We start from the raw sequence: 59,510 nt of genomic DNA on the forward strand, positions 1-59,510 counted from the left end.
CGAGCTGTGCTGGGTCTGGTCATAAAGGGCTTGTCCGGCCAGACATTCTTAGATTACCTATCCTAAGAATAGATAGCACCCCCTAGAAGGTCAGCTTGTTTACATATGTACATTTAATAATAATAATTTTATTCATTTATATAGCGCTATTAATTCCACAGCGCTTTACATACATTGGCAACACTGTCCCCATTGGGGCTCACAATCTAGAGTCCCTATCTGTATGTCTTTGGAGTGTGGGAGGAAACCAGAGTACCCGGAGGAAACCCACGCAACCACGGGGAGAACATACAAACTCCTTACAGATGGTGTCCTTGGTGGGAATTGAACCCAGGACCTCAGCGCTGCAAGACTACAGTGCTAACCACTGAGCCACCACAAGACTGCAGTGCTATCCACTGAGCCACCACAAGACTGCAGTGCTATCCACTGAGCCACCACAAGACTGCAGTGCTATCCACTGAGCCACCACAAGACTGCAGTGCTATCCACTGAGCCACCACAAGACTCCAGTGCTAACTACTGAGCCACCACAAGACTGCAGTGCTATCCACTGAGCCACCACAAGACTGCAGTGCTATCCACTGAGCCACCACAAGACTGCAGTGCTAACCACTGAGCCACCACAAGACTGCAGTGCTATCCACTGAGCCACCACAAGACTGCAGTACTAACCACTGAGCCACCACAAGACTGCAGTGCTAACCACTGAGCCACCGTGCCACCCATTTCTACTCCATCAATGGATTACATTGGAATGATTATGTTGTAATCTTTCCTCATTACCCTTCTGTGTTAAGAAATGTAATTTATAATTTTTTAATATATATATTTTTTTATACAGGTCATATTAAAGGAGACGTCTTGATTGATCTAAGTGTTGGTGGCCTTGTTCATCATTGATTTGGGGCCTGTGAGTTTTTCAAACACATCATAGTGCTGAGGGTCAGAGACAGATGTATCTTGGAGCTCAAAAGATGGGTGGATGGACGTACAGGAGCATTTGATTGGAGCCATGTCACACAACTTCATGTTGACCTAAAAAGATGCACGTAAGTTGATTATCGAAAATTTAGGAAAATCTAGTAATTGTCATGGATACCTTTACAATAGCGATGTGAACAGAGCTGTATTTATAAGTAGATACAGAAGGCACAAGCCTTGTCTGGAACAAGGGAGCGGCTTTTTATAGAAAAATTTGGGATGTATTTTCCGTCACATACCTATCGCAGTCAAATTTTTTTTTCTAAAACCAAAAAAAAGAAGTGAGCAGGATGCTGCAATTACCAAATGCTAGGTCAGTTACCCCAACAAGCTAGGGGCTACTAAAATCAATAACTGAGAACAATTTCCAATAAAAGAGCCATATGGTGTGCACGCCGTCAGTATATATGTACACCGGCAGGGTGCATGCACTACTCACACAAGGTACAAAAACAGGAGGTACCACGAGTATTATGCAAATATAATGAATTTTTTTTATATGAAAGACACACGCAAGGACAGCAATGGGCAATAAAAACAACTACCAATAAATCAAGGAGGCACAAAATATTGAATATGTGTGAAAAATGATTGGTTGTCACTACTAGCAGTGGGAGAGATGGAACCAATCATTTGATGGGAGTAACCAGGCAAGGCAGGAAAGGAGGACATAATAACATAACTGGACTTAGTCCACTAAAATCTGTCACTGATAGCCGTGGGAAAGGTAAGGCCAATCTAATAGAGAGTGTATAGGCACAACACAGGACAGAAGGGTATAATAACACAATAGGACTCAGTCCGTATATGTATGTCACTGGTAGCCATGAGAAAGGTAAGGCCAATCTGATAGAGAGTGTATAGGCACAACACAGGACAGAAGGGTATAATAACACAATAGGACTCAGTCCGTATATGTATGTCACTGGTAGCCATGAGAAAGGTAAGGCCAATCTGATAGAGAGTGTATAGGCACAACACAGGACAGAAGGGTATAATAACACAATAGGACTCAGTCCATATATGTCTGTCACTGGTAGCTGTGGAAAAGGTAAGGCCAATCTGATAGAGAGTATATAGGCACAACACAGGACAGAAGGGTATATTAACACAATAGGACACAGTCCGTATATGTCTGTCACTGGTAGCCGTGAGAGAGGTGAAACAAATCAGATGCCATACAGTATATGACTATAATAAAAAAACCTAAGTACAAGGATGTAGTAAAGCAGGAGTACCATGGTCAATTTAGACAGTACAGGAAATTTTAGCAATAAAGTGCAAATGCATACAACTAGACCAGGGTCCCGAAGGACTCATGCATATGAAAAACAGGGGTCATATAAAATACTACAGTCAAATTATTGCAAGGACAAAACCTGATACATAATCAATACAAAGTGCACATACCCAAAAAGAGCAGGATCACCACCAACGCGCATTTCGCGAAGGTATTATTGCTTTCTCAAGGAGGAATTCATTTCAATTCATTATATTTGCATAATACTGATGGTATCTCCTGTTTTTGTAAAATCAATAACTGTAGTGTAAATTGGTAGGGTGTAACGTCGGTGTCAATGCACTGTCAGGCTCAGCTACTCATCGCTGTGGCCGTCATGCTCGATGCCCTACTCTTTCACTGGACTCCATTTTCCAGGACCTGTGCACATTATTCAGGTCTCCTAACAGCATCCTAACGGCATGCGCACTCCGGCCTCTTAAAAGGGCTGCAGACACACACTGAACGTGTTCCCCAGCTTATAACTGGGAGGCACATATTACATAAGGCACCTTTGTTGAGGTGAGACTACAAATGGGTCTCTTAAGGTCTGACTGCCGTGTTCAAATTATATTGTAATGTGTGCACACGAGAAAGAAATAACAGAGTTAAATCGGTTATTATGAACCTTCTCTCCATGACTAACGCCATTGAGATTCTGATTCTCTTTACTGTTTTAAACTTTTTATAGCCTTAGAGAAGTGAAGGGTGTAGACAAAATATAGTCCAATCAAGTATCGGAGGCTGGACGCAAGACGTATAGGAATTTGCATAGTCTCTGCCGGATTGGTCAGTCCAAACTTTAGGAATTCCTTCGTTTTTTAACTTCTTTGGGAGTTGTCCAGGATGCAGCAGCCATCTTTGTTACATATGCTGGTATATGCCGTATTAAGGAAAATCACTAAATAAATATATGTATATATATATATATATATATATATATACAGTTAGGTCCAGAAATATTTGGACAGTGACACAATTTTCGCGAGTTGGGCTCTGCATGCCACCACATTGGATTTGAAATGAAATCTCTACAACAGAATTCAAGTGCAGATTGTAACGTTTAATTTGAAGGTTTGAACAAAAATATCTGATAGAAATTGTAGGAATTGTACACATTTCTTTACAAACACTCCACATTTTAGGAGGTCAAAAGTAATTGGACAAATAAACCAAACCCAAACAAAATATTTTTATTTTCAATATTTTGTTGCGAATCCTTTGGAGGCAATCACTGCCTTAAGTCTGGAACCCATGGACAACACCAAACGCTGGGTTTCCTCCTTCTTAATGCTTTGCCAGGCCTTTACAGCCGCAGCCTTCAGGCCTTGCTTGTTTGTGGGTCTTTCCGTCTTAAGTCTGGATTTGAGCAAGTGCAATGCATGCTCAATTGGGTTAAGATCTGGTGATTGACTTGGCTATTGCAGAATGTTCCACTTTTTTGCACTCATGAACTCCTGGGTAGCTTTGGCTGTATGCTTGGGGTCATTGTCCATCTGTACTATGAAGCGCCGTCCGATCAACTTTGCAGCATTTGGCTGAATCTGGGCTGAAAGTATATCCCGGTACACTTCAGAATTCATCCGGCTACTCTTGTCTGCTGTTATGTCATCAATAAACACAAGTGACCCAGTGCCATTGAAAGCCATGCATGCCCATGCCATCACGTTGCCTCCACCATGTTTTACAGAGGATGTGGTGTGCCTTGGATCATGTGCCGTTCCCTTTCTTCTCCAAACTTTTTTCTTCCCATCATTCTGGTACAGGTTGATCTTTGTCTCATCTGTCCATAGAATACTTTTCCAGAACTGAGCTGGCTTCATGAGGTGTTTTTCAGCAAATGTAACTCTGGCCTGTCTATTTTTGGAATTGATGAATGGTTTGCATCTAGATGTGAACCCTTTGTATTTACTTTCATGGAGTCTTCTCTTTACTGTTGACTTAGAGACAGATACACCTACTTCACTGAGAGTGTTCTGGACTTCAGTTGATGTTGTGAACGGGTTCTTCTTCACCAAAGAAAGTATGCGGCGATCATCCACCACTGTTGTCATCCGTGGACGCCCAGGCCTTTTTGAGTTCCCAAGCTCACCAGACAATTCCTTTTTTCTCAGAATGTACCCGACTGTTGATTTTGCTACTCCAAGCATGTCTGCTATCTCTCTGATGGATTTTTTCTTTTTTTTCAGCCTCAGGATGTTCTGCTTCACCTCAATTGAGAGTTCCTTAGACCGCATGTTGTCTGGTCACAGCAACAGCTTCCAAATGCAAAACCACACACCTGTAATAAACCCTAGACCTTTTAACTACTTCATTGATTACAGGTTAACGAGGGAGACGCCTTCAAAGTTAATTGCAGCCCTTAGAGTCCCTTGTCCAATTACTTTTGGTCCCTTGAAAAAGAGGAGGCTATGCATTACAGAGCTATGATTCCTAAACCCTTTCTCCGATTTGGATGGGAAAACTCTCATATTGCAGCTGGGAGTGTGCACTTTCAGCCCATATTATATATATAATTGTATTTCTGAACATGTTTTTGTAAACAGCTAAAATAACAAAACTTGTGTCACTGTCCAAATATTTCTGGACCTAACTGTATATATGTGTGTGTGTGTTAGTAAGAAACAAAATCATTCATAAAGATGTGTGTTAGGTTACATGAACTAAACTATATATTTGAGTCTATGAAATGGCTGAATTAAGTATTTTTGGTTACTTAATTCTTATCCTTAACACCTTCCCCTGTAGGGAGGTGCCTTAACCACTAGGTTCCTAGGATTTCTATTTCTATCAGTACTCTAGTTTGTATCCAATCCTGTCAGTCTCCAGTTCTGCATCCTGTCTGATTGCTTCAGTCCCGTCTTGTCAGTCTTGTCTGCCTCTTGTATCTGCTTTCAGAGATTGATGGTGGGATTTAACTCGTTAATAACCTTGGGTGGATCTCCAATCCTCCCGCATCTGTTAGAGGCATATGTCGACTGATCAAATCAGGTGTTGTGAGCAGGGAAAGATGAGACTTGGTGTGTGAGCCTGTATCGAAGGCAGGGATATGACCTATCAAGTACCAGTACATCATAGGTTGTGAAGAGGTTAAACAGTTTTGGTAAACCAAACCTGAAATGTTTCCTCCATTTACTATAACAATATATTTACAAATTTTGATTTATCCTACATGAATTCTCCTCGGCTAAAAAAAACCTCGTAAAAACAAATGCTTGAAAGTTATGAGCAAAAAAAAAGGTTGCAACAGACCACAGTATCGGAATGTTTGGAGTGTGGTGTACCGTTGCCAAAATGGAATTTTAAGATAGGTGGGTAGAGAGCAAAAGGGGACATATCTTTGGTTTAAACTTCTCCCACCCTTATCAAAAATCTTTATCCTTAAATAAAGGAGGTGCTATGTAGGTAAACCCATGGACAGTAATTTAAGTCTATAGCCAATACTAATATAGTTGTGCCTATGATTGTTAACTGCGACTAGTCAAACAGTTGCAAAACCTTATCCTTTTATTGTTTTTTTTTAGCATATATATTTTTTTCATTTTATGTGTTTTTTAAATATTGATGATCTTCCCGTTCAACCAAACTGAAATGTGATTTATGGAAACCAAAAATGCTAGATTGTGAAGTTACTACATGTAGCGTCACAATCGGAAATAGACCTGTGGCAACAGCAGAGAGTATGGTGGTGAGGTGTATGGTATCTAAAGTAGACAGTTTAAATAGGTATACAGTATATGTATGTCTAAATCCACTGTCTATGGAAGGTAATAGTTTAGTCTTGGTGGTATTATAGTCCTTTATCTAGTGCTAAACTTTGGGAATAAACCCGTCCTATTCAATTCGATAAATAGAACAATCTGTTTGTTCATTTTTTCATATCTTTTATAGTGATGCAATGCAGGACCATGAAGGAAAAGTGAAATCAGCCCTTGAACATGTTTTGAAATGTGATCTTCAAAAAGAAGATATTATGGATCCGATCGTCTTACCACTTGCGGATTGTATGATCAGTTTCTTGCTTCTAGATTTGATTTCCAGAGATCAAGAAGATTACATGAGATATCTCAAGAAGTTCTCAAAGTTACTGAAACCTGGAGGACACATTATGTTGTTTGCATGTTTAGAGGGAACATATGCAACAATTGGGAAAGAAAAGATTTATTTTTTCTATCATGATGAGGATTTTGTCAGGAAAGCTCTGGTTGATGCAGGATTTGTAATTGATAATTGCAAGGTTAAGAAGAGAACGAATGTGAGTGACCTTATTGACTATAAGGCCGTCATACTCGTTTCAGCCCACAAAGAGAAATAAGTCTAATTACTGTAACAAAAAAAAATAAAATGTAATACATATATGAAGTTGTATGCGTAAGGCTTTAAAAGACAATCTAATATTTAAATCAAGGTTTCATGCTGAGAATCATGATCATTTCTTAATTTGTGTAATTTTCGTAACTTGTATCATTTGCATTTTACTGTTCTATAATTAAAAAAAACCTATAACAATGGTGGCTAACCAATGGGTCAGTGGAGTGTGACTTGGACCATCAAATTAGCTGTAAGCAAAGAGTAGTCACATAATAGCCCAAAAAAACAAAGAAACCTAATAAGAAGATGACCACACAAATAAAATTATAGATTGTTATTGAAGAAAAAAATTTGAAAAAATTGAGTATACAGATATGGGTACAAAGATATCTCTCAAATCATTTAATATTAAAGTAACATACAAAATAAAAAGTACAATAGTAACATGTAAAATTACATAATCATCTAATATATAAAGCTGAATGTGTGTATGTATGTGTGTGTGTGTGTGTGTGTGTGTGTGTGTATGTCCGGGATTGGCATCTGCACCGTCGCAGCTACAGCCTCAAAATTTTGCACACCCACACGTCTGGACCCTGAGAGCGTCATAGGCTATGTTGTGAGGTGAAATTTTAACCCCACACTTTGTAATTTACCAATCAATTTTGCCCCATCTACATAATGGGGAAAAAGTGAAAGGAAAAGTGTATCCGCACCGTCACATTTACAATCACGAAATTTTGCGCAGACACGTCATGTGACCCCGGGGAACGTCGTAGACTATGTTTTGACAGGAAATTTTAACCCCGCGCTTTACAGTTACTCTCCAAAAAACATTCCTCCATTAAAGTAAATGGAGCCTGGAACTACAGGTTATTAGTAGGAGCTGTGATTGGTTGCTATAGGAACAAAGGACATTCATAATATAAGAAGCTTATATGTGAGATAATTAGATGTTGGTGGGGAGACGGATAGAGAGAGACAGACAGAGACAAACAGACAGAGAGACAGAAAGAGAGACAGACAGAGACAGACAGAGAGACAGACAGGGAAAGAGACAGAGACAAACGGTGAAAGAGACAGACAGAGACAGACGGTTAAAGAGGGAGACAGATGGTGAAAGAGACAGAGACAGACGGGGAAAGAGACAGACAGAGACAGACTCTATTTTGTTAACAACAGTTATTAACCCGGGCGAAGCCGGGTAGTACAGCTAGTCTAATAATAAAATTGCAAAAATGTCCCAGGTATGGATACATTAGTAAGGGATATGTAGATGCCCATTAAAAAATATTGTAAAATTGACAAATATAATAATTAGTGTATCTTCGATGCACAAACCCTGTGAATAAATAAGTACATAGGTATTTAGTAATGTTTGGCACTATGGAGTAGTGTGATACCATGTTATGTAGTATGAAGTTAGTAACCAGATGGCACAGGAAGCACTAGTATACTGAGAGAGCAGAGAGAAAGTCAGACTACCTGGGATCAGTAACCAAGAGGACACATCAAAACACAGGGAGCAGGCAGAAGCAAGGTCAAGATACAGGCCGAGGGTCAGGACACCAGGAGAATATGTATGAGATGCAAGGAGCAGGTGGGGACGTGGTCATGAGAAGATCTGAGGTCAGAAGCCAGAAGGTAACAACAAGGTCTAGGGGGGCGGGCAGAGCAGACTCAATAACAGTCCAGGTTTGAGTAGCCGAGATCCGATAACAAGACACAACAGAAGCCAAGCTCTTACTGCAGAACAGGAAATATGACTGGCATTGCGCCAGCCAAGCACGCTCCTAATAAAGCAGAATAATCACCTAGAATGCGGAGCATATGAGCAAGCCTCTCCCTGCACCAGCATACAACCTGATACGGGGAAGCAACCTGTCCAGAGGAGTGCAGGATGGCAGAGCATCAAGGCAAAATGCTCTGTGCAAAGAAACAGGCGAACACCGGCTCTGCAGGATAGCATAACAGAATGTCACAGCACAAAAGATGCACCACAAATCAGAACAGTGACATATATAAGTAAAAAAATAATGAATACAAAAGAGGTGTGCCCCCAAAAAAGTATCTGAAGTGAACAGGCAAAGTGGCCAAATTAAAGAAAAATTTTGTTAAAAATTTTTTTTTTATAAAAAAGTTAGTACATTTGCGCAGTGGAGAACATTAATTAATCTTTTACACAATTTTTCACTTTACACCCACAGATTAATTTGTATTTTATTGGGATTTTATTTGACATACCAACTCTTTGCAAAGTGTAAAGGAAATGATACATGTTTTTTAAATCTTTAAAAAATATAAATCTGCAAGTTGAGATGTGCATTTGTATTCTGCCCCTGAGGATCACCTAACTTGCAGTTACTGCTGGAAGTCTATTGGGGAATGTCTCTACCAACTTTCCGCCTGTGGGAAAACGTTTCTCGGGACCAGGACAAAGTATGGCAGAATTAAAAGTCTTAATTCTGAAGGTATTTTAAGGGTGACAGAGAGAGAAAGATCTGGGCATTCAAACTGATAAGGATGTTCAATTCTTCAACAAAAGGACTCAATCTAACATCTGGATTTATGACCAACTCCATGGACACACGTCACACCTCTACTGGAGGGACTCCAGATCACTAAGACATCACTTCCACCACATCTCCATGTGTGATAAAAATCTTAATTTGATTTCCTTTGCTTATCTTTAGGAGACATCACCCCATCTTTCCCATGCACAAATGTCATGTTGTAACAAACATCTCTTAAATATTGTGCGTTTGTCTAATTAATTAATTTGTAAATAGCCTGATGAAGGAGCCTTGGTGCTCTGAAAACTTGCAAATATAATTTTTCTAGGTAGTCAATAAAGATGTCAATCCTAGAATACATTTGTCATTTTTGGATTTTTGGGTAAATTGATCTATCTATCTATTTATCTATCTATCTGTCTATCTATCTATCTATCTTCGGTGAGCCAATGGTTATCCCTGCACATGTCTGCTGATTTAAACAGCAGTCATGGCCCACTAACAGGTGCGGGTGGATCCGTGATCCACCTGCACCTGCTACTTAGATAGAGCTGTCAAAATGTGACAGCACAATTTAAATGGCCGTCGGCGCTCCCATTAAGTGATCATGGGGAGCTGATGGTTTTAATGGTGGCTCAGATCCATGTGATGACCCATTACGCTGCCATGACATACAATACTTCCTGTAAGTGTCGACAGAGCACCGACTCTCCCAGGAATGCTGCATTTCTGCTGATCAGAGCTGTGCAGCTCTGATCAACAGAAATGAAGAAGCAATCAGACTGCTTATGCATAAAATCATCTAGGAGGACAAGTAAAATAAATAAAAAATGTTAAACACATTTTTAAAAATATGAAAAAATAAAACAACCCTAAAATTTAAAATTAACCCCCATTTACCCCATTAAAAATAAAACCGATAAAATAATAAAAAATATACATATATTTGGCATTGCCACATTTATAAATGCTGGAAGGACAAAAGAGCGGAGCGTACCACTAATACCGCAGTCAATAATGTAGGGGTGCACCCTGGTGCGGAAAGAGGAACAGAGCAGTTGGAGAAGAGGAAGATTCCGCACATACAATCAGGGGCACACCAATAATACAATTGTATAAAAAAGAACACCTTTATTGATGCACATGACAAGACATATTAAAAAACCATTAAAACACACATAGAGACAAGAGAGCGCCCACTGGGTGGGACCAGGACCCCAATATAACAATACGCACAAAACACAGAGTAGTGATACAATATCAAAAGTATGACGACAAGAGACCCACAGTTGGTGCAATATCAAGTGTCAAATGTTCATACATACATGTGCATAATCCATAAGGACACCTAAAAATATATAGGAATCGCAAGTGCTGGTTTGCGCAAATATATATGAGGGTAGCTATATCTATGTAGAAGATGGTCACTATACAGGTCAGTGAACCAAACTAAATAGCTGGCTCAGAAACACACATGAATATAGAAGGAATGGATATCAAAGGTTATACCCTCGAGATGGATGTTGAAACAAACCACTTGGAAGGTGTTTTACATCCAATGCTGGAAAGCAGAGGAGTATGTAAACAAATATAATGCACGTAGCAAGGGTAGATCCAAATCACGCCGAGTACCCCAAGGGGTCAGTCAAGCTAAAATAGCATCAATACACCCCAATAGAGGAGCGTCCGGCTGATGAACCAGGGCCCTGGTGTACGACACAAGAGAAAAAAAAAAATTCAAGATAACATGGTCACCAAGGGAGACCCAGGGTCAGTCAGTCATACATACAGATAAAATGTGGGGCAGACAAGGTCAGAGGTGCCACTCAAAGTGGGTGGCCGACGCGTGTCGCCGCCGCACCGGCTTCGTCAGGGCACACCACATTTAGAAAGGCCAGATGCATCAAACTATAAAATCAATTAATCAGATCGGTACTTGACATGGCAAGAAAAAATTCCAATTGCCAAAGTTACGTTTTTTGGTATCCACATTTTTTTTTTAAATGCAATAACAGACGATCAAAACAGCACATCTGCACAAAAATGGAATAATTAAAAACATCAGCTCAAGACGCAAAAAATAAGCCATCAATGAGCCCCATATTCCAAAAAATGAGAACGCTACGGGTATCAGAAAATAGTGTTTTTTGGACAAATTTTTGAATTTTTTTTAACCCCTTAGATAAAAGTAAACCTATACATGTTTGGTGTCTACAAACCCGTACCGACCTGTGACATACTGATATGTTGGTTTTACCATATTGTGAACATGGTGAAAAAAATATCCCCAAAACCATCATGCGCTTGCACTTTTTTTGGAATTTTACTGCACTTGGAAATTTTTGTCTCGTTATCCAGTGCACTAAATAAGTAATGATTTAATTCTAAAGTACAACTCATCTCGCAAAAAATAAAGCCTCATAAGGCAAGATTGACAGAAAAAGGAAAAAGTTAAAGCTCTCGGAAGAAGGGGAGCAAAAAATGAAAATGAGAAATGGAAAATTGTGTAGGGGTGAAGGGGTTAAATTTACAAAAACCCAGTGAAATCCCTTGAAATAAGAATTGTGTACCTCCAGGATTATTTTTTTTAAATGCTTATAAAATACTTCACAAAAATATTACAACTGGATGAAGAGACATCAGGAAACCATCTGACTCCTCATGATTTCTCTTTTCTGTGAAATGAAGTTGTCGTCAACAAATATTGACAGCGCGTGATAATCAGGAGAACTAATCATCCACTAACAGTAATGTTTGGTTATAACATACAAACTTCATTTCTTGTTTATAACCCATGTAAATGTACTTTGCTGGGAGCATGTTCTTAGGTCCCATTGAATTCTGTTTCAATTTGATATTTATTTGATCCAGTAAGGAAAACCAAAAAGCAGTAGCTAAACAAAAAAATACACCCAATGCACAAAAAAGCATAAGGAACCCAAAAAAACAAATGTGCAGAGTCTAGAAAACCATGATAAAAGTTCTGTAGACGAAACTAAATGGTACTTAAAAGATATACACTGCAGACAGAAATTAGAGAATAACACACACTATTTCCTAAATGTTGCGATCATTGTGTCGCCCTATATGATTATATCCTGTCATGAGGAAACTCACAGCATTTTAAGCCTATTTCATAAATTTAATTTTTTCTAAATCACATAATAAAAAAGTAAATGAGATAAATGAAAAAGAATGTGGATAAAAGTTAGAGAACACTGTCAGATCCCTGCACATTATTGGTGTTAATCTGGCACCTGGTGCTAATTTCCTTAATTATCTGACAAACCCTATGTAACTGACAGCCTAACTTTCCAGTTTGCACTGACTTTTACAAAAATGGTGTGCTGTTACAAAGTGACTGAAACCCTCCAGCAGCAGGTTATCCAGATGATGGCTAAAGGGGTGACCCTATCAGCCATAGCAAGAGAAGTTCGTCGTTCCAAGTCTGTTATTTTAAGAATGTTTCATCTTTACAATATCACCAACTTTTTCAATTCCCCAAGAAGGCTGGTTGCCCTCAAAAGACAACTGCAAGAGAGGACATGATAATGTGGAGAATCTCCATGGGTAATCCTTTCAACACTGCAGCTGGAATTGCTCGCCAACTCAGCACTGAACAGGGTGAGGATCTGTTTCGTCATACAGTCATGACGTTTAAGAGTATTTGGACTGAAAACCCACTCTGCAGTGACCAAAGCTTTCATTAGCAGAAAGAATCACAAGGCTAAACTCACCTTTGGTGAGGAGCATGTTGTGTGGACAGAGGAGAAGTGTCCACAGGTCATTTTAGAGATGAAGGCAAGTTTAATTTATTTGGGTCTGATGGGAAACATTATGTTCATCGACAAACTGGGAAAAGACTGAACCCAAAGTGTGTTAAGAAGTCGGTAAAGACTGTAGAGAAAGTGTCATGGTTTGGGGAATGTTTTCTGCAGCAGTAGTTGGACCTCTCATACAGCTACGTGGCAGAGTGAATGCAAGTGTGGATCAGAACCTTCTTCACAACACGTGGTTCCTTACTTGTGTTCATTACTCAATCAGCCAGCAATTTATTTGCAGGACAATGCCCCCTGTCACACAGCAACATAGGGAAAGCAGTTTCTAGAAACAATGAAATGGCCATAGCTCAGAGTCCTCATCTAAGCCCAATAGAAAACCCTTTGAAAATCCTTGGTGACAAAGTTATGGCCAAGAAACCCACAACAGTCAAAGAACTGTGGAAGAGACTGGAAGAAGAGTGGCCCAAAATTCCACCAGAGCAGTTTTAGAGACTAATGATGTCCTGTGGACGCAGATATGCTGAAGTAATTCACAGCGACAGCCGGTGCACGTCCTACTGATTGTAACTGTTGTTACCTGTAGAAAATTTACTGATAACTTTCTCTGAGCTACAGTCATTGCTGTTCTCTAATTATCATCATCCCGTTTTGAGCAAAATAAAGGTTTTATGTTGATAAACTTTGGATCTTTTGTAAAACACTGCTCTAGTGGCATGGTGCACCCATTACACAAAACCGGAGCATGGTCATCAATGGAGATTACATTATTTATGAAAAAAGCAACTGATCAGACATTGTTATAAAATTTTGATCTCCAGTGTATATAAACGTGTATAAGGTAAAGCCAAAATACACAGACATAGAACAAAGATGGTTGGCGACCTAAGTGACTGCAGACTAGTGAATCCTCACATCACACACACTATACGCTGTGAGGATTCTCGCGTCAAAGCCGGAAACTGAGGTCAGATGGTCAACAGTATGTGATATACAGAATCATGCCAGAATCCTACTAGATGAGTGCAGCCACACTAAATGCAAGTGTATTGAGAGATATTATACCCATCTTATTGGATTGTGGCTAGGAGTCTGCATATCCCATAATTGGGGCAACATGATTGCTGTTCCCAGCTTTGACATCGGCGAATACTCCCAGCGCTCAGTGCGTGCCATGTGAGAAATTAAAAGTCTTCCTTCACATGGAGTTATTGCAGACTTGTGATTTTAGATTAGGCAATCTCTTTAAGGCCAAAATAAAAAGTACAAGTCCTAATAGAGATATGGGTGTATTCTTAAAAAAGTACAAATTCCATAGGTGCCTGTAATGGTATGACCGCAGGGGCTCACCAGCTTCCAACTTATAATCATTTCTTCATTCCCTGCTTCATGGCTGATGATACAGACTGAAAAATACTCTATTTTGGTGGATTTTTTTTATATAAATATTATATCAGCATGTCATTGTATGATCTTGTGACTCTAACTAAAGGTAATAAATCATTACCTGATTCCGAATCTCTTTGTAAATTGATTTATGCTTATGATATAAAGACCTCAAGCACCAGTGTAGAAGCAGCCATCCCGTCTTCCATACGAGACTAGATGATTAATTCCTGCACCTATAAGCTCTACCATGTCGATGGCGTAGATTCCAGGCAAAGCCTGGAGACTTACTTTTCAGATAAAGAAGACATGATCTTTGCAGAGGGTTCCATGATATTTCCCCTTGAAATTCTTACCAATTCTTTCGCACAGGGTATGTAATATCAATATTGATTAGTCCCACTATTGGAATATGACATACAATCCTTTGATCATTTACATAATACAATTTGTGTTTTCTTTCTTTCTGCCTGAGATTATCAGGATTTCATACGCAGCCAACCTTGAGACCATAGGTGCGACTCCAACTGCCAATGTTGTCCATTTTCAGCCAAAGATGCAACTTTTAGAGGAAAATCTGTATTTAGACAATGGAGAATCTTCTTTCTGGAATGTTCGAAGCATACAATGGAAATGTTATTACTTCAATTTTTTTCTGCAGGTCATATTAAAGCAGACGTCTTGATTGACCTCAGTCATGGTTCCCTGGTTCATCATTTGTTTGCAGCCTGTGACTTTTTCAAACACATCATAATTCTGAAAATCCAAGACGGATACATCATGGACCTGAAGAGATGGGTGGACGAACGTACTTTGTTTGGGGCCACGTCACAAAACTTCATGTAGATATTAAACAGAGCAGGTGAAGTATTTGCCCAAAAATTAGGAAAAATTAGGAGAATCCCAGTATCATTGGTTGCTTCTGAACTGGAAATATAAAGGGAAATTTAGGAAAAGTTTGTACTGTATATTTTCTATTTCCCATATGTTGCTTAGATAGACAAGTGAAAACAAAAATTCTGATTTCAGTAGAAATATCTAGTAAAGTTTATTTTTATCCACTCAGATCAAAATTCTCATTCAGGGAGTTGCATAATGTCTGAAGAGGAAAGTACGATATATTGTGTTTAGTCTATTGGTCAGATATATAAATTTCTAGTACTTTCGAATGTGGGCCTTTAAAGTAGGCTACAGCACAAAAAAAAACAACAGCTTATTGGGTGGTATATGATATTTTTCAACAGATCAAAGTATAGGAAAGCTGCAGTACCTTGGAATTTTGGAAAATAGACACCTTTGTGTTAATAGGGACCTGTGGCTGCTTTCCTAGACATACCGTATTTTCCGGTTTGTAAGATACACTTTTCCCCCCAAAACTGGCGGAAAAATGGGGGTGTATCTTACAAACCGCATATTGCTTACCGGGGCAGCAGTGGTGGTTAAGGGTCGGTGATACAGTGGGCTGGGAGTGCGTGTCAATGTAATGGAGCAGCTCAGGAAGGTCAGAGTGCGGAGGGCCGGCAATACTGTGGGAATGTGGGGTGTTATGGTAGCAAGCGCCAGTGATCTGCTGGTGGGATCGGAGGGTCAGTGTGCGGCAGCTGAGGGTCCACAATACTGCGAGCACCATTGATCTGCGGGCTGCTTTGAATTGCCATCAGTTGACGTGATGGACTTCAAGAAAATGGCCATGGAGGCGAATCTGCGCCACCTCCGAGGCCCCTTTCTTGAAGTCCATCGTATCAACGGCCAGCAATTCAATGGAGCCCATAGTCCGTTGGCAGATCAATGGTGCTCACCGACACTACACCCCATGAGCCCTCAGTATCACCACATGTGGCTCCTCTTATTTTGATACACAGCCAAAATAAACACATGGTTGGGGGCTGCAGCCTGTAGCCATGGGCTTTATGATGGCTAGGGGTACCCTACACCAATTTTATATTTATTTATTTTTACTCCAATCTACAGTGACCCGCATACAAGGTCTGTACAGTCAGACGCTATCACAGAGTCTGTGGGCACATCTGACTGCAACCAATCACAGATGTGGAGACTGCCGGTGGACGGGGGAAGCAGTGAATATTGGTTCGCGATAATGAGTGGCCCTGGAAATGGAATGAGTGGCCACGGCAGAAGTTACAGCGGCACTGGAGACTACCTAAATATGAAGCACTTGCTCCATATCCCCTATGCTTTCTACCACTATTTTTATGTGCCGGATACTGGGGAATTTGGTGAATAATTTGAATTTCAGCAGATTCACTCATCTCTATTATTTACATGTGCTGACTTATCTAGTTACACTAAAACATATTACATATTCCATTGCCAGTGTCCAAGACAGTGCAACTTAGAATAATTTCTTCAATACCTGCTTTATTTGTGTTCATACTCCCTTATTAAAAATAAATTGCAGAATGGCAAACATTTTTTTCCATATAAAGATCATTAAATCATAAAGCGAATGTTTGCTCCGATGACTGACTCATGATGATGAAACCTCATGATCCAGTAAGTAATTACTACTCTCTTTGTAAATTTATTCCTGGTGATTATATAAAGATCTTGAGCACCGATGTAGAAGAAGTCCCTCCATCTGTGATACAAGACTAGACGATGGATCCCGGCACTTATACGCTCTACCATGTTGATGGCATTGACTCCAGAGGAGCTCTGGAGCAATATTTTTCAGGTAAAGACGAAATGGTCTTTGGAGAAGACTCCATAATATTTCCAACTGAAAGTCTTATAAAAACTTTCAAAGAAGGTATGTATCATAACATTTCTAGCTCTCTATTGGTAACCACCTTAGATAACAAAATATAAATTGGGTATTGAATATGTTGAAAATATTGGGTTTCTGTGAGGGCAGAATGATTGTTTTCGCGTTGTAATTTTCTGATCTCCGGAAATCATGTTGATGATGATAAAGTGTAAATCTAACAATTCTATTTTGGATGATTTTGTTTTGATTCTGTTGTTTTATAACAATTTATAATTCACTAGTTTCTGCTTATTAACAGAAATAGAACACATGCTGAGTTGTTTCGGTAACTTCCGAGATAAGGAAATGCAGTAGATTAGTGTGTAAATATGTGCTGTTTTTATAACTTTCAGTCACTTTTTTAGCAGCTTACCTAATTCTGTAGGTGCAACCACCTGTGTGATCCATGAATGTCTACTATAGGAATAGCTATTCGAGCTGTGCTGGATCTGGTTATAAAGGGCTTGTGGGCCAGACATTCTTAAATGACCTATCCTTAGAATAGATAATCAATATTAGATTGGTGGGGGGTCCAATAGCTAGCCCCCCGTGTAGCACAGCTTCTGTTCAAGCAGGTCAGCGTGTTTACATTTGTACATTTCTACTCCATCAATGGATTACATTGGAATGATTATGTTGTAATCTTTCCTCATTACCCTTCCATGTTAAGAAATGTAATTTATCATTTTTTAATATATATATATTTTTATACAGGTCATCTTAAAGGAGACATCTTAATTGATCTAAGTGTTGGTGGCCTCGTTCATCATTTATTTGGGGCCTGTGAGTTTTTCAAACACATCATAGTGCTGAGGGTCAGAGACAGATGTATCTTGGAGCTCAAAAGATGGGTGGATGGACGTACAGGAGCGTTTGATTGGAGCCATGTCACACAACTTCATGTTGACCTAAAAGGATGCACGTAAGTTGATTACCAAAATTTAGGAAAATCCAGTCATTGTCATGGTTGCCTTTACAATAAGGATGTGAAAAGAGCTGTATTTATAAGTAGACACAGAAGGCACAAGCCTTGTCTAGAACAAGGGAGGGGCTCTTTATAGAAATATTTGGGATGTATTTTCCGTCATATACTTATCGCAGTGAAATTTTTATTTCTAAAATCAAAAAAAGAGGTGAGCAGGATTCTGCAATTACCAAATGCTAGGTCAGTTACCCAACAAGCTAGGGGCTACTAAACTTAATAACTGTAGTGTAAATTGGTAGGCTGTAACGTCGGTGTCAATGCACTGTTAGGCTGAGCTACTCATCGCTGTGGCCGGCCAGCTCGATCTCCTGCTCTTTCTCTGGACTCCATGCTCCAGGACCTTTGCACATTATGCAGGTCAACTAGCAGCAACCTAAGGGCACGCAGACTCCGGCCTCTTAAAAGGGCTGCACACACACACTGAACGTGTTCCCCAGCTTATAACTGGGAGGCACAGATTACTTAAGGCACGTTCCCCTGTAGGGAGGTGCCTGAACAACTAGGTTCCTAGGGTTACTATTTCTATCAGTACTCTAGTTTGTATCCCATCCTGTCAGTCTCCAGTTCTGTTTCCTGTGTGATTGCTTCAGTCCCGTCTTGTCAGTCTTGTCTGCCTCTTGTATCTGCTTTCAGAGATTGATGATGGGATTTAACTTGTTATTAACCTTGGGTGGATCTCCAATCCTCCCGCATCTGTTAGAGGCTATTGTAGACTGATCAAATCAGCTGTTGTGAGCAGGGAAAGATGAGACTTGGTGTGTGAGCCTGCATCGAATTTAGGGACATGACCTATCAAGTACCAGTACGTCATAGGTTGTGAAGAGGTTAAACAGTTTTGGCAAACCAAACCTGAAATATTTCCTCCATTTATGTAACGCCTGCCTGGATCAACAGACTCAGATGGGATGTAATGGACAGGCTAGAGGGAAGCCATTCACCATGCAGGACCCCCAGAACCCTGAAACCCTTTAACCCCTATACAGGGATTTGGAATTACACAGGGCCCTGGAGATCACTACCTGAGGAAGGCTGCAGCCCGATGAGAGTAGTCGTCAGGCAGGGTCAAACCAGGAATATCAGAACAGGAACAGAATCGGCAGCTAAGGACGTAATCAGAAAACGTAGCAGAGGTCAAATCCGGATCGGGCAGCGAGGTACAAAAACAGCAGGCAGAAGGGTAGTCAGGAAACATGCAGAAGTCAGCACACAGGAATCACAAAACAGAATAGGGCAGACCAGGAGCCAGGAAATCAGAACTATCTCTGGCAATGGTCAGCAGAGAGGATGGGAACTAAGAAGGGTGTGGTGTCTTCCCATTGGCTGTAGCTGAATGCTGGCAACTTCAGCTGGAAGACACATGCCACCCACAGTCAGCCAGTGGTACTGCAGATCCCAAGATAACCCAGTCCAGTGGATGATCAGAGCCTGCGCCCACCGGTGCCGCTGGCATCTACTACTCTCCCATCACCAGCACCATCCACGGCAGGAACACGGCGTCGCCTGACGATAGGAGCAGAAGTCGCTGGAGCGAACTCCGGTGGTGACGTAACAATTTACTATAACAATATATTTACAAATTTTAGTTTAACACACATGAAGTCTCCCTAGCTAAAAAGAACCACATAAAAACAAATGCCTGAAAGCTATGAGCACAAAAAAATGCTGCAACAGACCTCAGTATCGGGATGTGGTGAATGTAGTGTACGGCTGCCAAAATGTAATTTTATGATAGGTGGGTAGAGAGGAAAAGGGGACATATGTTTGGTTTAAACATCTCCCACCCTTATCAAAAATCCTTATCCTTAAATAAAGGAGGTGCTATATAGGTAAACCCACGGACAGTAATTTAAGTCAATAGACAATACTAATATAGTTGTGCCTATGATTGTTAACTGCGACTAGTCAAACAGTTGCAAAACCTTAACCTTTTATTGTTTTTTTTTAACATATATATTTTTTTCATTTTATGTGTATTTTAAATATTGATGATCTTCCCCTTGAACTAAACTGAAATGGGATTTATGGAAACCAAAAATGCTAGATTGCGAAGTTGCTACATGTAGCGTCACAATCGGAAATAGATCTGTGGCAACAGCAGAGAGTATGGTGGTGAGGTGTATAGTATCTAAAGTAGACAAATTAAATATGTATACAGTATATGTATGTCTAAATCCACTGTCTATGGAAGGTAATAGTTTAGTCTTGGTGGTATTATAGTCCTTTATCTAGTGCTAAACTTTAGGAATAAACCCGTCCTATTCAATTCGATAAGTAGAACAATCTGTTTGTTCATTTTTTCACATCTTTTATAGTGATGCAATGCAAGACCATGAAGGAAAAGTGAAATCAGCCCTTGAACATGTTTTGAAATGTGATCTTCATAAAGAAGATATCATGGATCCGATCGTCTTACCACTTGCGGATTGTATGACCAGTGCCTTGCTTCTAGATTTGATTTCCAGAGATCAAGAAGATTACATGAGATATCTCAAGAAGTTCTCAAAGTTACTGAAACCTGGAGGACACATTATGTTGTTTGCATGTTTAGAGGGAACGTATGCAACAATTGGGAAAGAAAAGATTTATTTTTTCAATCATGATGAGGATTTTGTCAGGAAAGCTCTGGTTGATGCGGGATTTGTAATTGATAATTGCAAGGTTAAGAAGAGAACGAATGTGAGTGACCTTACTGACTATAAGGCCATCATATTCGTTTCAGCCCACAAAGAGAAATAAGTCTAATTACTGTAACAAAAATCCTAAAATGTAATACATATATGAAGTTGTATGCGTAAGGCTTTAAAAGACAATCTAATATTTAAATCAAGGCTTCATGCTGAGAATCATGATCATTTCTTTAATTTGTGTAATTTTTGTAACTTGTATCATTTGCATGTTACTATTCTATAATTAAAAAACCTATAACAATGGTGGCTAACCAATGGGTCAGTGGAGTGTGACTAGGACCAACAAATTAGCTGTAAGCAAAATATAGTCAAATGATAGCCAAAAAAAACATAGAAACCTAAAAAGAAGATGACCACACAAATAAAATTATAGATTGTTACTGAAGAAAAAAAATGTGAAAAAAATTGAATATACAGATATGGGTACAAAGATATCTCTCAAATCATTTAATATTAAAGTAACATATAACATAAAAAGTACAATAGTAAAATTACATAATCATCTAATATATAAAGCTGAATGTGTGTATGTATGTGTGTGTGTGTGTGTATGTCCGGGATTGGAATCTGCACCGTCGCAGCTACAGCCTCAAAATTTTGCACACCCACATGTCTGGACCCCGAGAGCGTCATAGGCTATCTTGTGAGGCGAAATTTTAACCTCGCGCGTTCCAATTTACCAATCAATTTTGCCCCTATCTACATAATGGGGAAAAAGTGAAACGAAAAGTGTATCTGTGTAATTTAACCCCGCGCTTTACAGTTACTCTCCAAAAAACATGCCTCCATTAAAGTAAATGGAGCCTGGAACTACAGGTTATTAGTAGGAGCTGTGATTGGTTGCTATGGGAAGAAAAGACATTTATAGTATAAGAAGCTTATATGTGAGGTAATAAGATGTCGATGGGGAGACGGATAGAGAGAGACAGACAGAGACAGACAGACAGACAGAGAGACAGACAAAGAGACAGACAGACAGAGAGACAGACAGGGAAAGAGACAGAGAGATAGAGACAGACAGGGAAAGAGACAGACAGAGACAAACAGTGACAGAGACAGACAGAGACAGACGGTTAAAGATACAGACAGAGACAGACGGTTAAAGAGACAGACAGAGACAGACGATGAAAGAGACAGAGACAGATAGGGAAAGAGATAGACAGAGACAGAAATGGGAAAAGAGACAGACAGAGAAGGTCCTGGAAAGAGACTGACCTGGAAAGAGACAGACCTAGAAAGAGACAGACCTGGAAAGAGACAGATGGGGAAACAGACAGATGGGAAAAGAGACAGACAGACATGCAGACAGGGACAGAGACAGGCAGACAGGGAAGGAGGAGACAGCCAGAGAGACAGACAAAGATAGATGGGGAAAGACACAGACCTTGATAGAGACAGATGAGGAAAGAGACAGAGAAATAGAGACTGACAAGGGAAGAGACAGACAGAGACAGGCAGACAGGGAAAGAGACAGACAGGAAAAGACACAGATAAAGAGACGGGGATAAAGACGGGGAAAGAGACAGACCTGGGAAAGAGACGGATGGGGAAAGAAATAGAGAGAGATAGAGACAGACAAAAAAAGAGTCAGACGGGGAAAGACACAGACCTGGAAAGAGACAGACGGAGCACATTACTTGGCCAATATAGTTACATCTGTGTGGAATATCTGTGGAGTTGAAATATATGTTGTGAAATGCTTCTATTAGCTTAGTTTTTGCCTTTTAATAATTACATTTCTATCTATTTGTTTTGTGGTTTTTGTGTGCAGAATAAATTTTTGTTAATAAATTCTATTTTGTTAACAACAGTTATTAACCCGGGCGAAGCCGGGTAGTACAGCTAGTATAATAATAAAATAGCAAAAATGTCCCAGGTATGGATACATTAGTAAGGGATATGTAGATGCCCATTAAAAAATATTATAAAATTGACAAATATAATAATTAGTGTATCTTCGATGCATAAACCCCGTGAATAAATAAGTAAATAGGTATATTGTAATGCTTGGCACTATGGAGTAGTGTGTTACTATGTGATGTAGTATGAAGTTAGTAACCAGATGGCACTGGAAACACTAGTATACTGAGAGAGCAGAGAGAAAGTCAGACTAGCCAGGATCATTAACCAAGAGGACACATCAAAACACAGGGAGCAGGCAGAAGCAAGGTCAAGATACAGGCCGAGGGTGAGGACACCAGGAGAATATGTATGAGATGCAAGGAGCAGGTGGGGACGTGGTCATGAGAAGATCTGAGGTCAGAAGCCAGAAGGTAACAACAAGGTCTAGGGGGGCGGGCAGAGCAGACTCAATAACAGTCCAGGTTTGAGTAGCCGAGATCCGATAACAAGACACAACAGAAGCCAAGCTCTTACTGCAGAACAGGAAATATGACTGGCATTGCTCCAGCCGAGCACGCTCCTAATTAGAGTTGAGCGCGGTTCGTGGTTCGTGGTTCTCCAGTTCGCGGCTCGAGTGATTTTGGGGCATGTTCTAGATCGAACTAGAACTCGAGCTTTTTGCAAAAGCTCGATAGTTCTAGATACGTTCGAGAACGGTTCTAGCAGCAAAAAGCAGGGCTTTTTACAGCTACAGTGTGCAGGAGCCATCGCTGGCAGCCTGCCACAAGCTGGTAACCAAGATAAACATCGGGTATCCAAGCAAAGCGCTTTGGTTAGTAACCCGATGTTTATCTTAGTTACGTGCAGGAAGCCCACACTTTCCCGCTCAGCTCGCTCCGCCCCCTCCTGCCCGCGGCATGTACACATACATACACAAACACACACACACACACACATCCCCCCCCCCACCCCCCCCCATCCCCCCCATCCCCCCCCCGCCCGCCCGCCGCTCGCTCGCTCGCTCGCTCGCTCGGCTTACCTGCGGTGATGAAGTCCCGCCATCCCGACCTCAGCGCTGTCACTGTCCTCCATGGCCGCCGCTTGTCACATCACCTATCGCTTCCGACCCGAGACTGACTAGCGGTGACGTCACGGACCTCTCGCGATACTTGCTGTGAAGGCGCCGGTCATTGACCTCAGTGACAGGGGCTGTCAGTGTGCTGGAGATCAGCGCAGGTAATGTACCTCGCTGACAGCAGCACTTGTCACCCCCCTGCAGTGACCTGGGCTGACCCATTGATGTTAGCTCAGGTCACTGCACTGCTCTCCCAGTCAATGGGGAACATCCTGCTCTTCATTGACTGGGACAGTGTGGATCGTCATGGCAACCCCTTGGATTACACCAGACCTGGATTTGTTTTTCAATCTAATAAATTGGTTAAAGAGGGAATGTTTTGGGGAGTGTTTTTTCAAATAAAAATGTGTTTGTCGTCTATTTTTTTTTATTACTGACTGGGTTGGTGATGTCGGGTATCTGATAGACGCCTGACCTCACCAACCCCAGGGCTTGATGCCAGGTGACATTACACATCTGGTATTAACCCCAAATATTACCCCGTTTGCCACCGCACCAGGGCGCGGGATGAGCTGGGGCGAAGCACCAGGATTGGCGCATCTAATGGATGCGCCACTTCTGGGGCGGCTGCGGCCTGCTATTTTTAGGCTGGGGAGATTCCAATAACCATGGACCTCCCTAGTCTGAGAATATCAGGCCCCAGCTGTCTGCTTTACCTTGGCTGGTGATCCAATTTTGGGGGACCCCTACGTGTTTTTTTTTTTAATTATTTATTTAATTTAAAATAACAGCGTGGGGTGCCCTCAGTTTTGGATTACCAGCCAAGGTGAGGTTGCCAGCTGTGGTCTGCAGGCTGCAGCCGTCTGCTTTACCCTAGCTGGCTACAAAACTAGGGGGAACCCTATGTCATTTTTTTTTCATTTTTTTGGCTAAATACAAAGCTAAGCACCCCTTAGTGCCACATGAAAGGTACCAAAGGGTGTTCCACTTTTTCTCCATTTTTTTCTCCACTTTCTCTCCACTTTTTCTCCACTTTTTCTCCATTTTTTTCTCCACTTTTTCTCCACTTTTTCTCCACTTTTTCTCCACTTTTTCTCCACTTTTTCTCCACTTTTTCTCCTCTTAATCTCCACTTTTTCTCCTCTTATGCTCCACTTTTTCTCCACTTTTTCTCCACTTTTTCTCCACTTTTTTCTCCACTTTTTCTCCTCTTATGCTCCACTTTTTCTCCACTTTTTCTCCACTTTTTCTCCTCTTATGCTCCACTTTTTCTCCACTTTTTCTCCACGTTCTCTCCACTTTTTTCTCCACTTTTTCTCCTCTTATGCTCCACTTTTTCTCCACTTTTTCTCCACTTTTTCTCCTCTTATGCTCCACTTTTTCTCCACTTTTTCTCCACTTTTTCTCCACTTTTTCTCCACGTTTTCTCCACTTTTTTCTCCACTTTTTCTCCTCTTATGCTCCACTTTTTCTCCACTTTTTCTCCACTTTTTCTCCACTTTTTCTCCTCTTATGCTCCACTTTTTCTCCACTTTTTCTCCACTTTTTCTCCACTTTTTTCTCCACTTTTTCTCCTCTTATGCTCCACTTTTTCTCCACTTTTTCTCCACTTTTTCTCCTCTTATGCTCCACTTTTTCTCCACTTTTTCTCCACTTTTTCTCCACTTTTTCTCCACGTTTTCTCCACTTTTTTCTCCACTTTTTCTCCTCTTATGCTCCACTTTTTCTCCACTTTTTCTCCACTTTTTCTCCACTTTTTCTCCTCTTATGCTCCACTTTTTCTCCACTTTTTCTCCACGTTCTCTCCACTTTTTCTCCACTTTTTCTCCACTTTTTCTCCACGTTCTCTCCACTTTTTTCTCCACTTTTTCTCCTCTTATGCTCCACTTTTTCTCCACTTTTTCTCCACTTTTTCTCCACTTTTTCTCCACGTTTTCTCCACTTTTTTCTCCACTTTTTCTCCTCTTATGCTCCACTTTTTCTCCACTTTTTCTCCACTTTTTCTCCACTTTTTCTCCTCTTATGCTCCACTTTTTCTCCACTTTTTCTCCACTTTTTCTCCACTTTTTCTCCTCTTAATCTCCACTTTTTCTCCTCTTATGCTCCACTTTTTCTCCACTTTTTTCTCCACTTTTTCTCCACTTTTTCTCCTCTTATGCTCCACTTTTTCTCCACTTTTTTCTCCACTTTTTCTCCACTTTTTCTCCTCTTATGCTCCACTTTTTCTCCACTTTTTTCTCCACTTTTTTCTCCACTTTTTCTCCTCTTAATCTCCACTTTTTCTCCACTTTTTCTCCACTTTTTCTCCACTTTTTTGTCCACTTTTTCTCCACTTTTTCTCCTCTTAATCTCCACTTTTTCTCCACTTTTTCTCCACTTTTTCTCCACTTTTTTGTCCACTTTTTCTCCACTTTTTCTCCTCTTATGCTCCACTTTTTCTCCACTTTTTTCTCCACTTTTTTCTCCACTTTTTCTCCTCTTAATCTCCACTTTTTCTCCACTTTTTCTCCACTTTTTCTCCACTTTTTCTCCACTTTTTTCTCCACTTTTTCTCCACTTTTTCTCCTCTTATGTTCCACTTATTCTCCACTTTTTCTCCACTTTTTCTCCACTTTTTCTCCTCTTATGTTCCACTTATTCTCCACTTTTTCTCCACTTTTTCTCCACTTTTTCTCCTCTTATGCTCCACTTTTTCTCCACTTTTTCTCCACTTTTTCTCCACTTTTTCTCCTCTTATGCTCCACTTTTTCTCCACTTTTTCTTCACTTTTTTCTCCACTTTTTCTCCTCTTATGCTCCACTTTTTCTCCACTTTTTCTCCACTTTTTCTCCACTTTTTCTCCTCTTAATCTCCACTTTTTCTCCTCTTATGCTCCACTTTTTCTCCACTTTTTTCTCCACTTTTTCTCCACTTTTTCTCCTCTTATGCTCCACTTTTTCTCCACTTTTTTCTCCACTTTTTTCTCCACTTTTTCTCCTCTTAATCTCCACTTTTTCTCCACTTTTTCTCCACTTTTTCTCCACTTTTTCTCCACTTTTTTCTCCACTTTTTCTCCACTTTTTCTCCTCTTATGTTCCACTTATTCTCCACTTTTTCTCCACTTTTTCTCTACTTTTTCTATGGTCGGTCTACCCATTAGCTCTGCCATGCATAGTGTAGCTCTACACCTACTGCACATGTTACTTTATGATTGACATCTCTTTCGTACCAGAGCTGTCTAAGTCTACTCTGACCCCATATTTGTCATTACTATATTGTCCTTGTACTGTATTATGACATTTGTATCATGTGTTTCATTTCTTGCTGTGTTGCAATTTTTTTGCTGCATCCCAATTGTACCTCTACATTGTTCGAGTTTATGTTATTGTTCTCTCACTCTTATGTGATACTGATTATTGTCATTTTTCATGATTACATGCAGATAAGTCCAATCTGACGAAGGCTCAGGCCGAAACGTCATTTGTAACTTGTTTTGGACAAAAACATATATGCTTATGAAAAAAAAATTTTCTTAATACGGACCAATAAAGAGTGATTTTGCATTACTATCCATTGTGACTTACTGACTTAGTCTGGGAGATATAGAGTGCCGAGGTTACTCACTAATTTTATCTATTATTACCTCTGAGCACCTATATACCAGTGAGCAGAGCTTCCTCTACAGTAGTTCTCCTGATTAGGCATGCCCTTACCTCATGAGCAGGGCATTGCAGCTTTGGTAGCAACCATTACGACATGGACTCTGCTGCTGTGGACCCGGGGAGAGTGAGTGCAGATTCATTGCACCCACACTCCTCACATGAAGGGTCCGCACTCCTAGAAAATGGGGGATACGTTCCCTGAGTGTCTCCCCCCCATATTCTAGACGGTCCAGAGTCGTCGTGGGACCCCTTTATTTTTTTTCTTACAATAAATTGGTGAAAGAGGAAATGTTTTGGGGACTGTTTTTTCAAATAAATTTCTTTTGTCGATTTTTTGTTTTTGTTAGTACTGACAGTTTATGATGTTGGGTATCTAATAGACGCCATGACATCACAAACTGCTGGGCTTGATCTCAGGTGACTTTACAGCTAGTATCAACCCGATTTATTACCCCGTTTGCCACTGCACCAGGGCACGGGATGAGCTGGGGTGAAGCGCCAGGATTGGCGCATCTAGTGGATGCGCCACGTCTGGGGTGCCTGCGGCCTGCTATTTTTAGGCTGTGAAGGCCCAATAACTATGGACCTTCCCACCCTGAGAATACCAGACCACAGCTGTCCGCTTTACCTTGGCTGGTGATCCAATTTGGGGGGTCCCCTACTTTTATTGTGTAATTATTAATATTTATAAAATAATTATAAAAAAGAGCCTGAGGGGACCTCCACATTGGATCCCCAACCACGGTAAAGCTGCCAGCTGTGGTTTTCAGGCTACAGCCGTCTGCTTTACCCTAGCTGGCTATCAAAAATGGGGGGACCCAACGTAATTTTTTTTTTTTAACTATTTTTTAAATAGAAAAAATTAATGGGCTTCCCTGTATTTTGATTGCCAACCAAGGTAACGGCAGGCAGATGGGGGTGGCAACCCATAGCTGTCTGCTTTATCTGCGCTGAGAATCAAAAATACCGCGGAGCGCTACGTCATTTTTTTAAAGATTTATTTTTACAGCACTGTGATGTCCAGCAATCAAAATACAGGGAAGCCCATTTTATTTTTAGTTATTTAAATAAATAATTAAAAAAAATATATGTTAGCTCCCACTGCATTTTTTGTATTGCTAGCTAAGGGTAATCCAAGCAGCTACTGGCTGCTAACCCCCACTGCTTGGTGTTACCTTCACTGGCAATGGAAAATCCAGGGAAGCATTTTTTTTTTTTTTTGCCAAAAAGCTACAAAAAAAGGACGTGAGCTTCGCCATATTTTTGTATGCTAGCCAGGTATAGCAGGCAGGTGCTGGAAGAGTTGGATACAGCGCCAGAAGATGGCGCTTCTATGAAAATGCCATTTTCTGAGGCGGCTGCAGACTGCAAATCGCAGCAGTGGGGCCCAGAAAGCTCAGGCCAACCTGTGCTGCGGATTCCAATCCCCAGCTGCCTAGTTGTACCTGGCTGGACACAAAAATGGGGCAAAGCCTACGTCATTTGTTTTCTAATTATTTCATGAAATTCATGAAATAATAAAAAAAGGGCTTCCCTTTATTTTTGGTTCCCAGCCGGGTACAAATAGGCAACTGGGGGTTGGGGGCAGCCGTACCTGCCTGCTGTACCTGGCTAGCATACAAAAATATGGCGAAGCCACATAATTTTTTCAGGGGGCAAAAAACTTCTGCATACAGTCCTGGATGGAGTATGCTGAGCCTTGTAGTTCTGCAGCTGCTGTCTGTCTGTATGGAGAAGAGCAGACAGCAGCTGCAGAACTACAAGGCTCAGCATACTCCATCCAGGACTGCATGCAGAAGTTTTTTGCCCACCAAAAAAATGACGTGGGCTTCGCCATATTTTTGTATGCTAGCCAGGTACAGCTGGCAGCCACGGGCTGCCTCCAACCCCCAGTTGCCTATTTGTACCCGGCTGGGAACCAAAAATATAGGGAAGCCCGTTTTTTTTTAATTATTTCACTTATTTCATGAAATAATTAAAAAACAAATGACGTGGGCTTCGCCCTATTTTTGTGTCCAGCCGGGTACAACTAGGCAGCTGGGGATTGGAATCCGCAGCACAGGTTAGCCCGAGGTTTGTGGGCGCCTCTGCTGCGGATTTCAGTCCGCAGCCGTCCCAGAAAATGGCGCTCTCATAGAAGCGCCATCATCTGGCGCTGTATCCAACTCTTCCAACAGCCCTGGAGCCGGGTGGCTTGTTGGGTAATCATGAGTTAATACTGGCTTTGTTTTACCAGCCAGTATTAAGCCAGAGATTCTTAATGTCAGGCACGTTTGACCCGGCCATTAAGAATCTCCAATAAAGGGTTAAAAAAAGACACCACACAGAGAAAAAATACTTTAATAGAAATAAATACACAGACACATTAGAGACTCCATCTTTATTACCCCTGTCAGCCCTCCACGATCCTGCTCTTCTGTCTTCTTTCTTTCTAGTGTAGTAGTAGTGACGATTGTAGTGAGGGGCATCACTTGGGGCTGGGGAACCTCCATCCTAACTACAATGCTCACTACAATCGGGAAGCAGCGTGCAGCCTTCACTCCGTGAGTGATCACTGCTGGCTGCTAGCGGTAACAGCGGTAACGCTGACAGACGCGTTACCATAGCAACGGTGCTCCCGGAGCCGCGGTTAGCGGTGACGTCACCGCTAACTGCGTTGCTATGGCAACGGTGATCTCCGTTAATGACCGGCTGTGTCAGCCGGTCCCTAACGGAACGGGGAGTCGACCGTGTGCTAGAGCATGTCGCCGGTACACGGCGATACACATATGTGCACCGTGTACCGGAGAGATGCACTCGCAGGTCCTACATGACGTGTCATAGTCATGTGACCAGTCTGTAGCCAATGAGATAATAGCCACGTGACTGGTCACATGGCTATTTTGACGTCACGATAGGTCCTGCTTCTCTGCTGGCAGTGCAGGTCACCGGGAGGATTCAGCGATCATCGGATGGAATAGCGGCAGGAGACAGAGTGCAGAAGGGATCGCGAGGACCGGTAAGTGTTATGGCAATGTTTATTAACTGTTTGTGTACATTTATAATGCATTTTTATGTGTTTGTGATTGCCTCCCATTATAGCCTATTGGTTCTAGTTCGGTTCGTCGAACGTTCGACGAGCCGAACTCGAGCCAGACCCCCCGTTCGGCGAACCGCCTCGAGCCGAACCGGGACCGGTTCGCTCATCTCTACTCCTAATAAAACAGAATAATCACCTGAAATGTGGAGCATATGAGCAAGCCTCTCCCTGCACCAGCATACAACCCGATACGGGGAAGCAACCTGTCCAGAGGAGTGCAGGATGGCAGAGCATCAAGGCAAAATGCTCTGCGCAAAGCAACAGGTAAATACCGGTGAACACCGGCTCTGCAGGAGAGCATAACAGAATGTCAAAGCACAAAAGATGCACCACAAATCAGAACAGTGACATATATAAGTGAAAAATAATGAATACAAAAGAGGTGTGTCCCCAAAATAGTATCTGAAGTGAACAGGCAAAGTAGCCAAATTAAAGAAAATTTTTGTTAATTTTTTTTTTATATATATAAAAAAGTTAGTACATTTGCGCAGTGGAGAACATTAATGAATCTTTTACACAATTTTTCACTTTACACCCACAGATTTATTTGTATTTTATTGGGATTTTATTTGACATAGCAACGCTTTGCAAAGTGTAAAGGCAATGATACATGTTTTTTAAATCTTTAAAAAATATAAATCTGCAAGTTGAGATGTGCATTTGTATTCAGCCCCTGAGGATCACCTAACTTGCAGTTACTGCTGGAAGTCTATTGGGGAATGTCTCTACCAACTTTCCGCCTGTGGGAAAACGTTTCTCGGGACCAGGACAAAGTATGGCAGAATTAAAAGTCTTAATTCTGAAGGTATTTTAAGGGTGACAGAGAGAGAAAGATCTGGGCATTCAAACTGATAAGGATGTTCAATTCTTCAACAAAAGGACTCAATCTAACATCTGGATTTATGACCAACTCCATGGACACACGTCACACCTCTACTGGAGGGACTCCAGATCACTAAGACATCACTTTCACCACATCTCCATGTGTAATAAAAACCTTAATTTGATTTCCTTTGCTTATCTTTAGGAGACATCACCCCATCTTTCCCATGCACAAATGTCGTGTTGTAACATCTCTTAAATATTGTGCGTTTGTCTAATTAATTCATTTGTAAATCAGCCTCATGAAGGAGCCTTGATGCTTAGAAAACTTGCAAATATAATTTTTCAAGGTAGTCAATAAAGATGCCACTCCTAGAATACATTTGTCATTTTTGGATTTTTGGTTAAATTGATCTTTCTATCTATTTATCTATCTATCTATCTATCTATCTATCTTCGGTGAGCCAATGGTTATCCCTGCACATGTCTGCTGATTTAAACAGCAGTCATGGCCCGCCAACAGGTGCGGGTGGATGGCAAAAAATAAGCCATCAATGAGCTCCATATTCCAAAAAATGAGAACGCTACGGGTATCAGAAAATGGTGTTTTTTGGACAAATTTTTGAATTTTTTTTAACCCCTTAGATAAAAGTAAACCTATACATGTTTGGTGTCTACAAACCCGTACCGACCTTTGGCATCATACTGATATGTTGGTTTTACCATATAGTGAACATGGTGAATAAAATATACCCAAAACCATAATGCGCTTGCACTTTATTTGGAATTTTACTGCACTTGGAAATTTTTGTCTCGTTATCCAGTGCACTAAAAAAGTAATGATTTCATTCAAAAGTACAACTCACCTCGCAAAAAATAAAGCCTCATAAGGCAAGATTGACAGAAAAAGGAAAATGTTAGGCTCTCGGAAGAAGGGGAGCAAAAACCAAAAATTAAAAATGATAAATGGCCCGGGGGTGAAGGATTTAAATTTACAAAAACCCTGTGAAATCCCTTGAAATATGAATTGTGTACCTCCAGGATTATTTTTTTTAAATGCTTATAAAATACCTCACGAAAATATTACAAATGGACAAACAGACATCAGGAAACCATCTGACTCCTCATGATTTCTCTTTTCTGTGAAATGAAGTTGTCTTCAACAAATATTGACAGCGCGTGATAATCAGGAGAACTAATCATCCACTAACAGTAATGTTTAGTAACATACAAACTTCATTTCTTGTTTAAACCCCATGTAAATGTACTTTGCTGGGAGCATGTTCTTAGCTCACATTGAATTCTGCGTCAATTTGATATTTATTTGACCCAGTAAGGAAAACCAAAAAGCAGTAGCCAAACAAAAAAAAATAAAACCCAATGTACAAAAAAAGTATAAAGAACCCAAAAAACAAATGTGCAGAGTCTATAAAATCATGATAAAAGTTATGTAGACTTTACTAAATGTTAATTAAAAGATATACACTAGAGACCAAAATTAGAGAACAACACACAATTTCCTAAATGTTTTGGTCATTGTGTCGTCCTATATGATTATATCCTGTCATGAGGAAACTCGCAGGATTTTAAGCTTATTTCATAAATTAAATTTATTGTAAAACACATAATAAAAATGTAAATGAGATAAATGAAAAAGAATACAGATCAAAATTAGAGAATACTTTCAGATCCCTGCAAGTTATTGGTGTTAATCTGGCACCTAGTGCTAATTTCCTTAACTATCTGACAAACTCTATGTAACTGGCTGCCTAACTTTCCAGTTTGCACTGACTGTGCTAAAATGGTGTGCCATTACAAAGTGACTGAAACCCTTCAGCAGCAGGTTGTCCAGATGATGGCTAAAGGGGTGACCCTATCAGGCATAGCAAGAATAGTCGGTCATTCCAAGTCTGTGATTTTAACAATATTTCATCTTTACATTACAAACTCTTTCAAGTCCCACAAGAAAGTCGGTCACCTTCACAACACAAGTGTAAGGGGTACTTTACATGCTGCAACATCGCTGCCAATATATCCTCGGGGTCACGTCGTTAGTGATGCACATCCGGCGCCGGTAGTGACATCGCAGCATGTAATACAAATGAGCAACGATCAACGAGTACAAAAATGTGCAAAATCGTTGCTCGTTGACATGTCATTCATTTCCATAATATCGGTGCTGCTGCAGGTACGATGTTGTTTATCGTTCCTGCGGCAGGACACATCGCTATGTGTGACGCCGCTGGAACAACAAACATCACCTTACCTCCGTCCACCGGAAAAGAAGGAAAGAAGGAGGTGGGCGTCATGTTCCGCCTGCTCATTTCCTCCCCTCCTTTTCTATTGGGCGGCAGTTCAGTGACGCTACTGTGACATCGCTTTGATGCTGAACGAACCGCCCCCTTAGAAAGGAGGCGGTTCGCCAGTCACAGTGACGTTGCAGAGCAGGTATGTGCATTTGACGCTGCCGTTGGGATAATGTTCGCTACGGCAGCGATCACCACATATCGGCCATGCGACGGGGGCAGGTGCTATCGCGCTCGACATCGCTAGCAATTGCTAGCGATGTCGCAGCATGTAAAGCCTGCCTCAGAGTGTAAAACAGGACAGGATAGTGCAGAAAATCTGAATGGGTAATCGTTTCAACACTGTACCTGGAATTGCTCGGCAGTTTAGCACTAAACAGGGTAAGGATCTGTCTCATCATACAGTGTCACAACGTTTAAAAGCATTTGCACTGAAAGCCGACTCTTCAGTGACCAAACCTATCATTAGCAGAAAGAGTCACAAGGCTAAACTTACCTTTGGTGAACAGCATGTTGGGTGGACAGAGGAAAAGTGTCCACAGTTCATTTTAGTGATGAAGGCAAGTTTAATTTATTTGGGTCTGATGGGAAACATTATGTTCATCGACAAACTGTGAAAAGACTGAACCCAAAAGTGTGTTAAGAAGTCGGTAAAGGCAGTGGAGGGAGGGTCATGGTTTGGGGAATGTTTTCTGCAGCAGGAGTTGGACCTCTCATACAGCTACATGGTAAAGTGAATGCAAGTGTGGATCAGAACCTTCTTCACAACACATGGTTCCTTACTTGCATTCATCACTCAATCAGCCAGCAATTTTCATTCAGTACAATGCCCCCTGTCACACAGCAACATGCGGAAAGCAGTTCCTTGAACCAATGAAATGGCCACAACTCGGAGTCCTGATCTAAACCCAATTAAAAACCTCTGGAAAATCCTTGGTGACAAATTTATGGCCAAGAAACCCACAACAGTCAAAGAACTGTGGAAGAGACTAGAAGAAGAGTGGACCAAAATTCCACCAGAGCAGTGTGAGAGACTAGTGATGTCCTGTGGCCGCAGATGTCCTGAAGTCATTCACAGCGACGGCCGGTGCACGTCCTACTGATCAGTGACTGTTACCTGCAGAAAATGTAGTTATAATCTTTCTTTGTGCTACAGTCATTACTGTTCTCTAATTATGATCATCACATTTTGGGCAAAATAAAGGGTTTGTGGTGATAAACTTTGGATTTTTTGTAAAACACTGTTCTTTTAGCATTGTGCACCCCTTACAAATAACCTGCAAATGTTCATCAATGTAGATTACATTATTTCTGAAAAAAAACTAGTGATCTGACATTGTTCTATAATTTTGATCTCCAATGTATATAAACGTGTATAATATCAAAACCAATATGGAAGGCTAAATGCATATAATATCACAGTATTAACACAAAAAAAATGCAAGCTAAAAATCCAAAAATAAAGTAATCTTCATTAACCAAAAATAATAAAAAATAATCTAAAAAGAATGGACCAACCCAAGACACAGACCTAGACAAACCTTTGGTTCCGAAACGCGCATTGGATGCATTGGGATATCGCACTATTACCTTGCTCTGGGCCCTGTATGCTGGTAATCTGTTTACTATTCTTTGAATAGATGACGCAATGTTTATGTATATACGGAGGGCCAGCGATACTGTGGGCTTGTGGGGTGTGTCAGCAGCGGGCACCATTGATCTGCGGGTTGCTTTAAATCACCTGCAGTTGACACGATAGACTTCAAGAAAATGGCCACGGAGGCCAATCTGCGCATGTGCCACCTCCACAACCATTTTCTTGAAGTCCATCGTGTTCACGGCGATTTAATGGAGCCTGCAGTCCATTGGAAGTTCAATGGTGCTCGCCAATGTGACACCCCATGAGCCTGCAGTGTCACCGACCCTCCGCACACTGACCCTCTTGAGCCACAACACCCCCTCCTCTGAGCCATCCAGCAGATCAATGGCGCCTGAAGCAGTGACACCCCACAAGCCTGCAGTATTGCAGACCCTCCGCATACTGACCCTGTTGAGCCGCAACACCCCCGCTTCCGAGCCTGCAGCATCAGCAACCTTCCTGAGCCACGACACTCCCTCCTCCGATCTCGCAGCATTGCCTACCCTGCCTCCTGTGACCTTCCTGACCCGCTCCACCACTGCCACTCCCACTGGTGAGCTAATATAAGAGGAACTAGATTATCCAACTCACAAAGATTTTGGACATCAGTGCAGATGCTTTCCTCCTTATCAGTCTGGAAATCTTTGGAGTGGACCTGCGATGCCCATGGGATGCCCATGGGATAGAATGTGTGAACAACTCTTGAGAGTCGCCCATGACTCGCCTTTGTGACGTGGGCACAAACAAGTGTAATTTGGGGTGGCATCTCTGAGAAATGAACTGTGTGTGGCAGAGGCCATTTGTTGCAGTGCTTGAAATCCACTCCAGCACCTGCTGTTTATCAGCCTCATGGCAAAGTTGAAGCAATATGCGGCTGTGACTAACCTAGTGGAGTAGGCTGTCTAGTAATAGAAGTTATTCTTATTTCTCTTGGGATAGGATGAGCCAGTGTTTGCTCACTAGACCTTTGACTAACAGAACGTCCCACACTTACACCTCCAACACCCCACCTATTCCCCCTTTCACGGCAACCTTGTTGTAATCTACCACTCATGGTTGATGTACCCTTCCCCTTTCAAAAAGATGTTTCACAAACCTACGCCCACACCTGTCAGACACCTGGCACAAAAGATAAATTATTTATTTCCTGTCTGAGTTGGAAATATTGTGAAGGCACTAAAAAGGACCACTACCTAAAATGTGTTTCATTGCATAATTTGGAGTAGACGCGGAACAGTGACAAGAAGACCTTTTTAGCTTGCTTAATAGCAAATTTTCAGCAGGCACTAATAACAATACCTATAAATATGTTTGTAGAAAGAGGTTTTTTGCCCAGCTCACCTGTGTGATGGAAGCCAGTAATCCTGGGCTGTGCACGGAGAAGAGGTTTGGAGAGCCAGTCCATGTGCATTGAAATTGGTTGAAGGATTTCACCAGCACAAAACTCCAGGCATTTTGTTTTTTAAAATAAAACTTCCTTTATTTTCTTATCATTAAAAAGTCCATGCTATGGTGGTCAAGCCCATGTCAGAGAGGACGCGTTTCGAACATCCAGTTCTTATTCAGTCTCTCTCTCTCTATAAATATGTTTCACTGCAGAATTTTTGAGTATGCAATTAAAATTGCCAAGAACAAACTTTTTAGCTAGTTGCCTAGAAAATTTACAGCAGTCCAGGCCCCGCTAACTAACGATACCCATAAATGTGTTTCCCGGGGAATTTTGAGCAGGCAATTAAAATTGCCAAGGACAACTTAAGTTGCCTAAAAAATTTACGGCAGGCCATGCACTGCTAAGTAGAAATACCTATAAATTTTGTTTGCATAATTATGAGCAGGCAATTAAAATTGGCAAGAACACCTTTTTAGATACTTCCCTAGCAACTTTATAGGCCAGCCACTGCTAACTAGCTATACATATAAATGTGTTTGCATATTTTTAAGCAGACACTTAAAATTGGCAAGAACCACTTTTTACATACTTCCCTACCAACTTTTTAGGCCAGGCATTACTAACTAGCAATACCTATAAATGTATTTGCATAATTTTGAGCAGGCAATTAAAATTGGCAAGAACCAGTTTTTATATACTTCCCTAGCAATGTTTTAGGCCAGGCACTGCTAACTAGCAATAATGTTTGCATAATTTTGAGCAGTCAGTAATACGTAGCAATACTTATTTAGATGCTTCATTGGAAACTTTACACTACAAGTACCAATCCCTATTTCTATCATGATATGTGCCAATTTATGGCACATACGCATCTTTCCCTACACTGCACGTCCCTATTCTATAGCTGTCGCTGTCCAATGTATCTCAACTACCTAGCATTAAATACCTAGCTAAGCTAATTGTCTAGCAGCACCAGTAGAAGCACCGGCGGCAGCACCTTCCCTAATGTTTCACATTCACAAAATGGCGCCGATTCAACATTTCCGCAATTTATAGGCAGACTGTTACGGTTGCTGCGAGCACTGGAGACTATGTCCAGATTTCTTGCTACTGCACATGTGCGAGCGCTGGAGACTAAGTCCAGATTTCTTGCTACTGCACATGTGCGAGCGCTGGAGACTAAGTCCTATATTGGAGCCATTGCACATGTGCGGGTGACATCATCGCTGACACGAGGTCACATGTCTCTGACACCTTCTATGCCGATTGGTCGCTGGTCATGTGCTTGTGATGCCTTGCTCGGTGATAGGCCAGCATGACGTCACTCCTGTCGTTCTGGCAGCGGATTGGCTCTGGTGTCCTCCATCTTGGATGAGGCACAGAGTCAATATAAGACCCTGACACATGCCGCATGGCGCTCAGTCCTCTTGGTTCATGCATAAGAGTAGATGCTCTGTGCGCGTTCCTCTAGGCATTCCTCTGTCTATGCTAGGTGAGTGCTACCGGCAGGGTAGCGTTCTTATACCTTACAGCTTTGGCTGCTGTCCGTATCCTTACCTCTTAGGGGAGCGGACATAGGCAGGTGTCTGAGGCACATGGTCTGGCTGGGCCTTGTGGTTCGACTCGTAGGTGGACGTTGCCGCTAGGGTAACGTTCCTTATACTGCGTCTGGCAGTTGTTCGTATCCTCGCACACTAGGGGAGCGAACAGAGGTAGGAGCTTTGTGCGGCTTACGCTGCTGTTCGTCTCTTTTGCACCACTAGAAGAGCGGACCTAGGCAGGTGCCATATCTAGTGGTTCGTGTCCTCGCACACTAGTGGAGCGAACGCAGGTAGGAGCTTTGTGCGGCTTACGCTGCTGTTCGTCTCTTTTGCACCACTAGAAGAGCGGACCTAGGTAGGTGCCATTTCGCACACATTGCCTTTGTCTCTGTGGTTATTAACAGAGATCATTCCACACACCCTCCAAGTAAGGGACGAATTGCTTTACTTACTTATTATATCCTTCTGTGAGTTAACAGAGGTATTGCACTCTGCCATAGTCTGCAGCAGAGTCTTTGCACGGTGGACCCTGACTGTCTGATACTCCTTTAGATTATTATCAGACAGCCCCCCGTCACATTAGGACTGAGCCAAGGGTCTGGCAGTTATGGCAGAATATCAGCAGTTACACCGTTACATACAAGTACTTGAGTCACGGCTCAAGAGTATAGAGGATAAACCTCAGACCATGGTGACATCTGCACATGATCCTCGACTTGCTCTGCCAAACAGATATTCTGGCGATGCCAGATCATGTCGTGGTTTCATTAGTCAGTGTCAGATACACCTAGAGGTCAACTCTTCTCGCTTCTCTACGGAGAGGTCCAGAGTAGGCTTTATCATCTCCTTACTTCAGGACAAAGCCTTAGAATGGGCGACTCCCTTATGGGAGCGCTCTGATGTGGTTACTCTGAGACATCAAGACTTTCTTGATGCTCTTAAGGCAGTATTCATGGGTCCGCAGGTTACCCATGATGCGGCCCTGAGACTGTTAGATCTATCTCAGGGTTCGGTATCCACTAGTTCTTATGCCATTGCTTTTAGAACTCTGGTGGCAGAACTAGATTGGCCAGAGAAGGTGTTGATTCCTATCTTCTGGAGAGGGTTGGCAGGCTATGTCAAGGATGCTCTTGCTACTCGTGAGGTCCCTGCTTCTCTGGAGGACTTGATCACAGTAGCAACGAGGATCGATGTACGCCATAAGGAACATAGACTCGAGGTCTCTTCCTCACGCCCTAAGCATCGGGCTATTCCAGTTGTTGAGGGTCCGCTACCATCTTCCTCAGCATCTGAAACATCTCCCACTCCTATGGAGTTAGGTCATACGTCTTCCAGACTACGCAAGTCTGGTCCTCCTATATGTTAAGTATGTCGTCAGGCTGGGCACTATGCCAACAAGTGTCCTAGTCGTCAGGGAAACTCCCTGGCCTAGTAACCATTAGAGGGGGGTTACTAGAGACGTCTTCTGCACCCTCTAAGTGTTGTATCCCAGGTCAGCTCTCGTTATCTGAGAATACATGGCCTATTATGGCTTTTGTGGATTCCGGAGCTGACGGGACTTTTGTGTCCTCAGGATTTGTAAAGGGACACAATATTCCCTCTATCATGTTAGAGGCGCCTATTCTTGTCCGTGTTGTTAATGGAACTATGTTGTCTGACTCCATTACATTGAGGACAGTTCCATTGCGCCTTTCCCTGTCTCAGGGTCACATAGAGGAGATTTCTTTTCTTGTTTTGCCTGAGGGTATAGACGATGTCCTTCTGGGTCTCCCATGGCTTCGGACTCATGCTCCTCACATTGACTGGGAGTCTGACAGCATTATAAGTTGGGGTTCGAAATGTCAGTCCCGATGTCTTCCCTTACCACCTAAGATCATTGCGGTTGCATCTACTGATCTCTCTCCCATACCTACACCCTATCTGGATTTTGCTGACGTGTTCTCCAAACAGGGTGCTGAGGTTCTTCCACCCCATAGGCCGTATGACTGTGCCATAGACCTTATCCCAGGTTCGATTCCACCTAAAGGCAGGGTTTACCCCCTGTCGATACCTGAGTCAGAGGCCATGTCGACCTATATAAGAGAGAGTTTAGAGAAGGGGTTAATTCGTAAGTCTGTCTCTCCCGCGGGAGCTGGGTTTTTCTTTGTTCGGAAGAAAGAGGGTGATTTGCGTCCCTGCATAGATTACAGGGGTCTCAACACAATCACAATAAAGAACAAATACCCATTACCTTTAATTTCGGAGCTCTTTGACAGACTGAGAGGAGCTCAAGTTTTTACGAAGTTGGATCTGCGGGGTGCGTATAACTTGGTACGAATTCGAAAGGGTGACGAATGGAAGACCGCTTTTAACACCCGAGACGGTCACTATGAATACCTCGTCATGCCTTTTGGGTTATGTAATGCACCCGCAGTATTTCAGGACTTCGTAAACGATGTGTTCAGGGATTTACTCTTATCCTCAGTAGTGGTGTATCTGGACGACATCCTGATTTTTTCTCCTGATCTGGAGACTCATCGTCAGGATGTCGTTCGTGTCCTTTCCCGTTTAAGGGAGCACTCATTGTTTGCTAAACTCGAGAAATGTGTATTCGAGCAGTCCTCATTGCCTTTTTTGGGCTACATTATCTCACAAGAGGGCCTGGCTATGGATCCTGCGAAGCTCTCTGCTGTCCTGCAATGGTCCGAACCTCATTCCTTGAAGGCGGTGCAACGCTTCTTAGGATTCATAAATTATTACAGGCAGTTCATACCCCATTTTTCTACTTTGGTGGCCCCTTTGGTGGCCTTGACTAAGAAAGGTGCTAATCCCAAAGCCTGGTCTACTGAGACATCTCAGGCTTTTGAGGCAGTAAAAAGACACTTTTCAACTGCTCCCGTTCTTCAAAGACCCGATGAGAGTAAGCCCTTCCTCTTAGAGGTTGATGCCTCTTCAGTGGGTGCTGGTGCGGTCTTGTATCAAAAGAACGGTGCAGGTAGAAAAAGGCCGTGTTTCTTCTTTGCGAAAACCTTTTCACCGGCAGAGAGAAACTATACCATTGGGGATAGGGAACTGCTCGCCTTGAGATTAGCCTTGGAGGAGTGGCGTCACTTGCTGGAAGGAGCGAAACATCCTTTCCAGGTCTATACAGGCCATAAGAATCTGACGTACTTACAAACCGCTCAGCGTCTGAATCCTCACCAAGCCCGCTGGTCCTTGTCTTTCTCCCGCTTTCACTTCTCCATCAACTATCTGTCTGGGAGTAAGAATAACAAGGCAGACGCCCTGTCTCGCTCTATGCTTTCTACCCAGGAAGAGATTGACGAACCTCGTCTTATCCTTCCCTCCAGGGTTTTTCATACGCTCTCCCCTGTGACGTTAGACCAAATCCCACCGGGCAAGACCTTTGTTCCGCCTGATCGACAGAATGATATACTGTCATGGGCCCACACCTCAAAGGTGGGTGGGCATTTTGGTATTAGGCGGACACGAGAGTTACTGGAGAGGTGGTATTGGTGGCCACACTTAGCCAGCCACGTCAAGAGATATGTCGGTTCCTGCTACTCGTGTGCTCGCAACCGTCCATTACGGCAGAGACCGGCTGGGCTCTTGCATCCTTTACCAGTGCCAGATAGACCATGGGAGGTGGTAGGCATGGACTTTGTGGGTGATCTTTCATGTTCACAGGGACATAGATTTGTGTGGGTCATTACGGACCATTTCTCCCGGATGGTTCATCTCGTACCATTATCGAGAATCCCATCTTCCAGGGTACTAGCCAATCTATTCCTCAAGCATGTCTTTAGGCTTCACGGGATGCCAGATTGTATCATTTGTGATAGAGGCCCTCAATTTACTTCCCGTTTCTGGCGAGATCTTTGTAGCCTTCTGCAAATTGAGTTGAATCTCTCTTCGGCATACCATCCGGAGACCAATGGTTTGGTTGAGCGTACCAATCAATCTATGATTATATACCTTCGACACTTTGTTGCTGAGAACCACGATAACTGGTCCTCCCTCCTACCCTGGGCAGAATTTGCCCTTAACAATTCGCTGGCTGAGGCCACTGGGCAGACACCGTTCGTACTCAATAATGGGCAACACCCTAGGGTACCAGTACCGTTTCCCGCTGCTGCACCTCCTCCTCTTGTGGCCGACTGGGCAACTAATGCCAGAGAGGTTTGGGATCGGACTCAAGAGTCGATCCAAGCAGCTAAGGACCGTATGAAGACGGTGTCCGATCGGTTTCGTCGCCCGGCTCCTGTCTTTTCTCCAGGGGACTTTGTGTGGCTCTCTGCAAAACACGTGAGACTTAGAGTGAGCTCTGTCAAATTTGCTCCTCGCTTCCTGGGTCCTTATGAGGTTCTTAGACAGGTAAATCCTGTAGTCTACCAATTGAAGTTACCCGTCCATCTTAGGATTCATGACAAATTCCATGTCTCACTGCTAAAGCCGGCTATTTTACCTCACGCTCGTGAAGTGCACTCTCCTGCCTCTGATTCCTCTCGCTCTAGCTATGAGGTACGAGCCATAGTTGGTTCTAAGATGGTTAGAGGGCGCAGGTTCTTCTTGATAGATTGGGAGGGTTATGGCCCGGAACATCGCTCTTGGGAGCCTGAGGAGGCTGTCCATGCTCCCGACTTAGTTGCCGATTACCTGCATCGCCGGGAGGGGGGCCCTTGAGGGGGAGGTACTGTTACGGTTGCTGCGAGCACTGGAGACTATGTCCAGATTTCTTGCTACTGCACATGTGCGAGCGCTGGAGATTAAGTCCAGATTTCTTGCTACTGCACATGTGCGAGCGCTGGAGACTAAGTCCAGATTTCTTGCTACTGCACATGTGCGAGCGCCGGAGACTAAGTCCTATATTGGAGCCATTGCACATGTGCGGGTGACATCATCGCTGACACGAGGTCACATGTCTCTGACACCTTCTATGCCGATTGGTCGCTGGTCATGTGCTTGTGATGCCTTGCTCGGTGATAGGCCAGCATGACGTCACTCCTGTCGTTCTGGCAGCGGATTGGCTCTGGTGTCCTCCATCTTGGATGAGGCACAGAGTCTATATAAGACCCTGACACATGCCGCATGGCGCTCAGTCCTCTTGGTTCATGCATAAGAGTAGACGCTCTGTGCGCGTTCCTCTAGGCATTCCTCTGTCTATGCTAGGTGAGCGCTACCGGCAGGGTAGCATTCTTATACCTTACAGCTTCGGCTGCTGTCCGTATCCTTACCTCTTAGGGGAGCGGACATAGGCAGGTGTCTGAGGCACATGGTCTGGCTGGGCCTTGTGGTTCGACTCGTAGGTGGACGTTGCCGCTAGGGTAACGTTCCTTATACTGCGTCTGGCAGTTGTTCGTATCGTCACACACTAGGGGAGCGAACAGAGGTAGGAGCTTTGTGCGGCTTACGCTGCTGTTCGTCTCTTTTGCACCACTAGAAGAGCGGACCTAGGCAGGTGCCATATCTAGTGGTTCGTGTCCTCGCACACTAGTGGAGCGAACGCAGGTAGGAGCTTTGTGCGGCTTACGCTGCTGTTCGTCTCTTTTGCACCACTAGAAGAGCGGACCTAGGTAGGTGCCATTTCGCACACATTGCCTTTGTCTCTGTGGTTATTAACAGAGATCATTCCACACACCCTCCAAGTAAGGGAGGAATTGCTTTACTTACTTATTATATCCTTCTGTGAGTTAACAGAGGTATTGCACTCTGCCATAGTCTGCAGCAGAGTCTTTGCACGGTGGACCCTGACTGTCTGATACTCCTTTAGATTATTATCAGACAGCCCCCCGTAACACAGACAGACATGTGACTTAGGCAGCCAATCACAGAAGCCCTTGTGTCTGAACCTTGTGTATGTTTGCTTTGTCATGATTGGCTGCAGGAACATTTGCAAGTAAAGTTAAGAAGAAAAATGTCGCCGAGAGTCAAAAAGTCTTCTTCCGAGTCCTCAGCCCCTCCATTGATTTTAGAGAGAACTCCGGAACACTGTACACCCCCACAAGAAACAATACAGGTTGAATATTCTAGTTTTTTTATTGATCAAAAAAAAAAATCTTGATTCAGATGGTACATGTATTTGTCCAAATAAGTCGACGTTAAATCCTTTGGGCCTTCGTCAGACTGGACTATTATCTAAACATAAATGACATAAAGACCAATAAAGTTTACATAATTGTGGTGATACAATTCATATATACATAACATTACATACATATGTGTAATTTTTTTTTTTTTATTATAGAAGATCAATAGAGGTCCAAGAGAAACCCATCATTAACATATATGAAAAAATAAAAATGAAATCGGTGCATCAAACAAAATTGGTTAGATAATATACTGTATGCAGTAAACCTAAGAACTAATCATGATCTATGAGATTAGTGAAACTGTCGTGGTGGCTATTCAACAAGAAGAGAAGAGAGGGACAAGAAGAGCAAGAGGAAACAGAGGAAAAAAAATATCCGTTTGATATCTCTTCTTCCTCTGTTTCCTCTTGCTCTTCTTGTAGATAATAGTGTTCCTTGGATAATAGTCCAGTCTGACGAAGGCCCAAAGGCAAAAAAGGACTACTTGTTTGGACAAATACATGTACCATCTGTATCAAGATTTTTTTGATCAATAAAAAAACTAGAATACGCAACCTGTATTATTTCTTGTGTGGGTGTACAGTGTGCCGGAGTTCTCTCTCCAATTTTAATATGTTTTTCTCCTGAGCACCTGCGATTCAGTGACGCAGAGCCATATCTTTAGACTCCTTCATTGATTTTACACATCTCTCCATTCATCAGCCAGCACCACAATCCTATACAAAAGCAGAAAATGTTATTACAAAAGCATTTTTGGAAATGAGGACAGTGTTTGGGGGAAAACTGATAAAACAGATGCTGACTTTTGGAGAAAGTGCTCGAACAAACGTTCTAAGGCTTGTACTGAATTTGAAATTGGTGAACCTTTATGGTACAGGTTCGCTCATCTCAATTGACCACACAAGATCACGTGATCATTTTCTTACTGATGCAATTGTCTGTAATGTATAGAATGGAGGAGGACATTTAAGGTGATTTTTACGAAATGATTTGTAAATAATTCAAATTTTCTGAGTTCAGAGAATTCCTAAAATTTCAACATGAATTTGATTTGCTTTAAAATGAGTTGCTTATCTCTATTATTATAACGAAAAAAGACCAATTCTAACAATTTCAGAATCGAGTAAAGAACTGAGGTGCTTATATTGCAGTAACCTCAACACTGAAGTAGACAAACACAAAGTATTCTGTTTTCATCTTATATTTATTTGATAAAAAAATGAATAAAAAAAAAATATTGTCCATTATTTCGACCTATGCAAAGGCCTTTTTCAAGAACATTTGTAACGTATGTGGAAGCCGGCCTAGTCAGTGGACAAGGAATGGCGGTACTGAATGGCTCACAACTTCTATTCCATGTGCACTGATTAGTTCGACTTTCACACATGTCTTTTAAAAAGCACTTTTCATAGGTTGAAATGTTCAGTGATATATATTTCCCTAAAGCCACATTCAGTATTTGATCACTATTTTCTATCAGTATCTGTAAGTCAAAATCAGGTGAAAAATGCATGTTTCTATTATACTTTTCCTTGGATTGTTCCACTCCTGATTTTGGCTACAAAGACTAATGTAAAATACTATGCCAAAAACAGTATTCAAATGAGGCAATCATTAGGAGAAATAATACAAATTTTATTGAATATATTAAAAATACAGAAAACACACAGACAATTATAAAATAAGATAAGATCTCTTGGTGTGTTGTGGGGCATGGACATCGAATAGAAAAATGAAACATTCCAATTTATCAATATATCAATGTATATCAATGGAATTTAGAAGAATGTAATAGAATACCATTAATACATGGATACAAAAAAATCCAATAAACATATCCCTGTTATATCACATATCTGGCATGGGATCATAGAATGAGTACAGGGTGGGCCATAAGTATGGATACACCCTGATAAAATGAAAGTGGTTGCTGATATTACCTTACCGTTTGTGGCATATTAGTACATGGGAGGGGCAAAACATTTGAGGTCGGGTGACGCCCATGGTGGCCATCTGAAAGGCCGCCATTTTGAATTCAACTTTACTTTTTTCAATGGGAAGGGGGTCATGTGACACATCAAACACAGAGAATCGCACAAGAAAAACAATTTCGTGTTCATTTTTAATGTAGCTTTATTCATTATTGAGTTACTGACACGTTTGTGACATGGAGCAACGACAATAACCCACTAATCAATGTGCTCAAAGTGCTGCCCATTGTGTTGAATTGTCAATGCGATTCTCTTGTCCCACTCTTGACACACCAAGAGCAATACCGCAGAAGAGATTCTACCACAGGCCTCCAGTATCCATTGTTTCAGGTGCCCCACATCCTGGATTCTGGATCTGCGGTATTGCTCTCTTTTTCAATGCTTTCCAAATGGTGGCTTTGCAGATAGCCGCCATGGGTGTCACTGGCCTCAAATGTTTTGCCTCTCCCATGTACTAATATGCCACAAACGGTTATGGCCCACCCTGTGTACATAGCATTCAAGAGGTAATAACAAACAATTGGACACAACAATACAGAGTCCATGGACATTCACTGGGATTTGAACCCACAACTGCTCGAATCCCAAGCGAGAAGCCTACCACTTGACCAAAGAGGCAAGTAGCTTTTTAATATATTCAATAAAATTTTGATTATTTATCCTAATGATTACTTAATTTGAATACTGTTTTTGGGCTATGTATGTTTTGGAGTATTCGGAGGCCACATCAACTGGTTTTCAACTGGTGTTGTGTCCTTCTATTGAGAGGTTATCTAATGTAAAATACTAACCAAATACTGAACATGTGAATGTCGCCTAATGTGGATCGAATAAATATATTTCAGCAGGATTGATTGTGATCATCTACATCATTGCTTAGATCACTATGATACTGTATATTATCTAGTTGTAATAATAGTTTATTCCACATGGCATTAGAATTTTTCTACAATCCCTGATTCATGGCTGATCATATTCACTTTTTTGTGAAGCCATGGCAGACTGAAACATAAACATTTACTTTATATAGATAAAATCTACAGAAATTATCATTTGATCACCATATAAGTAATGGCATGATCCTATGACTCTAATTGAAGGTGTTAACTCATGATCTGATAATTAATTCTTATATCTTGGTAAATGGATTCCTGCTGAGTATATTAAGACCTTAAACAATAATGCAGAAAGACTCAACTTGTCTGTGATACAAGACTAAACGATGGATTCCTGCAACTATAAGCTCTACCACGTTGATGGCTTTGATTCCCGGCAAAGTCTGGAGACTTACTTTTCAGATAAAGAAGGCATGGTTTTTCATGAAGATTCGTTAATATTTCCCATTGAAAATCTTACAAAAACTTTCACAAAAGGTATGTATCTTAGTCTTTCTCTATTTCTTTTGGTTAGAATTGTAAATAATTAGGTATAACTGGGGCAAGTGACCAGAAAAGATAAATTCCACTGCCTTCTATGTATTGTTTTCATTTTTTGCTTCCCTTCTTCCGAGCACCATAACGTTTTTATTTTTACATCAATCTTGTCATGTGAGAACTTGTTTTTTTGTGGCACGAGTTGTGCTTTTAAATGTAACCATGAGTTTTACTTTAGTGTACTGTAAAATGGCAAAAAATTCCAAGTATGGAAAAATTGCAAAAAAAAGTGTGATTGCACAATTGTTTTGGCGGTATTTTATTCACCGGGTTCACTATATGGTAAAACTGATGTGTCGGTGTGATGCCTCAGGTTGGTATGAGTTCATAGATACCAAGATACCAAACATGTATAGGTTTACTTTTATCTAAGGGGGTAAAAAAAATTTCAGAAGTTTATCCGAAAAAAGTGGTAAACTTTTTGCGCCATTTTCTGAGCATATTGATCTAATTTTTTGGAATCTGGGGCTCAGTGATGGCTTATTTTTTACGTCTTGTGCTGATGCTTTTAATGATATAATATATGCGTAAAATTTGCGTCCACCAAAAAATATTAATTTTGTCATTTAAAATATTTTGCTGCTATGCTGTTTTTATCAGATTATTAGATTTTATATTTTGCTAGATCGAGCATTTCTGAAAATGGCGATACCAAATATGTTTATATTTATTATTTTTTAACCCTTTAATTTTCAATGGGGGGAATGAGGAGTTAGTTGAACTTTTAGGTTATATAATTTTTTTTTTTTATATATATTAATCTTTTTTTTACTTTATTAGTCTATAAGACTATAAGGATCAGAAGTTTGATTGGTGATTCATTTCTGTTGATCAGAACTGCACAGATATGATCAGCGGAAATGCTGCTCTCCTATTACAGCCACTGTTATAAATATAGACAAAAAGACTGACTGCACTCACCAAACTGATGTGTGAACAGATGCATAACTGAACATGACATAAAATGCAAAAAAAGACAGTTTGCACTCTGATAATGCTAAAGTATGGAAACCATGAATGTGTGAACATGGACCTGATTTACTGCTAAGGAAAATCTAAGAAAAATCAGATATTTAGCATATATAAATGGCCATTATTATATCTGCCCAGTTGCCACGTCACGGCATATCTCATAACTGGCTACCTACACTATGCTGAAGCCTCTCTCTGGGTTAAAAACCTCCTTTGTATGGGCAAGTAGGAACCTGCTATATAGGATAAGATTACCTATGGCAAGTGGGGGAGGGGTGCACGGTCAGAAGGTATGACCCACTTAATATAGACAAAAAGACTGACTGCACTCACCAAACTGATGTGTGAACAGATGCATAACTGAACATGACATAAAATACAAAAAAGGACAGCTTGCACTCGGATAATGCTAAAGTATGGAAACCATGAATGTGTGAAATGGACCTGCATTACTGCTAAGGAAAAGCTAAGAAAAATCAGATATTTAGCATATATAAATGGCCATTTTTATATCTGCCCAGTTGCCACGTCACGGCATATCTCATAACTGGGTACCTACACTATGCTGTACCCAGTTATGAGATATGCCGTGACGTGGCAACTGGGCAGATATAAAAATGGCCATTTATATATGCTAAATATCTGATTTTTCTTAGATTTTTCTTAGCAGTAATGCAGGTCTATGTTCACACATTCATGGTTTCCATACTTTAGCATTATCACAGCCACTGTTCTGTCGGTTGTAACAGAAACTACGTCATGATAGTGATTGGAGTCATCACACAATCCAGTGCTACCTTGGTAACCATCAGCTCCCTGTGATCACATTACTGGGCCTTCGATGGCGTGGGTGGATTGCGGATCCACCTTCACTTGTTAGCCGCACATGTCTGCTGTTCAAATCACTAGACATGTGCAGGGATCGCCACCAGCAATCCTTGGATCCTTTCCATAATACAATTGTTATATTGCATCTGTCTGTCTAAAGCCTGCTTTACACATTGCAATTTCGCATACGATATCGTATGCGATTTGCAATGCCCCCATCGTATGTGTGGCACGTTCATTTTGTTGAACGTGCCGCACAAACGAATAACCCCGTCACACGTACTTACCCGTCCATACGACCTCGATGTGGGTAGCGAACGTCCACTTCCTGGAGTGGGAGGGACGTTAGGCGTCACATCAACGTCACGGAGCAGCCGGCCATTAGAAGCGGAGGGGTGGAGATGAGTGGGACGTAAACATCCCGCCCACCTCTTTCCTTCCACATTGCCGGCTGGAGCCGCGGGAGGCAGGTAAGATGTGTTCAATGTTCCCGGGGTGTCATACACTGCGATGTGTGCTGCCTCGGGAACATTGAGCAACCTGATGTGCAATTCATCAGGATTCAATGACGTGTATGCGATGAACGTTTTAACGTTCAATCGCAATCGCATGAACCTGTTACACACTACAATGTACCTTACGATGCCGGATGTGCGTCACTTACGACGTGACCCCGCCGGTACATCGTAAGATATATTGTAGCGTGTAAAGCGGGCTTTAGATTATCAGCCTTTCATACATGACTACCTTAAGACAATTGTTACTAATCCAACTTCCTATATTGTCCATTTCCACCCCAATGGATCACATTGGAAAGATTACATTAGAATTTTCTTTCCAGTGTTAAGAGATCTCATTTTTAATGGAAAATGTGTATTTAGACAATGGGGAATCCTGTTTCTGGTTTGTGTGAACTATAGAATATAAATTTTAATATTTAGATTTTTTTTTCTGCAGGTCATATTAAAGGAGACGTCTTGATTGACCTCAGTTTTGGTTCCATGGTTCACCATTTGTTTGCAGCCTGTGATTTTTTCAAAAACATTATAGTGCTGAAGTTCAGTGACAGATGCATCATGGAGCTGAAGAGATGGGTGGACGAACGTACAGGAGCGTTTGATTGGCAGCATGCTGCAAAACTTCATGTGGACATTAAAGAAAGCAGGTGAGGTATTTGGCCAAAAATTAGGAGAATCCCAATATCATTGTTATTTTTGCTTCTGAACTAGAAAAAAAAATGGAAATTTGGAAAATTGTAGCACAGTATATTTGATATTTACCATATGTTACTTTGGTAGAAAAAAAAATCAAAACCCAGTAGAAAAGTCTACTTTTATCCACCCAGATTAAAATTCTAAATTGTGGTTGTGTTTAATAATGATTAATATTGAAAGAACACAGTACGGTACATTGTGTTTAGTCTTTAGATTAGAGATATCCCGCATTTTTCAGATTATAAGACACACTTTTCCTCCCAAATATTTGGGAGGAAAATGAGGGGTGCATCTTATAATGCAAATGTAGCTTACCGGGACCTGGAGAATGGATGCTGTGCTGGCGGCTGCGATAGGGCTGTGGTGGGGGCTGCGGAAAGGGCTGTGGTGGGGGCTATGATGGTGGCTGTGCTGGCGGATGCACTGGGGCTATCTTGAGCAGGGCGGTGCGGTGGCTATCCCAGGTGCTCTGTCAGTGGTGTAGGCTTCAAATAATGGCACCTGGATCTTGCGCGGACACAGTTGGAACTCTTGGCTCAAGATCTCATCTGCCCATGTGCCGCCTCCGGTCCATTGATCTCCCAGCAGTGGACTTAAGGAAAATGGCACCCAGAGGTGGCGCATGAGAAAATGAGGTCTTGGATTGTCATTGAGCTGAGAGCTCAATCTGTGCACTAGCTGACTCTGGACACCATTTCTTTGAAGCCTGCACCTCCGACAGAGCATCTGTGACACCCGCCACATCGCCTTGCTCCACACAGCTAGCACAGCACCTGTAGTAAGCACAGCCCCCAACACAGCACCTGCAGCATTACACCAATCCAGCACCGCCCGTGCTGCCTGTGACTCCGCTTCACCACCGCTTTATATTCACCACCAGTTCATATTGCCCTGAAAAGGGCAAAACAAACACATTTGTCTTAATTGTGGCCTGTGACTGTTTTCCTGGTCATACATTGAGAGCATCACCCTGTAGACATGTGACAAACTCTCCGGAAAAACAAGTGCAGAGATCCAAGCTGTAGGCCAACAGCAAAGTGTGCAAAAAATACGAAAATGGATCAGCACTTCCATAAAAAATGAATAAACTTTGTTAGAGGTTAAAACATCCGAAAGGCTGTGATCACGTTCTAGAGACCCCCCCGCAATAGGTGAACATCAGTGAAGTAGCGAAGTTATATTTACTTTATTATTAACCTGTATTTTTTTAATTATAAGATGCACTTTTCCTCCCAAAAAATTGGGAGGAATATGAGGGCTGTATCTTCTAATCTGAACCTAGCTTACTGGTGGGTGGTAGAGAATAATAATAATAATAATAAGACAGGAGGCAGGGGAAATGCTACAAACTGTTGACTGTGCACTGCAGAAGGAAAGGCAGGGGCTATCCTGAAAATGTCTGCGGTGCAGGCTTCAAATAATGGCACCTGGAGTCAGCGCATGCGCAGACTGAGCTCTCTGCTCAAGATCTTAACTGCAGACAGGCTGCCTCCGGTCTGTTTGCTATCTCAGCATCCAACTTAAAGAAAATGGTGCCTGGAAGTGGCGCGTGTGCAGATGAGATCTTGGTTCGTCATTGAACTGGTAGCTCAATCTGTGCATGTGGCAACTCCAACCACCATATCTTTGAAGACCGCACCACTGACAGTTTCTGTATGTTCTTGCTAGTGCCTGCAGCAAGCATCTGGGACACCCACTACACCGCCCGCATCATTGCTTTTCTTCACCACTGCCCCTGCCTCCTATGACCTGGCTCCACCACCATCGCTGCCCCCCGACTTACACCAGGCAAGGCAGTGTCTTGCGTTGACTGGCAACTGGGAGACACAGCGTCCCATGTCTCCCAGGCTGTGAGACACACCAGGAGGCCCGATGTCCCACGTCCTTACATGACACACCACTTCCACACACTGCACCATCAAAAACATCTGTGTGACCAAGTGCGCAATAGCCTTTCACCCACAACAGGTGGCAGACTGTGGGGGAATTCTGATGATTGCAACCACGGCGGGTATTCCTAACATTTCCCCCTGTATTGAAAGTCCACTTTTTTTCCGGAAGCCCTAATGTCACTCTATACAATAATGAGCGTTAGACAAAAATTTCACCATTTTTCTCCTTTTTCTTTTTTTTTTAAAGTGAACAAACACATGAAAGAGAAAATAAAGTGAGATCGGCTCTTCAACATGTTGTGAAATTTAACCCTGAAGAAGAAAATATGATGGATCCGATCGTCTTACCACCAGCCGATTGTATCGTCACTTTTTGCATGATAGAGTTTATTAGCAAAGATAAAGATGATTTTATAAGATATCTCAAAAAGTTCTCAAGGTTGTTGAATCCTGGAGGACACATTATTTTTCTTGGGAGTTTAGAAGGGACGCATGCAACAGTTGGTAAAGACAAAATTCGCTTTCTGAATTATGATGAGGATTTTGCCAGGAAAGCTCTGGTTGATGCAGGTTTCGTAATTGATAATTGTGAGGTTAAGAAGAGAACACTTGTGAGTGACCTTACTGACTATAAGGCCATGATATTCATTGCTGCTCACAAGGATACGGTGTAAGTTAAAAAAAAAAGTAGTACAGTGTACATCTCAAGAGTTATATGTAAATGTTACAATAAAATCTAATATTTACAACAGAAATTATACTTTTTTCAGTTAGATGATGAGAACAATGTTGATTTCTACAATTTATGTTGAGTAGTACTAGTATATAGTAATATAAATCTATTTTCAGTGTAAAATTCACATATGTTTGACTTTCAGAATATCTGGAAAAACATATTGAAATTCAAACAATTTCAGAATTTTTTTTTATTTACCAGAATTTCCTTTTACATTTTCTCTTTTGTCACATTTGTATCATTAAAATTTTTCTGACATTTGGGATGTTGTATTGTGAGCCTGTCTAAAAAAAATAGAAAAAATGCTTGCTACATTTTGAGAAAAATTTTCCTTACCCAGGAAAGAAACCTAAAAATTTTTGAAAGGAAGAAATGTATTAAATGTAGTAAAAAATAAAATTTCACTGAAGACTTTCCAGTCTTATCTGTCTAAAGAGTTTTTTTAAAAGAAAAAAAAGATAAAATACCAAAACGTTGTGAAACCTCTTGAAATACGAAATGTCTTCTGCAAGGATTATTATTCTAAAATGTTTATAAAATGTGTCAAGTAGAAAACATTAAAAATGGATGAAGAGACATCATATATTCATCCGATTTCTTATGATTTCTTCATCAATAGAATGAACAATGTTTCTTGTTTATTAAAGTAATCATCAACAAATACTGACAGTACATGATGATCAGGAGAACCGATCATCCACTAATAGTAAAGTATATCCTAAGGCAAGAAGCAAATTTCATCTAGTTGTTTAAAGTGCACCAGTCAACAGGATTTTCCAATATAACCTAAAGCCAGTGCTATACTGACACTATCAGGCTGATTCTATACATACAGTGCTATACTGGCACTATCAGGCTGATTCTATACATACCTTTAGTGGTAAGCTCGGATGTACTGTATAGGTTTTGAAATAAAAGCAAGTAAAGTTTGTAAAATGAGCAGCTTTTTGAAGGACAGAAGCTGCTGATCAACTGATAGCTGGGGTGGGTATTTACAGTGATTCTCGCCCCCCTGCTTGTCTGTCCTCCTTCCTTGTTATTTATGCTAATTCTATTATACAATTGTTTTACTAAGTGACTAGAAGGACCTGTGCTGATGTTATACCCATGTGACCAGAAGGGGAGGGGCCTCAGACAACATAGCTGATACCAGGAAGCAATATTATTTTTCAATTGGCTGAGGTCCCGCACTTTCTGATCATATGGGTATGACATCAGCACAGGTCCTTCTGGCCACTTAGTAAAAAAATGCTATAATATAATTAGCATAAATAACAAGGATTAGGACAGGCAGTGGGGTGGGGATCACTATCAAAACCCACCACAGCTATCAGCTGATCGACAGCTGCTGCCATTCAAAAAGCTATACATTTTACAAACTTTACTTGCTCGTGTTCCAAAACCTATACATCCTAGCTGACCACTACAGGTATATATAGAATAAGCTTGATAGTGCCAGTATATCACTGGCTTTTAGTTATATAGGAAAATTCTAAGCCAAAAGCCAGATCTTGTGCACATGTGACCAGGACTGTGGTCACATGGTTCTTCTATGTGATTATTTAAAGGCCATGTTTCTAATAAGTGCCATGATCCTCTGCCTCCGCTGTTGAATCTGTAATATTTCCTATATGTGAAAAGGTACGTTAAGTCTCCTCTCTTCTCCGTGGCCTCCTGCCTTTGTTACCACCGATTGAAGTAAGTGTTACCACTGCATTTTTTGGCAATTTGCCCTTTGTCTGTCTCATGGTTGACATTTATGCCCTTGTTTACATGCAGGAAATTGTTCTTTAAGTCTTTAAAGAAGTTGTCCAGTTACCAAAACTGATTTTTTTTTTTCTGATAAATCTTGCTAATATGTGCCCCTCAACACATCTATTATGTTTTTTCAGCAAAATTACCTTTCATTGTGCACTAGCAGCACACGGTCATTGCTGGCTCCAGCTCTGATGGGGTTAATCTCTCCTCTGACTTCCTGTGTTCAGTTCCTACAAGTCCCAGAATTCTTTGTGGCTCTAGGGCGGTGTCTAGCTTATCTAACACACCCATTGTGTCTATTACACCCACTCTGCTCCCACCCAAACCCTCCTCCCTGCCTCTTCCCAGTGGATGTGCACTCAGAGAAATCACAAAGACAGCAGCAGCTCTACACAGCCAGGGGAAGAAAGTGTGTGTGAGCGTATATACAGTGTATGTGTATATACAGTGTGTGTGCGTATATACAGTGTGTGTGCGTATATATACAGTGTGTGCGTATATATACAGTGTGTGAGTGTGTATGTGTGTGTGTGTGTATGTCATACTCACCTGTCTGCAGGGTCCGGGTGCCATGCTTGCTTCCAGCCCCTATCTCAGTACCGCGCAGTCTCCCCAGGGCACGCACGAAGCTTGCAGGACCTGGCGGTGGATCACCTGATGCAGTCACCTGACGCATCAGCTGATCGTAATTCTCGCGGTGTCGCCCGGCCGGCTATCAGCTGATCCTGCCGTCAGGGGACTTCATCAGCTGATTACCGGCAGCTGCTGCAGGGATCGGACAGGATCAGACTCTCATCCGATCGCTGCAGGAGCTGCCGGTAATCAGCACATAAGTGAGTATTTATTTCTTTTTTTTTTTGCACCGATGCATCAGCTGATTGTATAATCGGCTTTTATACAATCAGCTGATGTGTGATGGGATTCAGGCACTTGATCCTGACACATCATCTGATCGCTTTGCCTTCCAGCAAACCGATCAGATGATATTGGATCCGGATTGGACGGCGCGGGACCCTAACCCAGGATTACTGCGGAGGGGGGTTTATTTCAATAAAGATGGAGTCACTAATTGTGTTGTGTTTTATTTCTAATAAAAATATTTTTCTGTGTGTTGTGTTTTTTTTTTTTTTATCATTACTAGAAATTCATGGTGGCCATGTCTAATATTGGCGTGACACCATGAATTTCGGGCTTAGGGCTAGCTGATAATATACAGCTAGCCCTAACTCCATTATTACCCGGCTAGCCACCCGGCTTCAGGGCAGCTGGAAGAGTTGGATACAGCGCCAGAAGATGGCGCTTCTATGAAAGCGCCATTTTCTGGGGTGGCTGCGGACTGCAATTCGCAGTGGGGGTGCCCAGAAAGCTTGGGCACCCTTCACTGTGGATTCCAATCCCCAGCTGCCTAGTTGTACCCGGCTGGACACCAAAATTAGGCAAAGCTCACGTCATTTTTTTTTTAAATTATTTCATGAAATTCATGAAATAATTAAAAATTAAAAGGGGCTTCTCTATATATTTGGTTCCCAGCCGGGTACAAATAGGCAGCTGGGGGTTGGGGGCAGCCCGTACCTGCCTGCTGTACCCGGCTAGCATACAAAAATATGGCGAAGCCCATGTCATTTTTTTTTTTCTTTTTGGGTAAAAAACTGCATACAGTCCTGGATGGAGGATGCTGAGCCTTGTAGTTCTGCAGCTGCTGTCTGCTCTCCTGCATACACTAGTGAATGGAAGATGCTGAGCCTTGTAGTCCTGCAGCTGCTGTCTGCTCTCCTGCATACACTAGTAAATGGAGGATGCTGAGCCTTGTAGTTCTGCAGCTGCTGTCTGCTCTCCTGCATACACTAGTGAATGGAGGATGCTGAGCCTTGTAGTTCTGCAGCTGCTGTCTGCTCTCCTGCATACAATGAACATTTTGAATAAGGAAATGACATCAGACCTTTTTTTTTTCATCAACAATCTTTAATGGCATTCCGCACTGATTAAAAATGCAGTGAGCAAAAACGCAGCAAAAAAACGCACCAAATCGCAGCAAAAAACGTGACATGCAGCACCGCAGGTGACAGAGCAGAGCAAGTTGGTGACATGCTGTGCCCTGACACATAGTGTGCTGCATGTCACTGTATCCACTCTGGGACTTGTTGTGCAGGTGACCGGATGATACATGTCACTAACTGCCCCCACTCTGTGATTTCTGCTGCATAGTACCAACTGTACACACTCTCACCTGCACAACAAGTCCCATAGTGGAGACAGTTAGTGACATGTAGCATCCGGTCACCTGCACAACAAGTACCAGAGTGGAGAAAGATAGTGACATGCAGCACACTATGTGTCAGAGCAGAACATGTCACTGTCTCCACTCCGCTGACCTCACAGCCCGTACACGCTGCGATGGATGCAGGGGGACACAGAACAAGTAATCGGCCGACACTGGAGTCATCTGATTACTTGGGATGAATTGAGCAGTAAAATGCTCTGGTGCTCGATGGGCGAAGCCCATGCCGATTTTTTTAAAAAAAAAATTCATTAAAAATAAAAAAACAAAAAAAATCACATTTTTTTGTGGGCTCCCGCTGCATTTTCTATTGTTAAGGGTAACCAAAGCAGCTACTGGCTGCTAACCCCCGCTGCTTGGTGTTACTTTCACTGGCAATAGAAATGCAGGGAAGCATTTTTTTTTATAAAGGTTTTTCACTGAAAACGTTTTTAAGAAAATGACATGGGCTTCGCCATATTTTTGTATGCTAGCCAGGTACAGCAGGCAGCTACGGATTGCCCCCAACCCCCAGCTGCCTAGTTGTACCCGGCTGGGAACCAAAAATATAGAGAAGCCCTTTTTTTTAATTATTTCATGAATTTCATGAAATAATTTAAAAAAAAAAAATGACGTGAGCTTCGCCTAATTTTAGTGTCCAGCCGGGTACAACTAGGCAGCTGGGGATTGGAATCCACAGTGAAGGGTGCCCAAGCTTTCTGGGCCCCCCACTGCGAATTGCAGTCCGCAGCCACCCCACCAGAAAATGGCGCTTTCATAGAAGCGCTATCTTCAGGCGCTGTATCCAACTCCTTCCAGTGGCCCTGGTGGCAGGTGGCACGCTGGGTAATAAGGGGTTAATACCAGCTATGTTTTACCAGCTGGTATAAAGCCCGAGATTCTTAATGTCAGGCCAAGTTTAACCTGGCCATTAAGAATCTCCAACAAAGGGTTTAAAAAAAAAAAAAAAGACATCACACAGCGAAAAATACTTTATTAGAAATAAATACACAGACACAGTAGGGACTCCATGTTTATTACTCCCTCTCACCCCTCCACGATGGAGAGATTTCTGTACTGACCATGCCAGGAGAGAGCGAGGAAAAGAAAGCGAGCGGGAGGGAGAAGAGAAAGAGAGAGGGGGGGAGAAGAGAGAGCGAGGGGGTGGAGAAGAGAGAGCGAGGGGGTGGAGAAGAGAGTGAGGGGGGTGGAGAAGAGAGCGAGGGGGTGGAGAAGAGAGCGAGGGGGTGGAGAAGAGAGCGAGGGGGTGGAGAAGAGAGCGAGGGGGTGGGAGAAGAGAGCGAGGGGGTGGGAGAAGAGAGCGAGGGGGTGGGAGAAGAGAGCGAGGGGGGGAGAAGAGAGCGAGGGGGGGAGAAGAGAGCGAGGGGGGGGGGGAGAGAGCGAGGGGGGGGGAAAGAGCAAGGGGGGGGGAAGAGAGCGAGGGGGGGGAGAAGAGAGCGAGGGGGGGGGAGAAGAGAGCGAGGGGGGGGAGAGAGCTGGGGGGGAGAAGAGAGCGAGGGGGGGGAGAAGAAGAGAGCGAGGAAGGGGGGAGAAGAGAGCGAGGAGGGGGGGAGAAGAGAGCGAGAAGGGGGGGAGAAGAGAGCGAGAAGGGGGGGAGAAGAGAGCGAGGGGGGGAGAAGAGAGCGAGGGGGGGGAGAAGAGAGCGAGGGGGGGGGAGAAGAGAGCGAAGGGGGAGAAGAGAGCGAGGAGGGGGAGAAGAGAGCGAGGGGGGGAGAGAAGAGAGCGAGGGGGGGGGAAGAAAGCGAGGGGGGGAGAAGAGAGCGAGGGGGGGGGGAGAAGAGAGCGAGGGGGGGGAGAAGAGAGCGAGGGGGGGAGAAGAGAGCGAGGGGGGGAGAAGAGAGCGAGGGGGGGGGAGAAGAGAGCGAGGGGGGGGGAGAAGAGAGCGAGGAAAGAAGAGGGGGGACAGAGGTGCTCTGTCACCAACTGTCTCCACTCTGTGACTTGTGGTGCAGGTGACAGAGTGCAGACAGTTGGTCCCATGCAGCAGGACAGGTGGCAGAGCACAGCGGTGACATGCCTGCCAGTGTCTTGCTGCTGGGAGGAGCAGACGATCACACTGCCCGACACCGGCCGCTCTCCTGACATCGCAGCAGAGCGGGCGGGTGGACAGTGTGATCACATACCTATGTGCAGGGGGGGATTCAGCTGAAGAACCCCCCCTGTACTGCACACTGGCGCCCCGTTCCTCTCCATCTGCAGGACGCTTCCTGCTCCACACTGACTTCTTCCGGATCCTCCCCTCGATGCTGGGCTGTGATGACCGGTAGTCACCGCCCACAGCCCTGTCACTCAATCTGAGTGGCGCTGGCATCCT

At 42.3% G+C, this 59,510-nt stretch overlaps 2 protein-coding genes and 1 pseudogene across 2 annotated transcripts; all 3 read left to right on the forward strand.

Annotated features, from left to right (window-relative positions):
- Positions 1–6,666, forward strand: part of LOC142255904 (indolethylamine N-methyltransferase-like) — a 7,724-nt pseudogene extending 1,058 nt beyond the window's left edge.
- A 10,183-nt stretch (positions 6,667–16,849) lies between these two features.
- Positions 16,850–23,000, forward strand: LOC142256307 (indolethylamine N-methyltransferase-like). Its single transcript, XM_075327923.1, has 3 exons — positions 16,850–17,022; positions 17,734–17,941; positions 20,317–23,000. The coding sequence occupies exons 1-3, from the start codon at positions 16,872–16,874 to the stop codon at positions 20,738–20,740; spliced, it is 783 nt and encodes a 260-aa protein (XP_075184038.1). The 5' UTR covers positions 16,850–16,871; the 3' UTR covers positions 20,741–23,000.
- Positions 23,001–47,307: 24,307 nt separating this feature from the next.
- LOC142255905 (indolethylamine N-methyltransferase-like) lies at positions 47,308–53,098 on the forward strand. Its single transcript, XM_075327352.1, has 3 exons — positions 47,308–47,458; positions 50,276–50,483; positions 52,672–53,098. Exons 1-3 carry the CDS (start codon positions 47,308–47,310, stop codon positions 53,096–53,098), a joined length of 786 nt encoding a protein of 261 aa, XP_075183467.1.
- Positions 53,099–59,510: the final 6,412 nt, after the last annotated feature.

Source organism: Anomaloglossus baeobatrachus, chromosome 11, assembly GCF_048569485.1.
Source record: "Anomaloglossus baeobatrachus isolate aAnoBae1 chromosome 11, aAnoBae1.hap1, whole genome shotgun sequence".
NCBI lineage: Eukaryota > Metazoa > Chordata > Amphibia > Anura > Aromobatidae > Anomaloglossus > Anomaloglossus baeobatrachus.

Excerpts from the sequence above, each read along its gene's own strand:
- LOC142255905 (XM_075327352.1), top strand. The coding sequence starts at position 47,308 with ATGGATTCCTGCAACTATAAGCTCTACCACGTTGATGGCTTTGATTCC. Across the intron at positions 47,459-50,275 it reads TACAAAAACTTTCACAAAAG|GTCATATTAAAGGAGACGTC; the intron begins GTATGTATCTTA and ends TTTTTTCTGCAG. Across the intron at positions 50,484-52,671 it reads GTGGACATTAAAGAAAGCAG|TGAACAAACACATGAAAGAG; the intron begins GTGAGGTATTTG and ends TTTTTTTTAAAG.
- LOC142256307 (XM_075327923.1), top strand. The coding sequence starts at position 16,872 with ATGGATCCCGGCACTTATACGCTCTACCATGTTGATGGCATTGACTCC. Across the intron at positions 17,023-17,733 it reads TATAAAAACTTTCAAAGAAG|GTCATCTTAAAGGAGACATC; the intron begins GTATGTATCATA and ends ATTTTTATACAG. Across the intron at positions 17,942-20,316 it reads GTTGACCTAAAAGGATGCAC|TGATGCAATGCAAGACCATG; the intron begins GTAAGTTGATTA and ends CATCTTTTATAG.